Source organism: Cinclus cinclus, chromosome Z (assembly GCF_963662255.1).
Source record: "Cinclus cinclus chromosome Z, bCinCin1.1, whole genome shotgun sequence".
NCBI classification, from domain to species: domain Eukaryota; kingdom Metazoa; phylum Chordata; class Aves; order Passeriformes; family Cinclidae; genus Cinclus; species Cinclus cinclus.
Window position 1 is genome coordinate 3,424,994 of NC_085084.1, and position 72,089 is coordinate 3,497,082.

The window sequence follows — 72,089 nt, forward strand, 5'->3', positions numbered from 1 at the left end:
AGAACATTTCTAAAGGATAGCTCAGCCTGGACAGGACATATGTACCTCTGCCAGGGAAAAGTGAGAAGGAAAAAAATAATGGGGAGGTTAAAAATTAAGTTTAGAAATCTTGCTCAGAAATCTGGTTTACTTTGGAGGCTGTAGCTTCCCTTCTATCGTGTCGTAACATAAGTGACTATCTCACTTTTGCAGCCACTGCTGTAACTTTGCCTCAGCCTGTGCACAAAGCAGAGAGCCTGGAATCCTGGCTTGGCCAGAGAAAGAGATTTTGTTTTGCACTCAGTGTAAATATAATTCATAATCTGATGGTCAACGCTGACGTGTGTTTATACGATCCCAATCTAAGGGGACTCCTAAACTCTGGCTAAGAACAAGGTGGAAACTGCAAATTGGGGCAGAGAAGGCTGTTTTGTCTGTCTGCAGAAGGAAGGGAGAAAAAGAAATAAGGATAAGTTGTGGGGTGACAACATCTCTGGAGTGATCTAAACCATCAGTACGATACAGGCAGCTTTAAATCATCTTAACCCAGAGGTGGCATTGAGTGCAGAAGTAGAGTTTGCACTCATACTGATTTATTTTTACCTCATTTGTACTCTTTAGTGTGCACTGTGATGATACCAAAAACATCCTTAACATCATTTACGTAACTCACCATAAAAGCTAAGATTTCAATTTACTTTCTCCATATTTTTGTCTACTTCCCAATTTTGCCTCAATACAGCATAAATGTGAAACCTTGCATAACACAACAGCAATTCTGTTGCCAAAAATGTAAAGTTTTGTAAAAGGTTCTGTTTCTCTTCCTTCAGCTGGTTTATGCAGGTAGCTGGGCAAAATTTGGGTGGTGTGTGCAAGTAAGAGATTACTAGATATCTGGTGGCTGGCAGCTCCAGAAAAGCACTGATTTAAACTTACAGTTTGCATTGGCACAGCAGAATAAGACTGTGTAGATATATCTATTTTTAATCCATAGGTTTACTGGTAATTAAACAAGCAATGTGCAATTTTATTACTATAATTCTAAATATTGAAGGAGGATGCCTTCTAAAAGGCATTATACGAGATTTGTGATTTGGTGTGGTGCAGTTCAGTAACGTCAGTCAAGACACCTTTTATGTCCAATTCTCATTCAAATAACCCCAGAATAACATCACTGAACAGAAATTAAGAAGTAAGAAATTATAACCACAACCTAACTCACATTAGTTAGCTTGCCTTAAAGTCATCTTGAAATAAAGGCCTTTGGACTAATGAGGATGAAGAGATTTGAAAGCTTAATGAGCAGGCTGCTGGCTTTCCTGCAGTTTGGTTTTGCCCTGATTTTCAATAACTTTGCAGAGCTGAGAGCTGCTGCTGAGAAGTGAGACAGGATTGTCTCAGCAGAAAGGTTGGCTGTTGCAGTGACACAATTGCTGACCTTTGGAGCGATTTTGAATGATGAGCATGTTTTTCCCTTTCAAGAACCCTGCTTCCTTTACAAGAAACTGCCCCTTCTCACAATGATGTCATCCTTTGAGAGAGTGTCATGAAAGGAAGAGGTAGCTCCCTTAAATAAACCCATACAGCTATAATTTCTATACAACGTGCTGCAGCATCCCAGATGAGGAAGCTGATAATGCCCAAGTGATTCTTATCCAAAATTTTGGTTAAAATGAGGCCTTAAAGAAATAAAAGTCATCCTGCTGGCTAACCGAAGGATGCCAAAGGTGGCAATGTTTTCTCAGAGAAACCCATGGGAATTCCATGATTAATGTTTCACCCACCCAGCAATGCAACAACCCACACTGACACAGCCAGATTAGGACTTCCCCCCCACTTAGCTGTTGTCACTTGATCTAATGTCACACACTGCATTTGGAACAGGAAATAACTGAATATAATTCAGTTAATATATATATAAATTACAATAAGGTAATTTAGAAAATGGTCATAAAAGCAGTTATTCAGTGTAAAGAACACTAACTGAACAAAGACTGTGAACATTTCAACTGGGAGCATGAAGATTAATGTGACAGAAGATCAGTTATGCAATTCTCTTTTCCAAATAGAATAGTAACTACCATATCTTAGTGCTAATCACTTAACGTCCTGACTCATGGAATTTATAATTCTCCAAAACTAAAATTAGTGTCCTTAATTAAAGCTAAAAGCATGTGAGCCCACATAAGGAAACACACACAGACAGAGCTATTTACTACTGCAGTTAATTTACATTCAAGATAAGCTCACATTTTCCATGACTGGGGAAACTGATTTAATTCTGTTCTAAAAGGTAGTAACAAATGCAATGGCTTTTCTTTGAAAGGTCCACAACACATTAATTAAAATAAATCTGCAGGATTCTGCACTAAAGGAAGCATGCCCTTGAATTGTGACAAGGGAAAAGTATGTTACATTGAAAAAGATATTTCAAAAGCAGCAAAGCTTCACTGTATACTACTACATTTTCCCATGTTAAAAAAAAATTTATTTACTAATAGAAACACACTAAAATGTATAGCTATTAACTTGAATCACATTACAACTGCTAATAGGTCAATAAGGTCCATCTACATTCCTATTTTGAAAAGCAATCGGTTAACACAGCCCTCAATTTCTTTAGCCTGATATTTCAAAAATCAGCAATTATCTCAAATTACACTATTTTTTTCTGCCTTTTTCCTTTGCTTTGAAACATTAATGAAAAAACCCACAAAACCAATAAACAGAACCAAAGCTACTGTACAATACTTTTAGACAGGCAGCAGTGGGAAGTTCCACTGCCTTGCCACTCCCTACTCTGACCTCCTCCAGGTTGTCCATATCTTGGTACTTCCACCAAGAAACTGAGGACCTTTTCTGCTGGAAAAATCTGCAGCCAGCCATTAATCTCCCTGCTTCTTGCTCTCAGAGAGGCTTTTCACAGTCCAGCAAAGTCAGTGTGTGTGACAAAAATGGGTGAACTTTCCCACACCCCAGCTTGCAGCCCCAAAGACTGCCACCACTCCCTTTGCATCAGACACAGCTGTTGTGCAACTGCAGCATAAATCAGGTGTAGAAAATTCACTTGAGGAATTAAAAATGAAGCAAAACAAAGACACTACCATCAGACCAGTTAGCGTCTCGAGAGATGGGAACAGAGGAGGGAAACTGAACACAGGAGCTGGGCTGCCACTTCCAGCAGCAGCTGATTGTTAAATTGGCTTTAGCTGGCAGATTGAAAGTGCACCCTAAGCCTTGGTGCAGAGCTGGGGAGGAAAATTACTGTGCAGTCACCTCTTCTTAGAAAAGAAGAGTTTAGAACAGAGGGGAGGACCCATGGGTGTGACAGAACTGTGGGTACCACACCTGCAGCAGGACGGGAGCAGACCCGGGGTAAAAAAGAGCAGATGGACACTGATTTCAGCAGTCTGTGGGCGTGGAGAGAAGGGGAAAGCAGCTGTTGGTGGGGATAGGGAGAAGCTGTAGGGAAAAAGGCTGAAGGCAGAGAAGACTTGAGGGACTGAGAATTGCAAAACCATGGTTTCCTTTAAGTGCACATGAGAGCAAGAGAAAAGTGTAATGACTGGAAGGAAGGGGCAGAAGTTTGCTGCATATCAAAGCACCTGGGAAGAAACCACAAGAAAACACCAGCTCAGAGGATGTGTGCATACTTGGAGACATATTTTAAGGTTTTAAGATTGTAATCATGCCATAAGCCAAAGCCATATCTGGTAAAGGAGCGGATTACTAATGGCAAACTTCAAGAGTCTCAGCCATCCATACCCACACTTCTCTACATTCTTTGTACACCTCCTGACACCACCACAAGTCACCTTTTTTATGTTCTCACTGTGAGACCATGAGACAAAACAAGGGGAAAGCTTCAGGGCCAGAATTTTGGGGGGTTGTTTATCTATCACATACTTGCAGGCTGAAAAGTGTGATTGTAGTGTTTTTAAATTTAATGTGATAAAGCTAAAGCTTTAAATAGTTAACCATTTTGATGGTTTAAGCACTTAAAGAAAATAAAAAGAATACTTAAAGGTCTTCCTCATGTTCTCTATCCTTCTTAAATTATTTTAATAAGAAATGGCAACCATTTTATCCTGAGATAAGACCTCAATCAAACTCTTGAACAAACTCCCTGCATACATGGTGGGCCTCCACCTATCAAGGCTTTCAAGACGGGATTGGATTAATGTGCTGGATAATCTTGCTGCTGCTTTCCCACAAAACGGATCTTCCAACCCAGGCTATCCTGTGATTCCATGACTCATTTGATATATCTGATCTGTCAAAATTCAAAAAGAGAAAAAAAACAGAGGAACAATAAGCATTGTTCTGGGAGATCTTGTTAAACATAAAGATGAAAAAATGTTTTAATTTCTCTTAAATTGTTCTGATTAATCCAAACTACTAGTTTTCAAACCTCCTTCCGATATTTCAACATTCAGCCTTGTTGAAGGCAGATTCAGGAAAGGTACTGGGGTGATTTCTAAATAAAGGTTGCAGCAATGAACACTGAAAATGTTACCAAATTAGGGTGTCATTGCTTTCATGAGGACAATATCATTTATCAAGAAGTCTTTCTGATGGTGTTAGATCTTAGTAGCCCTGAAGATTTTCCACATTATGAAACCACATTTCACATGAAATGCATGTAAAACTAAGATATAAAATAATATTGAAACACCTGTGAATTTTAAGAGAGAAGATGACTTATCAGAACTGGACACCCCTCGTTTTTGTTTCTCAGGATTTTCAGTGATATGACAGATCTTTTTCCCTGTTGTCTGCCTAGGTAACTTCACTCTAGTTTGCTGGGAGCTAATATTGATTCATTAACTCTAATTCACTCCTTTACTGCCAGTCAAATGTAAGACAAAAGAGATTTTGTTCAAATCCTCATTTGACTTCAAATAGAGACCTCAGGCTTTTTAATTTAAAATAAAATATTCATTGGGGTATATACTACAGAGCAACACACAGCAAGCCAATACTGCTGTTAGTGCTGGTCAGTTTATTTAACAAATCCAGTTTTATCTTTTTTCTACTGACAGATATTATTAGAAATACTTCCTTTTGAAGGGGTGAGCAATAAAAACTCACAGCCTAGCAGTGCCCGGTGATGTGTCACAGCCTCTTCTCCTGTGCTCCTAGCACATGAAGGGACAGGGACAGGACTGTCATCTGCCCTCCAAGGATTTGGCAATTGCTCATTCAAAACAACACACATATTAACCTTGCTCTCTACTTTCTCTCCATGCCCAGCCATTCTGAAAATCTGGATGCACAGCCCTCCCTGTCTCACCCTGCTGCCCAACCTCTCCTGCCACCTTGGAAGCCCTGCCTGGCACAGGTCCTGTCAGAAGCTGACACCTCAGCATCCTCTTATCTGGGCATCTACCAAGGACCTGTGCCAAAGAGCTGCACTTGAGTCACCTTTTCAAGCCACCCTGGCTTAACAGAGAGCAGCCAAACCTATCTGCAAACAATTGATCACTCCCGTGCTCATCAGTGCTTCATCCACACCTGCAAGGCATTGAGGTTGCCTGGAATGCAAAGGTGCTGGATTTTCAGCGAGTCAATGTCACTGCTGCAATGCTATTAGGAGCAGCTGCAAAATCAGCTATTTCTCCTGTTCATCCTGCTATGCCTCTTGCCTAAGTGTGTTTCATCTCAGAGAATTCTAAATGTTCAAGTGAATATTTCAGCCTAAGTTTACTGTCTTCAACATTCACATGGTTTTTCATCACAATTAAGGGAGTACATTATCACACTCTCTTTGATTTTTTTCTAGTCCCAGTTCAGAAGAAACTGCTGTGCTGGTACACTTGAACAATTTTGTTTTTCTCTACATCTTACCAAAATATTAAGCATAGAGGGCTTCTTCACCAAGAAAGAAAATACACTGTCTTTTGATAGGTATTTATAATAAGCTCTTAATTGTGTAAGAAATTCTTTGAGTTTGCTTTCATTTCAGAAAAATGTGGTCTTCTGCAGAGGATTTTGATCCTGCAGATACTGCATTTTCCAATGGAAGGCATTTCTCTAAAAATTCTCAAAAAAGTTTCATATTAAATTACTAAAAATACCAAAGTGACGTCTTCTTTAAAACATAAAAATAAGGATGAAAATCTCATTGTCCCATTCACATCCTATTCTTGTCATTACAAACAAAACTTGAAATCGATGTTTTTTCAGTCCACTATTTGAAGCCAACATGAGTTTTTCCCAGGGCAAAACCAATTACAGCAGAATTACTCTGATGGACGTTTGTCTGACATCCAACAAAGAATGTTTCTCCTTCTTCTCCTCCTCCTCCTCCTTGTATTTCTTCATTTTGTGAGATGGTTGTGTGTGTTTAGGTCCTACTTGCTCTTAAATCCTGCCTTTTGATGGACAGAATCTTCATTTTTCTCCAAATGGAAGCTGAAGTTCTCATGTGGCCACAAGCCAGTAGGAGCTGGGTTTTAAGTAAAACATCAGACATAATTGAATTTCTGGAGCTGGCAGCACTGCCTGAACTTGCTGAGAGAGAAACACAGGCAAGTTTTTGAGGAGCTGGAGGCTCTCAAGTGGAGCTCTGACTCACACAGAGGGAAAACACACGACATTGTTTTGAGAGCTTCTCTGTGCACATTATTCTAATTTGGCAGTCCTGGGGCTCAACTAGTTTTCAGAACAGTGTCATAAATCACTGTCATTTCTGTCCTTAGCCACCAAGAAAAACAGGCACCATGTTGTGGGATTTTCTTACACCCTTTATTCTGACACAGGTTTGTTTGGTTATGCTTTGAATTTCACATCACATGCCCCTCATAGTGCTAATAAAAACTTCACAGAAATGTTTAAACAAGAACTGTGCACAACTGACCACAAATCACTAACTGACTGACTGACTTTAAGGTACAGTTGTAATGCTGTGATGAAAAAGGCTGTGTTTTACCTCCTAAAATATCTGCCAGACATTGTGGATAGGTTCTCTGTTCTCCCAGTGTCCTTATGAGCAAAAGTAACAATTATAAAAAGAAAATAACTACGATTTTGAAAACATATCGTCCTTAAAGAAAATGCCATAGGTTCTTGGGGAAAAAAAAACAACCAGTAAGGACTGGGCAGCACAAGACGAAGAGGTTAATTGGATGCAGATCCAGCAGGACATATGCTAACCTTCATCAGGTACCTGATAAAGCTGATTTTCCACATATGCATATTGAATAAGCTATAATATTATCAGAGGCTCATGTGTGATGACAAATAGAACTGGAGACAGCAGCAAATGAGATATGGGCTTGAAGGTGTGATGGAGAAAATTATGAAACTCAACTGCATCCTGGTTTGGATGCAGCAAGGAAGATGTGGATCTGCTGGAGTGGGTCCAGAGGAGGCTACAAAGATGCTCTGAGGGCTGGAACCAGGCTGGGAGATCTGGGAGTATTTACTTGGAGATGAGAAGTGAGAGCTCAAAGCCCCTTTCAGGGTCTAATGGGACTGCAGGAGAGCTGGAGAGGGACTTTTTTATAAGATGCAATAACAATACAAGGAGGAAGTGCTTCCCACTGCCAGAGGGCAGGGATGGATGGGATATTGGGAAAGAATTGTCCCCTGCGAGGGCGGTGAGTCCCTGGCACAGGGTGCCCAGAGCAGCTGTGGCTGCCCCTGGATCCCTGGAAGTGTTCAAGGCCAGGTTGGACACTGGGGCTTTGTCTTGGTTTGAAAACACAGTTGTCTGCTAAGAAAGGTAGGAGCCTCTCCTGAAATGGAAAATGTAAAACCCCTCCATCCAAATTATTATAATTTTGAAATTAAGGGGCTCTCAGGCAAAGATATGGGAATAGGAATAAAAGTTTTTTACAAGGAAAATTAGAATAAAAATACTGTCATAGTAAACAACAAAACACTAACACAGTCAGAATGCAACCTCACATCCCATCAGTGAGGGTGTTGGTAGCAGTCCCATTAAATGGTGGCTGTAATCCTGGAGTGACAGATATGATTCTGTTGAAGCAGTGATGATGTGGAAAGGTTTGGTTTTCCTCTGGAATCCAGTGGAAAAAGGCTGACTCTGATGTTCCAAATCTCAGTTTTTGTCTGGGTAGGAAATGCTTGGCTCCTCCCCCTGGGTAGAACATCTCCCACCGGGATGATGTAATTTTATCAGTCATGCAGTGGGACTCAATGACCCATTAACAGGAGATATCTCCTGGAGGGAGGATGGGTTGTGGAAAAGATAAAGAACACAGCCCCAGCTGGTTTTAACAGATGGTGATGGAATACAGACTTTTGGTTACATCCTGCTTTGGAAGCAAAGATAGGCTTGGAGCAGCCTGAGACAGCAGAAGGTGTCCCTGCCATGGCAGGAAGTGGAATGAGATGGGCTTTAAGGTCCCTCTCAAACCAAACCATTCCATGATCTTTCAACTCTATGATCCTATGATTTTGACAAAACAGAGATTAGGACTCAAGAAAAAGGAACCCATCAGGAAAAGGTTTAGGAGGGACCACAACACAAAATGGCCATTTTTTAACCAAGAAAGGGACTTTAAAGCCCTAGTGCTACAGAAGAGTGTGCCAAGTCTGAGTGTGCTGTGGAGGACTGACAAAGAAGATTATCTCCAAGGGAAGGAATTTTCTCTCTGGAGGAAAAAGAGCAGAAGTATATTGCTGGTGGTAAGCTTTACCTTCTCAATGGATGGACTACAAGAATCCTTAAATCTCTTAAACTTAGCTGAAAGATCTAGAAGAAGAGCCCAGGAAAAATCTAAACTGATTTTCTGTTTTCAACTTATGCCCTTAATAAAGGCAAGTGCAAGTACAGTGGCGTTTTGCTGTCACAGTCTTTGGTAAAGAATAAATCTGGACATTAGCTGCAGGAATAACTTGAGCATGCTGATACTTTTTTCTGCAGTCCCTATATAAAAGAGAAACAACAAAGACACAAAAGTCTGAATACACTTACAAAATAAAATAGGGGAGATAAAACACCAAGATATTTGTGAAGAGAGAACACCTTGTTATATAATAAGTGAGTAAACTTGAGGATACAAATAACTGAAACTTGATTTAATTTTAGAATAGAGATCCCTACTATACACATAGGGTCAAATGGAAAACTTCTGTTTCAAGCTGAGAATTGACGGAAAAGTGAAGGGAAAGACCTGAAAGTACGCATCTGACCATGAGATGAGTTAAATTATTCCAGATAATGACTTTGAACACTTATATTAGATTAATTAGATGTGCCTTCACATGGCTATCTACCTCTAGAGACCACAGAAGAAAACTCTGAGTCTCATAAGCCCATGGGTGGGCCCAGCATCAAAAGATAGTTCGGGTATTTATGTGAACAATAACATTCACCAATTAAATCCTTACTCATTTCTGTGGGGAAAAAGATGTTAAACAAACAACCAGAAAAAGCTGTGCACTACTAAGTCTTGTCAGATGCTACACTAATTTTTCATTATTTGCTGCTTCTGCAGAATGCCCATGCAGCTCTGGGGAAAAACAAGATGACTGAGTGTAAACATGGGTCTACATGGCTCTAATTTAATAAAGAACTGCAAGCACAACTCTAGCATTAGAAGAGAACCCTCCTCTCTAGCTTCCACAGTCTATCCTAGGTGCCTCTATGCTATGCTTAATAAACTATAGTCTGGTTTTCCCAGCTTTTACCTATGAAACTGGTTGAAATTCATATTGTTTCATAGTAACATGTAAAAATTAAAACAACATAAAATTTAGGATGCAGGATAGTGCATTATTCTAGTTTTTTAACTCCTTACAGCAGTCACTGGAGAAATGAAAATGTGGCACTGTAAACATGCTGGATTGGTGGGCATGGGTGCTCTCTCAGGGGAAATTTGTTCCCAAATGGGTGATCACTGACATTTTTCCCACAAGGATAGCGATAGGAATAGGGTTTCCTCACCCTGAGGTCAGGCAGCCTCTCAGCATTCACTGGAGTGGACATGAGGCAGTTTCCTTTCTGGCTATGCTGAGACCCAGGTGCTTCCTCTTGTTTCAGTGGCTGCAGTGTGGCTGTTTGTGAACCATAACTTACATTTCCACAGCAGTGACAGGATGGGAGTAAATGGCATAGAGAATGTCTGATTTTTTTTTTTTTTCCTGGTGTTGTTTTCCAGTAGTTCCTGCCCACTCTGGAGGAAGTGGAGGTTTTGTATCTAGACATGCACAGGGGGTTAAAAGGGACAGAAAGAAACCTGACATTTGTTTTTTCATTAGCAGAGAAATACTAGCCAAGGATGATGACTGAACTCTCAAACATCACCACCTACATCTAATCAAGTGAAACATTCAGGCCAAAGGCACACTATAATATAAATGTCTCTGCAAAGATCCACAACATTGAGATATTAAACAAGCTGGTCTTTTTACATGTGTATTTCTTATTTAAAAAAATGCTGAAAAATGTATTTTCCAACTAGCTGAAAATCCACGAAAAGGATGTCTCTGCTGCATAAGAAGAAGAGTTCTGCAAATTCTTTTACTTAACAGAAGAAGAAGCACTAGCAATGTAGCAAGGCTGACACTGACATAGTTTGTAGTCACAGGTGGAACACTGAGAGATGATAATGATAAATACTGCTAGTGGAAGTTATGGGCATGAATTTTATCTGCCACAGCTTCTACTTAAGGCCTTTTATTAAACAAGCATTATTTCCAGCATTTTCTCCAGAAGCCTGAAACAATTGGCTAAGTACTGCTGGAATTAATTATGCTTCCCCACTTTTAATACGCATTTAAACTATCTAAGGATCTCCAAGGAGTGGGTTAAATGTGAAACACAGAGGACTAGTAAAAATAGATGGTTTTAATTAATTTCAGTTTAAAAACACCTATCTACCGCTGCTGATCTAGTGAATTTTCCTTTCTTTGGAACTACATGCTCAAAAGTCCACCCAATAAGAAAAAAAAAAAATCCAAGAAGAAAAAACTTAAAAACCCAGAGCAAGATATTTCTGAGGCCTTGAAAAGAATATTCCAGAAACAGGAGGAAGGATAAGAGATTGAGAGATATCCTGCAGATGGGAAGGTGCATCATCTCAGGGTAATAATTATTTTGATTTTTTTATCAGAGTTTTTTTGGTTTGTTTAGTTATAAAGCAAAACTGACTAAGCAAATTTTACTTGCAATACCTCCACAGTCAGATTTTAATTATCTGTCCAAATACTTTAAGTATTTTCATGTCTCTTTTGTCCAAAACTTACTTTCTGAACATTTCCTATCAATTTAAGAGAAATGCTCAATAGGATTTTACTACAGTCCCATCAAACTGCAAGAATACTTTTTCCAAGAAGTTGACCAAAGTACAGGAAGCAAACACCTGACTTATCTCTGAGGTATTGTCTTAAGGGCAACACTTCCAGTGGAAAACAATTTCTGTACTTTTGTTACTACAATTACTGAGCTCTTCCATTCAGATTCATGACTGACCAGGAGAGCTCAGGTTTTCAAACCATGCCTAGCGTTTCTGTGTCACATGGCAGGCAGATTATCTCCCTGCTGCTTGCTAATTAAAGTCATTTTTTCCTCACAGGGCTGGACTCCGTAGTCCCCTGATATCCAGTGCCACCACGTGGAGACACAAATCGTTACTCTCTGGATGCCTGAGAGGAGCTTTTTCTAGGGACAAACAACTGCATTCACTTAAGATCTTGTATTTGCAGTAATGAAACCATTTTCTTGGGGAAAAAAACCTCATATTAATAAGATGCTTGGCAGTTAAAATTTTCTTGGCTATTGAGAACCTCCTTAATGTCTCAGATCTGTACTGCGAGCTGCCATGACTTCTCCCTCTATTAAAATAATTTTTTCCAAAAAAGAGACAGAATCTCTTTTGCTCTAATCTTCTAAAATGGTGTAAAAGCATCATCCACTGGAGTTTATTTGGTACTAAAATTTTCATTTTCTTTCCTCAAGGACAAAGCAGCACATTCCTTTCTTGAGAAGTAAAAAAGAAATCAGTTTTATCTTTCATTCACACACACACATATATATTCATATGCATACACTCAAAAAAACCCCAAAAATATTTAACCTTGAGGTGGAATATGGGGGAGATGTTGGATTTCTTGTGGTCGCCAGACATTTTGACTGCCCTGATACAGGAGCTCCACCCTGGTAGGTTTCAGACTGAATGGTGGCCTGAAGGCAAATCCATGTGAAGCAGAAATAAAAGAGTAAAACAGTTTGTGCTCACTTCCAAATTGTCAGTAGTTGTACATGTGGACAGAAAATACATGTAACTGTTGAATGTTCTATTAGCAAATGTCAGGTGCTGCAATGTACTGACTCATTTTACCTGCCAGAGAACAAACACATTTAGCTTGGCACAGCAATTTTTCTAGGAAGGTCAAAATGACCTTCAAACAAGCAGGGTATCAGTGTTTCTTTAAAGGAGGTCCACAATGCTTATCAGAATCCATTACTGAGGGTAGCAACAGCACATTACCTTTACTGAAAATGATACCCTGTGGACTGTCTTATTGCCACAGCCCAAACATCCAAGGTGCAGATATAAACCAAAGAAAACAAGTGGTCATGTTTCACCAAGCATTAAGAACCCAGGCAGTAACCACAATTTCTGTATTACTTTGGCAGATCTTTTAATTAAACAGGCAATTAACTAGGATCAGGTCTGTATGTTGGGAGAAATGAAATCTGAAATGAAATTCTGAAATGCTCCCCCAAATGCTTACAACCGCGATGCAAAGTGTCCACAGAAACAAGCAGAGAAGCAGGAATTCTACATTTGTCCTACTCTGCCTCAGACATGGAAGCATTTACAGCATCTCTCATGCCTGCAGCAAACAGGTTATCACCCCCTACAGCAAAGTCCTAATCAAACCACTGTGACACTTTTAATGATTTACTGTACCAAAAAAATATTTGCTAATCTGGATTAGCAAAAGAAAAGCACAGCAAAGCCAGCTTTCCTTCCCTTTTGCAGAAACTTTTCTTCTTGAAGCCAAAGGCACCATGAATGGTTGTGTGTTACAGTTTAGAACTGTTCATACAATACAGTCTCTTATATACAGCTCTGATAGTTTAGGAGGAAAAAAAGGCAAAAACATTTAAATGAGGAGGGTGATTTGCCTTCTTTATACATACACTTTTAATATGCTATAGAAAATACATTTAAAAATTTAATGATCATGTATACATAAGGTTATATATGTATATGTGCGAGACCAAAGAAACAGAAAACAGCCAGGCTTCTTGATGAGAGTACAATTTCTGCCTTGTTTTGCCTCAGCTTCTACGGGTAGGGAAACTGTAGCCACTCCATTTGGTGGGCCAGCTCAAACCAGGCCAGTAATTACCAGGTCCTCAAGATTGCATCCACGGTGAATAAACCAGGAGGATTCTTTGTCAAAAGTCTCTGGGCAGCACTTAAATCAGTAAACAAGCAGAACTGAGCAAGAGGCTCAAGCACAGCATACTCAGAGGTGTCAGTGGTTTATGCTGTCCTGTGCTCTGCCTCATGATTCAGAGTAGCTAAAGCCAAAACTAGAAATTAATCTGGCTACTGCTGTAACAGACAACAAAAATATTTTTACAAATACCTCAGCATCCAAAGGACAGCCAAGGAGAATCTCAATTAGATGCAGGGGGCAAAATGCAGTGACGCAGGAGTAAGAAAAGGCTGAGGTGGGGTACTCACCATCATGAAATGGAAAAAAGGGTGAACCCCCACAATCCAAGGAGAAGGGGTCAGTAATGTGCTATCATGTGACTTGTGTTCAACTTGTGACAAGCACAGATTTGTGGGGCAGGATACTGAAGGAGCTGGTGGAAGGCCTCACGGAGCCATTTTCATTCCTCTAGCAGAGGTTTTGGCAAGCCAGGAAGGCCCTGGGTGACTGAAGATGGCAAACGTGGCACAGGCCTGGAACAGGCCCAGAAGAAGGATCTGGGGAAGCGCGAGCCAGTGGGGTGAGGGACAACAGCATGAGGTGCTGGGTCCTGCCCTCGGCTCACAGCAACCCCTGCAGCTCCAGGCTGGGGGAAAAGTGTCTGGAAAGCTGGGACAGGCCCTGGGGTGCTGGGGACAGCAGCTGGACACGAGCCCAGGGGTGCCCAGGGGCCATCGGCCTTCTTGGCCACCTGGGCTGTCCCAGCCATGGGGTGACAGCAGAACCAGGGCAGTGCTGAGGCCGCACCTTGAATCCCAGGGTCAGTTTTTGGCCCCTCACAACAAGAAACTGAGGGGCTGGAGTGTCCAGGGAAGGGAACGGGGCTGGGGAAGGGGCTGGAGCCCCAGGAGGGGCTGAGGGAGCTGGGAAAGGGGCTCAGCCTGGAGAAAAGGGGGAGCAGGGGGGATCCTGTGGCTCTGCACAACTCCCTGACAGGAGGGGACAGCCGGGGGGATTTGGGATCTGCTCCAGGGAACAGGGACAGGAGCAGAGGGAACGGCCTCGGGCTGGGCCAGGGGAGGTTTATATTGGATATTAGGGAAAACTTCTTCACCCAAAGGGTTGTCAGGCATTGGAACAGGCTGCCCAGAGAAGTCTTGGATCCACCACACCCAGTGCAAGGAAGTTTTAAGTCACCAAGACTATGTTCACCTAGTATCTACACGCATCACATGCCTTGTGCATTTTCATTTTTAAGTTTCCTACAGTTCTGCTCATGCGATGGCGAAAGAACTGCCCTTGGCTTCATCTGAAGCAGGACACAGCAGATTTGTGCAGGTGTTTGCAGAGGGACATACCAGACACACCCAGCTGTTCTACCTGCAACCCCTCACACCTGAGTCTGCCACCTCCTGTGATCTCCCTTTCTTGTTTTTTTTGGCCACTCAAGTGGGAAATTACAGGACGGTTTTCAGGGTAGCTCATCTCCCTTTCAGAGAAGTACACAGATGAAAATGCACGCTCAAGCATTACACATCCAGAACGTAAAATGCCAAAATGGTTTCGGCCCAGTACATGGCATATGCAACCCATAAAATTAATACATAATTACAACAGTAAAGCTGATTATGAATAGGGCCAAGTGCAAGCACAGAAGGAAGATGTGTAAAGACACAGTTAAATCCTTTACCAAGAAACATTTCCCTCCTATGTACAAACTTCAGAAAAAGATACGCACTGAAAAATTATTCTTTTATACACAACAGATCATTAATATTTGTTTTAATTTCCCCATACAAGAAGGAATTTTTTTAAGTAGGTACTTGAAATGGTTTCAAAATACTCTCAGTAACAACATGCCTTTCACTAAAAAATTAAATTTAAAGGTTATTAGCCAACTCCAGAGTTGGAAGGATGTGGCAGAGGCAGGACATTCTGCTCAAGTCTATCCTGAAAACATGTGTCAACACTGACTGGAAGGATCTGCTTTCACAAAATCGTATTTATTCAGCTCTTCTGTCACTTCCAGATGAGCTGACCCAGCACCAAGAAGAAGGGGGGGTTTGATCACAGCCAATGACCAGACAGATTAATTTCTGGGGAAATTCTGGGCAGCATCTGAACTCTCAGTTCTCAAAACTGAAAAAAATATCTGCAATCTTAAGTTTCTGCAGAAATTATTAAACATTTTTAGATGTGTATTCAAACCCAGTTTGTTTGCTTTGCCATCACTCAAAAGTCAAAACAAACTGAAGAAAACATTCTTCTTTTCTTTTTTCCTATTCAATTAAGTGTGTGAGAACAATACTTTGGTGTTAGTTCTGCAGATCTTGTAAAAAAATCTCTCATGACCTGCTGTCTTTAAATGAAATAAAATCATGAAAACATGGAGCTAACTTATTTTCCCACATTATTTTCTGTTTCCACTTATGTTAATAAAACAATATTAATTTAAACTACCAAAGGACCGAGACTTTGAATAAAACCAGTCATGTTTCATTCCACAAAAAAATGAGAGGTGGGCTTCCTTATGAAGAAAACAGAGAGCAAATTGTGCACAGGAAATATACACAGCCTGCAGTATAGAGGGAAACTAAGGTTGGCAGAAAAAATTAAACAGGTAATTAAAAAATGCAGCAGAGGTCTTTTGTGGGTAAAATGATAAAACTTTCTCTTTCATAGCAGGAGAAACTTCACTACTAGAAGTGGATCTAAGAAAAAGCAGCACTCCTTCTGCTCCCTTTGGCTAAAAGTGTGCATTCAAACCCATGATGTTATGCAATTATTATGTGGACTTTGCCCATACTGCTTCATGTGCCTCTGATAAATGCAACAAATCTTACAATGCTTATTTTATCACAGTTACAACCTTCTAAATATTGGGATGTTCAGTTTTGCAAATATTCTGAGAATCACAGACAAAAATAACCAGGAAACAGTGCAACAAGTATTGATTACAGCAACTCCTTTATGTTAAAAATATTCTCCTGCCCTTTCATTTTTCAGACACAGGTCTGTTGATTTTTAGTTTCAATGCATTTTATCAAAATAACTAATTTCAGTATCTGCCTCTCATGTGTGTAACTGTTAACCAAGAGCAACATCTCAATCCACCACTATTCATATGCTAATTGATAATATTAATATTAGTAACAATTCTGTATTATATTATTATGTTATAACTGGTCTGCATGGGAATTCTTTCTAAGCCTGCTGCTGTGCCAGATACTGTTTGTCACCTCTTGCTGGATGGCACAGCTATTCAGAATCCCACGACTGGTCAAAACACTTACACAAAACTGCACTTTTTCCAAGAACCTGCAGAACATTCAGCACTTACTTTGCAAGGATTGCTCCTGCAAATATAACGGTTACATAACAAAAATGACCCCTGGGTATTGAGCATTCAATGTCTTCAATTGTAAAAGCAGAGAAAACAGATGATACTTGAGGGAAAAAAAAATAGGGTCCTTCTCACAGCAGTGAATTCAAGTGCAAGGCATGAATACACAAATATTCAAGCTAAGGCAAGTGAAAACTACCCTAACTCAGAGACCTCTTGATGGAATACAGAACTAGGCTGAGAGAGGTACTGAGTAGTTCAACACATTACTCACAACAAAACTACAGCAGTAGCTAATTTTTAGTTTGATCTTTATCAAATACAGTCTGTTTGCACTCACCTGACAAAGATTAAAACATGTTTGAAAGTTCTGATGTGTAATTTCCAACACCAGATTTTTTATTAAAAAAAAAAAAGGAAAAAAAAAGAAAAAATCAAATTCACTCATGTCATGGAGCATCCTGTAATAGGAAGCATGTTTTTGTTAGCACCAAAAAACCCCAGGCATACCACAGAATTCCATGTAACTTTCTATTAAGACAGCCAGCACAATCTTGGAAAACCAACTTACCTGCTTTATCCTTTACTTCTATGAGGTACTTCCCTGTTTTACAGAAGAGGCCACAGCTACATTTGCTCACACATGTAGAATGTAAAGACAGCTGGAAATCACTTCCTCAACATGAAATATTTTTTCCTGTAACCTTAAAGCTACTTCTTTAATTCCAATACATGAAAAATCCCTGTGTTAGCTCAGAAGCAGCTGTTGAGTGGTTTTGGACCCATTATTCCTCTGCAGCACTGTGTATTCCCAATTTAACTGACAGGCCACAGTCTGGCCACTTTGCAGAATCAGCTGGCTATAGAGTATCAAAAGCTTTGACAAAATTCTGCACAATGAAATGATAAACCAAACCAATTGGCCCCTTTTTCTTTTAGAAACTCTATATCCATTCACCATTAGTTTTATAGTAGTAGTTTTTCCTGAATTATGTAACTGTGGAACAAAGACACAAAGTGAAAGCCAAATGGGTACAAGATTCAGGATGTCAAAATATGAGTTCTTGATAGGTAGAAGTCTTCATAGACAAAAGTGTTGAAGTTAAAATCCACATCAGAAAATGAATCAAGTTTGAAGCTTTTACTCTTGCTTTGAAGTCTGATAACAACTTTTCACAGGATACAGAATGTTCTACTTTACTACTTGTTCCTGTGTCTGTGAACAGTAGGAAGTAAAAAAAAAACTTTTTTTTTTTAATTTGCTCCATTGAAATTATTACATGTAATTGCAGACTAAACACATAGCATTCTATGTTGCACAGTGAACACTATTCAGTGCTAATGACTTACTTTAATCTGCAAAGTTTACTATTGTGAAAAAAAGGGGATGCTTTTGCAAATATCCCCAAGAATTGTTCCAAAAATTCTGATTTTCACGGGTTTATACTTATACAAGTGCTTCAGAAATCTCCCACTTGAAAATCACCCCTTGAAAAACCTCCCTTAGGCTGCATGGAGGGGTAAACATCAAAAGCAACTTGTAAACTTCATTAGACAGAGTTACAGAATCACACCTTGCTAAATGTCTCTGCTGTAAGATTTCCATGTTTGTGTTTGTGCCCTCCTAAAGCTGGCCAAAATTGACACAAGTTATTCAATATTCCTGCTTTTCCACCTACCCTCTACCACCTCCTGCATTCAGGACTCACCAGACATTCCTATTTTTCTGGCCTTCTCCTGATTGCTTTCCCATCCTTCAACACTCTTCTCCTTCCTTTGCCCTCTTCTGACACTCCTCAGTGTCTTGCCCAAATTGAGCAGGGGGGTCTAAAAAAGGGGACTGGTATTATTTCTAAAAGCCTTTCGTTACAGGAGAACACTCTGGGAAGTGTATGAGCAGCTAGTGAGGCTGTTTTGTTCCTGATTTTGGACCATGACATTCCACCAAGCTGTAATTGCTGTTCCATCAGACCCCACAAGCCCCATCCCTTCACAGACATTTAAGACCAATCTTGAGAGGGGCAGCTGAGTGAAAGCTATCAAACTGATTTCAACAGAAATGTGTGGGGAATGTTACCTTCATAGTTCTTCTAACAGAGCCATCCTGTGCTGAGCAGTGCTGTGATCAAAAGCTGAGGCCAGGAACAGAGTAGTATCTCCTCAACAAAATCAGCAACAAGGGCAGAGCTTTTTCCAGTATTTTAAAGACTATGAGTTTAAGGACCTCACAGACCTTCTTAATATAATGCAAACTCAAAGAGCTTGGCTGTTTTTTATGTGAGACAGTTTAAAAAATGGTAGTATAGTAGTAATACACACAGTGACTTCTTTGACTTCTGACACTGAAATTGGAGCAAACTTAGCAGAAATGGCTCCTGCAGCTGCACCTACAAGTCAACCCCTGCCCTGATTCAGCCCTTGAGAATTGTAACAAAAGTTACATGTCCAAAGTGTCTCTGCTTTTCTAAATTGATCTGCACATAAATTTAACACCCCTGCTGAGCTTTCTTTCTTATTATTGCCCACAACATAACCCTGGCGGTGGTAGGTTCAGAATCCATGCATGTAACTCAGATCTTAAGCAAGGCCTCCGTTCAGGAAGCAGTTTTGGAGAAGACGCTGAGCTCGTGGTGTTCATGTGAAGATGTTATTTTTCAGTACAAACAAATAATGCTCCCCCCGGAGGGAAAGAACTAATTGGTAGTTGCAAAACTACCCCATTTTAATTCTTCTGGGAGCTGTCAAAAATAAATCATAAGACCTTCACTGAGCCAGAGAAAAACCTTTCCACTTGACCACATAGTCTTCCTCTACTCCTCTCACCTCTTAAAAAGTGAAGGCCAGGGCCAGGAAAGGGAGAAACAAAAGAGTCCTTCCTCTTCAGTTTTAATTTTAAGTCATGCCAGGGCACCTAAACCTACTGATGATTCAATGTACTCCTCCTCTGCATCAAAGATGCTGCAAGCAGGGGAAAAAAAAGCATTCAACTTATTATACACTGCAGACTGAAATTACAGCAAATGCAGATATAACTTTAGTGCATAATGAAAAAGAGAACTCTCTATCACCCTCTTGGTTTAACATAGAGAGAAGTACTTTCAATGAGGGACCTCAAGACTGGGAGCTGGATTCTGTTTGCTTGTTTAGGATGTGACAAATCTCTAAACTAACCATGCAAATACAACTTCAGTAAAGATGGTCACCATCTGTAATAAAAACCAAGCCTTTAAAATAGAAGCAGTTCTCTACAGAAAACATTTATTCAGCTGCTTTACAGAATAAGCCAATTAAGGCCAAATATATTACTTGGAAATAGACAGGCTTTCACTGGGTACAAATATGAGCTGGCTTAACAATATATTGTATACAAAATGTTCTTTGAAAGCATCCAAGAAAGGTAAAAGCTGAGCAATATAAGCTGAAAAAAGGCTTCTTTAAGGCAAACAAAAGGTATTGATCTATTCTTTGTTTCTTAAAAAAGTATTATTACCAAAATACTTCTTCACAATTACTCCCATATTTCCAATTAAAGATTTAAGATTGTGTGAGCACGGATGGAGGACAAAAAAAAAAAATCAGACACCACTGAAAACTTGTATGAGATACAGTAAGCTCATGACATCATGGAATCTTTTAGACTTCTAAGTGTTTAGAAAACCCAGAATAGCAAAGCAAATGATACACACATCACCATTTTCCATAATCAAATTACTGACAATTGTAACTACATAGAAAAAAATTACATCATTACATATAATAGATGAAGTCTGGAAGCACTGGAGTAAATCATGTTATTGAAACTGCTGAGATGATTTCATGTGGGGAGTGCAGTACCTGATCAAAACCCACTGAAGCAACTTGAAATCTTTTTCTGTGGTTCTTCAGCTGGCCACGAATTCAATTACTGTTCCATAAAAAGCAGAAAAATGCAGCATAGAAAATGAGAATTCAGAATTATTTAGCAACAACTTCAACTAACAGGGCATGAATTTGTGCTCTTCTTCAGCAGCTCACTGTTATGTGCTGTAGAGACTAATTGGCATTGCTCCTGAGAACTCATACAGACACCAACCCAAGGAGGTGTTAAGTATCCCCTAAACACATGCCCCAAAAAAACATATGTAATACCGAAGGTAGTCTCTCTGGATTGAAATGCATATAGAATATACATGTTATGCTGTCGATATGTTTATATTACTAATATAATAGAAATAGCTACACAAATATCCCCTTTAGAAAGAATACTATCTCAGCAAATGCCTGGTAAGGTGTCGCACCACAGCACATTCCAGTTAAAAAACTGCAGTGCTGCCTGTACCAGTCATAAACACGTTTGTTTTATGAATCCTACTGGAAATCACACATTAACTAAAAACTGTGATTGCTCACTTCCACTGCTGGAAATCACCTCCACCTCTCAAGAAGTAGAAGCGGTTTAGAGTTAGAATTAAAAATCTGTGTTGCCGAGAATGGGAACACACGGCTTTCACTTCGATCCTAGAATCAAAGCCAGCATTCCTGGAGTGAAGGTGTCAGGGCTGTCACACGGTCCTGGGTGGCAGCTGCTGTTTGTACATCCCTGCCAGGGCCTTGGCTGCGCTGTAGATCATCTGCCGGCGGGACATGCCCGTGAACACCGCGTGCCAGTCCGTCCTGCTCACGTTCAGCATGCTCTTCTCCAGCACCTCGCCCACCGTCACCAGCAGGCCTGACCACCTCAGGCTGTAGTCCTGAGGGGTGAGACTCTTAGCCTGCATGCAAAAGTGTGAGAGGTGATTACTGAAATGGTTTGCAATTAGTAGATTTGCTTCTGTCTTCAGCTTTAACCAACTTTTGCAAGGAATTGTTCTTGTATATACAGACTTATGTGACAAACTAAAGGGGGTGAGAATCAAATTTCAGCCTGCCCTCTAATTTGCCTAGCCATTTTTTTTGGATTTCTATATCAGGATCCAAGCAACATCTGAAGGGAATAAATTAAAACAGGATACTTAATAGAGTGAAGACACACTGCCATTACCAGGAAGTACTTTTGTTTTCTTAAACAGCCAACGGGTGGAATCAATAAAAATACATATTTATACAACATCCGTTCATCCCCAGCCTGGATTGATCCTGCAGCTGCTCTGATCCAGGGGCAGCACCAGCACCTGGGCTTGTTAAACCTCATGAGATTCCCATGGGTTCATTCCTCAATCTTGTCTATGTCCCTCTGGATGGGACACCCTCAGGGGTGTCACTGCACCCTCAGCTCAGCATCAGCTGCAAACCTGCTGTGTCTCGATCCCTCATTAATAATTTGTGTCATTAATGAAGATATTAAATCCCACCGGTCCAAATATGGTCCCCCTGAGGGACACCATTGCTCACTGATGTCCATTGAGGACATTGAGCTGTTGACGACGATCATCCCACCAATTCCTTATCCACTGAACAGTCCATCCATTGAATCCATCTCCCACTCAGACTGGGGGACCATGTCCAAGACTTTACAGAAGTCCAGATAAATGACATCTGCAGCCCTTCCCCCGGTCTGCGACTGAAACCAGATGGGGAACACTGGGGGAAGTATCATGGCATTTCTCTGGCCACCCTTCTTCATACAGATTTTAATTTGGGTTAGTCTATGTCCAGTGCATGTACAGGAGATCAAGTTCATCAGTGTGTTCCAGCCTTCCTAAAACTAGTGTCTTGCAACAATAGCAGCATACATAAGTTTTTTAGAATATGCAGAATAGTTTAGGTTGGTGAGAGGCCTTTAAGCTTTTTTCCCTGTCGTTCCTGGTATTTTGGAATGAATTTTGTAACACTAGAGAGACAGAGCCATATTTCTCCTTTTGCCACTCATCAACTTTTCAAAGCTGTAAGAACTCAGGAAAATAAGAACTAAAACCAATCCCACAAATGTTCACTTTACTGAAATTGGTGCTACTGAAAAAAGCCCCAAAGTTACAATTTGCTCCCCCAAAACAACATCTGAGGATCAAACCCCAAAATGTTTTGGTTATAAATTCTTCAGGGAAACATTTATTTTGAAACAATTTTCAGGCCAGCGTTAACTAAAGCATGACTCATATTGGCTGTCAGGCAACATGCAGTGGCTGGAGTAATTCCCAGTCTGTGCCCAAACAAAAATAAACCACCTCATGAAAAACTTATTTTGGTGATATTTCAGAACTGCATACTAGTGCAGTTCATCCCATTATATCCAATCAAATGAACCACAGTATTTCTAAGATTTAAATCCTTGATTTCAGAATTTTACATCCTTGTCAGAATAGCACACTTGAAATCAGCATTGTCTTTTAGGTGGGCTTCTGTGTATTCATCGGGGACTTAAGTCCAAGCATTAATCTGGGAAATGGGAATATTTCATTTTTAGGAACAAGTTTTCAGAGAGTACAGCATGCTGCCTGCTTGGTTAGTATTTCTTCCTCTTAAATAGGAGAGAAAAACTTGTGCTCCAAAGTAACAGATATTGCAGAATGAGACTCTTGACTAAGAAAAGCTTTACTATAAATGTCTAAAGATTAATTCACAAACATGATGCAAAAACATTCAAGAGTAATAACTTCCAGTAACAAGGGACACCATAACTAAAATGAAAACTTCAGTCTTATGTCTCAGCTCTTAATTGGTAAGAAAACTGAAAACTCACCTGCTGAACATATTGTAAAGGCACTGGTGTTGCTTGGGTGAATGCTTCCAGGTGAATTCCATGAACTGGATCCTCAATAATCAGACATCCAATGTCAAACCACCTGCAGTGATGTGCAAATTGTTTTATTTCTGAATACTGAGTAGATTAGTGCGGGCCAGTACTGAGTACTGGTCTTCTGTTGAAGATGACCATACTAGAAGTTGAATTATGAACATTTTACAAGTTCTATTACAGCTGTAGTAATATTATAATATTGAAACTCATCAAAACATTGTGGTATTTTGCAAGTGAAATCTGCATGTGTCACTTTCCATCTATCTATCTATCTATCTATCTAAAAACAGTGCATGTGTATGCATGTAAAATACATAAAATACATGGAAATACAAATTACATGAAGCTTGCAAGTCAAAGAAAAAAAGAAGACTGGAGGGGTGGGTGTGTCGGCAGACAATCCCTTGGCCACAGTTACTCTGCTACTTTACATTCAATCTTTCAAAGAACATTTCTCATTAAAATAACCCTCCCTAACAATTTTTAAGAGAATTGACAATTTATCATCCATGTTCTACATTTAGAAGATTTTTTTGTGAAGTCTAATGCTGTAGCAATCATTTAAATGATTTATTCAGAGAAACAATTTCTGCCTGTCTGGGCCACATAAACCTCATGGTAAGAGTTTAGTGGAGCCAGACAGGAAGAAGCACTTCCATTATCTTTGTAGCAGGGAATAGAGCACTGGAATGCTTTGATTGACAACTACTAAAGACTGCTGAGAAAGCCTCATGGCTAAATATAACTTGCTTCTAATTAATAATGAAGCTACTGGCATTTTCTTGTCTTCTGTTTGCATTTTTATGCATGTGATGGGCTTTTATTTACTCTCCTTTTTACTTACTCTCTTTTTGCTCTGTTTTTACATTTGGAATTTTTAGTGAAAAATGAATGAGGAATTTTCTAAAGTAAATAGAAATAGGGAGAGTTTTAATTTTTGTTTAGCATTTATTTCCATCTAGTCTGATTTAGAGGTTTTACTGTCCTTTCACAGAGGAGTAACATTACTGGTAGTGGTGGATGATTACTTGAAACTCCTCCCCTTTGGACAGGCACAAGCATGGTAAACAGCAGAAGAAAATTATTTAAGTTTGCACTAAGAAAAATGCAGCATTGCCCCCAATGCCTTGGAATTTAATTATAAAGCTGCTTCAAGAACTGCCTGTCAAACAATACATCACAAAATCAAGCTGCAATGTATTCTGAAACACCATTTTTATGTCTGTGCAGTGCAAATTGGATGCAGTAAGATACATTCTCAGATACATTCTCAGTGAAAGGAAAAAAAAAGAAAATACATTATTTGGTAAAAGCATGTTATTCTAACTGTCAGAATATCTCCCCTCTTCTGATATAATTTCAGGGAGAGAAGGGAAGATGCACACAACAGCATACAAACTATTAGCCAAATTACAAATTTTACACCTCCTTAATTTGTTCACTTTACGTCACTTCACTCTGTTTTTACATAGTGAATCTATGAAAACCTGACAAGGATGTTTTGATATTAAGGTCTCAAGATGCCTGGACAAAAAGCTGAACACCATCACCAAAACCAAGCCTGCCAAAATACTTAAGACAAATCCTCTCCTCTGCTTAATCCTCTCCTCTCCAGCTCCTTACAGGCTCTGTGTCAACAAGGAATATTCCCAACGTGTCCCCAGTCCCCTGGAATAAATTCAAGGTTCTCACTTGTCAGGAAGCAGCTCCTCAATGAAGTTTTCCACGGACACAGCAGGCTGCTTCTCATGGATGACTCCTGTCCGGCGCAGGCTGTCTATCCTCTCCTGGGCTCCCTGAGTGGCAACACAAGCTGTCAGACAAAACTCTGAACCACAGGTAAGTGCAATGCTTGCACACCAGTCCCAAAACAACCCTAGAACACACTTTTTAAAATTACTCAATAGGAAAAATCCCAACAACCCAAACTAGTGAATGGCCAGGAATCCCAAACAGTAACAACACCTATGATAAAGCTAATTAAATATTTTTAGGGCTTTTTACATTCCAAGAAAAAAAACCCAGGGTAGCATGCAAAGAATTCCTAACCTGTGACAAGAATTCCCAACCTGAGCATCAGTATATATTTGTGTTACTTTGACATTTTTACAACTTGAGACTTTTTGTGTTTCGAGTCTTTAAAAGCTTTGGACCAACTTTGCAAGAGCAAGGGAAAGAATCCATTTGTTGAGGTCCATATTCAACAAACACACAGGAATTATTCCCCTGAAAACTGCTATCACTCTGAAGTTGTAACAAAAATACACAATACACTGCAAGAGTTAAACAACTAAAGGAACATGGATATTATTCTGCTTTATCTCAATATAAAATTGCATCAGATAATACAGTGCAGTGAGGACAGGCTTTGCTCCTTTGCAAACACTGCCACAACAGTTAGGGTGAAAGGCTTCCTTTTTCATGAATTTTGCTTACATGTAGTAAACAGAATATGAAACAGCCGTTTTCAGGATTTTCAGTCATTGGCCAGAACTGGTGAAACAAACTTTGCTAACCCTTCCTCTGGGAGGGCACAGCAGTTTGCAAGGCTGCACAGTGAATTCTTATTTTTCAAAAAGAACACAGATCTGTTCAGGAAGTGTTGATCCAACTGTCTTTGATCTACAGAACCAACGGGGAGAAAAATCAGTCTTGGAGGATCTCTTCTAATTTCTAACATTTCCAACATGATGTGCTGGTAACAGACTATTCAAAAAAATGCCCAATATACTTTGAAACCACAGCAAGAGCACAATGTATGCAAGATGTTATGGCAATCAATAACAGCATAAGGAAATTGACATAAATGGTATCATACAGTATCATAAATATTCTTCACTCGCTGTGAATGTGTTTGCAGAAAGCCTCAAAAATATTTCAAAATATTTCAGAGAGCTTTAAACTGATCTAAGGATCCAAACTGAGGAAAAAAAGACAAAAATCCCCAAACCCCTTAACCCCCAAAGTAACAAAACAAACCAACCAACAACAACAAAAAAAAGCAACCAAAAACCAAACCAAAATGAAAAAAAAAAAAAGAAGAAAGAAAACGTTTATCTACCCAGAAACTTCACAGAAAACAAGATCCTTCTGGGTGAACTTCTCTTTACTACTACTGTGCATCAACTTACTTTTAAGCCTGCAGCATAGCCCACAGGCTGTGGTGCAATGTTGGATTGTGCAGCCTCTCCGGTCACAACAGCCATCCCAAACACTTCTTGAAAGGCATCCCGAATTGCTGCAACTTTCACCTCTTTATTAGAAGTAACTACTATGTCCAGCTCTCCTCCAGTTCCTGCAAAATAATTTTGTACAGTGATCTGTAAAAAAATACATCCATGCATGGAATACTCTTCCTTCCCATTGCTGGATAGCTCAAACACAGTTTCCACAATTTCTCCAGCTGCTTTTTTCTTATGAACTGGGCAATAATTCTTCCATGAAGCAGAAGTCATTTCAGTTAGGAATTGAAATTCAGATGAGTAACTAAGGGATAGAAGGCTAAAAGCACAAAAGCAGGAACCTATTTTCAGGTTCACCACCAAAAAAAAAAAAAAAAAATAAAAAAAAAATCACACCACTCATTCCACATGACAGTTCACAGAGATTTAGGAAAATAACTCAAGACATCTATTTCCAAGGATGTTTTGGTGCTCTGTGAAGCAGCAAGGAATATTGCAAACTCTTATGAACGTGATCAAGAACACTGAAGCAGGTCTTAAAATCCAGTGAACAGCTGCCAAATTACACAAGATTTAAAAGAAAGGCTCTCATAACTTTTTAGCTGTCCTTGGAATGTGAACTTCAGTCTAATTTTACTGCTCTTTTTAAACATTAAATATCTATGGAACCAAAAAGCTTGTACACAGTTCTAAACATTTTCCATAGGGTTGTATCTCCATGAAGAAGCAGATGCTTTCACTAAACTTTTTCAGAGTGAAACTAAACAATTAATGAATTAAAAGAAATCTAAAACTACTAAAGAAGGCTCAATCCTACCTCACATCTGTCTGTCACAGCTGGATCACTTTTATTGTGCAGAAACACGTTATAAAATCCATCCCTGGTCTGAGAAGCTTTCTAAAGAGCTGCTGAATCTTTTTTCAGAAGTGGAATATGACATCAGAGAAAGCTGCCTAAGTAAACTGCATCAACCACACCAGCTTACAGAGTCTGTAATATTTACCCTGATTCAAGAAAAGTTCCCCCACTAGTAAGGGAAAACTCAAAGCTTAAATTTTAATGAAAAGACCAGATAGTTTTTTGGCTTATATTACTCAGCAGACCTCAGTCACAGGAATCATCTTATTTTGATGAGTAATCACCCGATAGACTAAAACAGTAGTAAAACCTACTATTCTCAAGGTTTAGGGTAATTTTTTAGTGTTTATTTATAAATTGCTTTGCTGAATGGAATTACGTGTACAGATCATTGGACTTGGAGCAATTGTTTCAGACATGTGCAACTACTGGACTAAAAATAATTGAGAGCATCTTTTTTCATTGATTCCTTCTTGATAGAAATCAATTTAACAGATTTAAGGAAGTGCTTAAAATTGACTGCCAGCTTTTACTGAGGTTAGCCTTGCCTTGTGCAGGAACAGAAATTCTGTTAAAGAGCTTTGAATGAAGCTAAAAACTAATGCATAACAAATCTAGTAAATTACTGCCTAACAATTTTTAGAATTGCAACTGTGCCTCATGTTTGGTTGCAGAATACAGAATATATTCTTTTGTATTACAGATCATCAAATATCAATATCATATCTTTTCTCATCAGAGATACTACAGAACTGAAACCAAGATATTACACAGGTTAAAAGAAATGATTTGTGACAAAATCTTGTCAAACAGGAACCTAAAATTTAAGAGCTAGATGCATCCTTGTAAATTCAGGGGCAGAACTCTTGTATCAAGTTAATCTCTGACACCTGAATGTGAAATTTCTTTGTACCTGTACATTATAAACTGAAATGACAGTTCCATATTTAATTTAAGATTCCCTGTTGTCTTTTGTTGTAAAAGCACTGTTGTTTATGCTTATGAGGCGACTGTTTCCTGTCTACATAGAAACTGTCTGTTCTAGGAATGCAGCTCAGATGACATTTTCACAATGTGACAATGGAAACAGTTCAGCTCTTTTCAAGAAAGAGATTACAGAAACACTATTTGCTCAGATGAAGAAAAAAAAAAGTATTTCAACCACCTCATCCAGAAGCTTTGGTAATTTCAGATATTGGCACAAGGAACATGAAATTCCTTTGGCATTGCAGTAGTGGAGGGAGAGCAGAGAGAAGTGGGGCTATTGTTGAGGACATGGTTTTTGTAGAATACATTTCTACAAGGAAGTACAGGCTAAGTTTACAAACCTCTGTCCCATTTTCACAACCTGCAACTACAAAACCAGTGCAGTACATAAATGGCCAAGATGTACACAGATGCTTCCCCTTCCAACAGGACTTTAGAGAGCTTTGAGGTAACCATTGACTTAGTTTACTTAACCTAAATCCTGCAAACAAAGCATTTTATTAGAATTACTTCCTCTTCCAGATAAAGTTGTTCTGTCAATAAACACTGGGTCAAACTATCCAGGATACAACAGATCCTGTTTCTAAAAAGGGACAGTCATAACTGCAATAGAAACTTTTAATACACTTTGCCAAATTGTGCATAAATCAACATTTGCTGTAACTTTGCATTGCATCCTGTTACTCTCTCAAATACCTTTAGAATGCATCGCTGGCTGGTCTCACTGGTTTTATTCCCAGTATCTCTTCACTAGACAGTTGCTGGGAAATGTTCCCTTAAATGTAAGGCAATTAGCTACTACTCAATAATTAGGTCATCTTTCCCTTCCTCTGCACTAGCACAAAAGTGCAGCAGGAGTTATCTATTAGGTTCAGCTTTTAAAAAAAAAAAAAATCTCAGGAAAACAAAATAATAAAAAAATAATTTTAATGGGTTCTTCTCAGTCTTAGGTGTTTCCTGACCAGCTTTTTTCACAGGCAGAACAAAGTCAGTACTGGCATACCTATGAGGGAGAGCTGCCTGCCAGACTGCTAAGAAAAAAAAATACATGCAAAAAAAACCAAAACCAAACCATAACCCTGGACAAATGGTGCCTCTGGCTTCCTTACTTTACTCTCAGGTCAGCTGTGAGTAACATATAAAATGTGACATGCAGTGTCTTCCAGTAAAATAAAAATGGTAACACAAAAATTTTCTTTTCTATTAACTTCCAAGCTGTAACTGAAATGCTTTCACACTTCAAGTGTAGATGTAGTGTGCTATTGCAATAGCTTCATTAGCATTTTCAAGCAATACCTGGTGGTTTATCATAAATACTTACTGATATATGGAACCATGCCAGGATCCAGTGTCGTGATCATGGTCTCCACTGAATGCCTGGTTTTATCAAGAACGGACTTCACCGTGGGATTCTCAGCTACACCCTAAATTTAAGCAAATACATTTCCATATTATCTTCTGGGTTTTTCTTTTTCCTCCTCAAGAAATTAAAAATGTTACAGTTAAAAAAAAAAAAATTAAGCTGCTCTGCAAAATCTGCTGTGTATTACTCAGCACAAACACTGCAAGATATGACTATAAGGCATGGCTTTTCTGTTGCAACCTCAAGTTTAAATACTGCTGCCCTCCTTGTTAATGCAGAAACAGCCCCATCACCTTGCAAAGCCAGGCTGTGCTTCTCCATTTAGCATCCTGGCTAACTACCATAAAGTCCTTATTCAGATGGTTCCAGAACACTGAGATTGCTTCTACCTGTGGCAGATGCCTTTATATCTGCCTAGCACAAAGAGGGTGAAATAATCCATACTTTTATACCAATACAAAACACGAAGTGATTGCAACAATTATGTGGAAATCAATCTTGGAACTACAAAGGGACTGCTCAGACATCTCTGAATGACTGAGAAAACAGAAACAGTCCCATTCGGTTCCAGACCACTAATTTTTCAGTTTTGGATTGTTATAGTTTCCAGTCTTACTGAGCCTGAAGGAAATCTGAAAGGAAGGTGTATGATTTCCTAACACCACAACAGGTAAAAGGGTTTATCAAATTACTTCAACAAGATAAAGATAACTGTGGCAACTACTGCATGAGATCTTCAAGAGGAAATTCAGTATGCATTTCTGTAAAAATTACCACCCCATGTCCCACATACTGGCTCATCTTTAAAAAGCACAGACTCGGATGTGGGCTTACATACATCACAAACTTGATGGTTCTGGTATAATTAATTATTCCTCATTCTTTCACTTAAGAAATTCTCAAGAAGTGGTTACTGATTACACAGAGCACATGGAATACTTGATACTTCATCCAAAATCTTTATTCCTGGAGTCAGCAATACAGAGCTACTCCATAAAAAGAAACAGGACACCTTCTGGATCTTAGTGGCAGCATTAAAATTTGGATGAGATTGACTTTTCAATTAATTTGCAATTGAAAGCTCTGGTACTCTTAAGAAAGGCTACGGAATCAAGTTACAAGTAAAATCTTCTCTTCTAGAACACTGCCACCTACTGCAAACATTAGGAGGAACAGAAGGACTGAAAGGAAAACGTTACTTAAAAGAAGGAAATGTGTTTTTATGATCATGAGAAGACATTTCTCCCTGAAAATGGCAGCATAACTGCTCTCCTCTCACTGTACTAATGGAGAATAAATCTCCCTCTTTAAGACTGTTTGATTGCAGTAATGGAGTGTTCAGTCTGCCACGCCACACATAACTTTTTCTGCCAGGTTTTCATGCTTAAAATGGATTGAATACCAAAATTCTTCAAGTGCACTGGCACAATAATCTTCTTAATTCTTCCTTCACATTCAGTGTAAGATGGGACAGAATGTGTTGCTGCTCTTGGAAGACAGCACAGTACTGATGTACAGCCCTTACATCTTTTTGCCACAATCTTCATGATGCTACTTAAATACAGCATTTATTACAGGGAGGTTGCAGACCAATGAAATTCTACTCCATGATGTTGCTGCTTATTTCCTCTGTCTGATGAGATGGCATCACAAGGAGGAGGATCTATTCTGCACTATAGTCTACATTCCATGCCTTCCAGCAGACTAATCTTAACAAAACAAATACCCTAGGCACTTCTCCGTGATTGAAAAAACATGTCTGTCCTTGAAAAAAGACAAAATATAACTTGATTGTTATAGAACAAGCATGACTTGCATAACACAGGAATCAAACTCAGTTATTTAGGAAGTTATAAATGGGATAGACAAAGCATTCAGGTAAGGAAAAACAGACTTTATCTTTTTCTGCATACAGTCTTTGTGAAGTAAAAAATTCCTTTTAGGTCTTAAGCGGTTCTAGAATTTAATCTGGTTTAAGAATATACCCATATGTAACAGGTTCTACTACAGGTTCCTATCACAGGAATAAAAATTAACCTAGAACTTCTACATTTGTACAGTCCATTCTCTTCTATGCTGAGAAAAAGCAGAAGCACAGTTTAAGGAAACACCACTATTAAAAACAGCCAATTTGCACACGAGACTGTAAAAAATAAATTATTTATAGCAGCATGCACTTAAAGTGTGCAACATGTCTTCCTACAGTCACTACCCATTAGTAATTCCTCATGAAGGTAACACACAAACCCCACACCTTTATAAACCCCCAGAGTCCTCCAGCAGGTGCTCCACTCTGGGATGTAGATACTCTGGGATCTTCATGCTCCTCAGGAAAAGTGATTGCAGAACCAGTCCCAGGGGACAAAGATGATGAGAAAGTTGCCTGTTGAGTGATGGGATCAGCCAAAACACCTGTAAGAGTGAAAAATAAAACACAAGTGCTTAATTTTTCACATTAAAACAACATGCAATTGTTTTACAAGAAAATGGCAGGAAGAATAGAACAATTCCAGGCTAATTCACCTCACTTAGTGAAGGCTCAAGAACAATTTTGTTTGTTAAAGGCTAGCAGGTCTAATGAATGCAACCATATCTGCTGACAGAATTGAGACTACCTGCATACTACGTACAAAGTTAAACAATTACTCTTTTTCTTATCACGCTAATTTAAAAGCTGCTCTTTTTATTGTACTCAAACTTTCATAGTAAAAAAAGCGAGTAATAAAATGGAATGTATAGGAAAAGTAAATTTTCTAGCACCAAGTGCTGGAAATCAGTATTTTACATATTTTAAAGGAAAACAAAAGAAACTAAAACAGCAGAAAAATAAAGTCAGACCCTTTGCCCCATTACTCAAGCTTATTTTAACAGATTTTCCAACACTAGCCTTAATTGAGGGTTGTTTTTATTTCACGGTCCACAATTGATTACTCTTTTTAGACATTTTCTTTATACAGACTACTTAAAAGAACTATCACCAGTAATAATAAAAGATTGGCCTAACTGCAGCTGAAAAGCCAAGTTTCCAATCCACAAGCTGAAAATTACATCAGTTCAGCAACCACAGCTACTGCCTGCATGGAATGTATGTATTTTTAGCAATCCCAATGCAATTTTGTGGCTGGAAACAAGACAATAGAAGCTGGTGTTATGTGACAGACAGCTTGTTAAGAGAGAGATTTTTCAGAACAAAACCCTGAAAATCATGAGTTTACTGTCTTTGATTGTCATTCTGGGGAACTATAATGGTTGAAGGTGGCTCTCTGAGCTAAAGGAAAGTTGTTCAGCTGGGCTTTGGTGTGTAAGGTAACAAAAACAAAAATTCTGAAACAAAGATTTTCCTGTGAACCTGAATGCCACCAGAACTGAAAGTGGACTCTGTCCTGGACCATGAGTGTATTTTAAAGGCTATTATCCCTTCTTCTGAGTACAACTAATTAATTAAGTACACCCAGAAGAATAGTAAGTCACCCAGGAAAGCCCCCATCCTGTCACATGAACAGGAAAGCAAATAAACAGTTACCTGTGACTGGAGGTGCAGAAAATGAAGGCATCAGTGGGCTCTGAGGTGCTCGGCCAGCGTGACCTCTGGTGATATCATAGGTGGAAGACATGGAAAACCCTGAAATGGGGGGACCGGTGGGAGGTGCAGGAAGACCAGGGCCAGCAGCAGAGCTCAGGGGAGGAGGAAGAGTGGAGAACTGGGACACGGGGGTGGTGAAAGCTGCAGGGGCAGCAGGAGGTGGGACAGGGCTTTGGGTTGGTGCAACTGTAGAAACGGGTGCAGAAGGCACAAATGGAAGAGAGGCCGAGGTCATCATGGGAGGAGGAACTGGGGACACTCCAGCTGGCAAGGGAGGTGAGTAGACAGGAGAAGATGGCATGCTTGGTGTGGCAAGGGGGCTGGACAAAGCTACAGAAATAAAGGGCGGGGGGGGGGGGGGGGGGGTGAACAGAGAAAAAACAATTTTAGAAGCCTTAATCTCAAGAGATTCAGTTATATAATCGTTCAGACATTTCACAAATAATTTTTGAACCAGTCAGGGTTTTTTTTTCATTCAAAGTGAATTGGAAATTTCTGCTCGAGTTTTCATACAGCACCAATGGTACTTACTTAGTCCTTGGTGACAGTATCTCACATACATAAGACACACACACACAAGACACTTCTCTTCCTGCACAATCGTACTTGTCATTAGCTTAAAAAGACAAGTCAACATTTGACTCCTGAGTTTACAGCAGCTGAAACCTCCCTCAGAAATTTCTACCTAGCTCTGAGTGACTGCTGCATCAGCTGATGTTACAGCAAGTGTTTGTCTTCAGGAACAAAACACCCTTCAGGAATAAAACACACACTCCCAGTACCTGGGAGGGTGGGAGTTGTTTCAGAGGTGTGGCACTGTAAAATGGACTGAACCTAAGACAGCCCTCGCCTCTCTGGCACTCATCTCCCTGATCCCTCTGCCTTCCCTGTTTCAGCTGATCCTTGGATAAGACAATTTTCATGTCTATAACCAAATTGAGCCAGAAAATTAGGTCAGAAAAACAGAAATTGCCATTTCTGATGGCAGTAACATGCTAAACCATCTTAAGCATCTCACTGGCCTCAGCCTAATCCCCACAGTCAATTTATATGCAAATTATACTAATGCCATGGTCTCCAAACTTGGTCACACACACCCATCATAAAAAAAATTAAGCATCCCCTCCCCCATGTCAAATTTATTTATATTTTATTTACATGCACCACTGTACCAGTACGTTATCTATATTACAAAATATAAACAACAAAAATGTAAAAATTATGAGATTCAGACAAATGAAAAAAATTTCTTAAGGATATAAAAAAATTTCTGTTTCCACTGGAAATTCCTATGATAATACACAATGAACATAATAATATATTTCATTAAGAATGGTTAACATACTATATAACACAATCATTGATAATAACTTTTAAAGGTCAGCTGTGCAACTGAAGAAACCTCAGTAATTTTTACATCTTGGTTTAACACCTCATGATACAAGAATTTAAAAGTCTGGTTCTACGTTCAGACTATTCTGACGCTTGGGTTTAAGGGATGAAAAAAAAGACCTCAGAGAGATCCACATGGAGGAATTGCTTCCTTGGCCATGCTTGCTGTACCATCCTATACATTTTCTACTCGCACCCAAAAAACATGCAAAAGTTTTCCTTTAAATTTAACTGGCAAATTTTCGTTTTCCCTGATGTCTATCAATTGCCCTTGTAAGAGGAACGTGCTGCATTTTTGTATTTTTAGTGAGTGTGCTCAAATCCCATGGAAATTGTTTGGAAGATGTTTACACAGGCCAGGAAATTCTCTTCGCAAGTTGATGTCTACAGATCTGACAGTTTTTACGCAACACTTGCATTGTTTTGGCTGCAGGAATGAATAATGATGGATGTTATTTCCAAATACCAGTTTTGGAAAATGGTTTCTCAAAAACATGACTTTCTTGTACTACCATACTACTGTATCACTCCTTATTGAAATGTCACCTTTACCTGGATGGAACAAATTATGAGTGCATATTTCTTTAAACATATCAGCTAGGTAGTGCACTGCTGACAACCTCTTGTCACCAGAGAAAACACCAGCAAATCTGAGACTTGTTCATGTCCATGTTAATTTCAACAACTCTTTTAACAGACCTTGCCACTGGTGGCCAGCAAACCTCTGTGCCACATGAAAAAAAAATCTTTCATGGTCACTTCCTATTTAAGTAGAAAATACTGCCAGAAAATGCACTTTTTAAAGACCATTCTTATAAAATTAAATTTATTGAAGACATCCTGTAGCACTTCACACACTTGTGGCTCTGCTTTCTTTGCTTGTGTATGAATGAGGCAGTGAGTACATTTAATGTGTGGCAACATTGCTGCAAGCCTACTCCAGATGAAAGCAATTGCTCCATCACAGAGCTTACACTTCCAATAATATAGTATAATAATAATGTAATAATGATAGAATTCTGGGATTCTATCAGTATTAAAACCACAAATTACTATTCAGGTTTACCACCGTCCCCTAGAGGACTGTAAATCTGTTTTAACTCCCTTCTATGCTGCTCATCTAACTTGGACTGTAGTGGAAGGTATTATTTCCCTGGCCCTGCATCCTTAAAAAATACAAGTGCATCCACATCACTTCCTAAACAGTTTCAAGAATAAAGGAAGTGTTAAAAGTATGCTGTGTGATATCATATGTATCACAGATAAGGAGCCCACTTCCATGATTATAAACAATTTAAATCCTTCCAATTAGCCTGGAGAAGAGAACTGCAATTATGCTGATTGCAACTGGTTTTGTAGTGCTTCAAAAGACATGAATAAAGGTTTTCTGTACCCAATGTGACAGGTGGAGCAGTGGCAGCAGCCTCCCCTGCTGTGCTTGGAGGGGGTGTGCCAGGTGGAGTCGTCTCTATGCCACTCTCTTCCATCATCTTCCTTCAGCTACAAAAAACTGAGAAAAAGAAAAAATTATATATATATATAAAGTGCATCTTGAGAAACAAGGGGAAAAAATTTTAAATTAGAAAAAAAAAAAAAGGCGGCAACACAGTTATTTACATTCCTGAACAGAGCAGGTAATTCAAATGCCAACTCTAGGAAAAAAAAATAAAGAAAACCACCGACTTATCTCAAGTACCAAATTATCCAGTGTGTCTCCCTTCTTCTGTACCTTCCCTTTATTTTTAGGACTGTGATAACACCTTAAGCTACAAGACTCTTTCTAAAAACCTTACTGTGCCTGCCCAGCTACTGCTTCCAAAATATACTGATGGTACTTAGAAGGGTAATAATAGAGGAGTTACACATCACAAAGCCCATACCCCACTGCAAGAAAAACTTAACTACAGGGTACAGTTCTGCTGCATTGTTGAGCTGTGGTAACGCAAACCAGAACCTGTTAGTTCTAGCATGATCAAAATTATACTGAAATTAATTTACACCAAGTTTTCCAGTATAGACAATTCCTGTAAAATCCATACACCACACACTTCTCTGGTGATGCTAACAGAAGTAATTGAAGGCTTTGGTTTTTATTTTGAAGGCCAGAATACTCTTGACATATTTGAATAACCCCTTAAAATTTACTACTTCTAAAAAATTAACTTATATACTTATATTAAAGTGGAAAAATTAAGATTTTATTGAACACCAGGAGATTTTCATGAACATCAGGAGATTTTCAGTGCAGCAGCAGCTTATTAAGTCCTGCTTCCTCACAAATCTGGTAAAATACCTGTACCACTCCCTGAGGTAGCACTCCTCAAGGAACTTTTACTGAAATAAAATTCTTGTAGATGAAAATTATATATATATATATATATATATATATATATATATATATATATATATATATATATTATAGATAGGGTCAAAACAGTTTCCACCAAATCCATGGGTATGGAGGACTGCCAAAACTGCCTTCAGACTCAAAGAGGAACACGCTTAGTCAATATGCTGAATAAAAATACTCACATGTATACAAAAAGGAACTCCACTTACAAAAACACAGGGGCTTTTCTCTGCTTAAGAAACAAAAGTAAAAATTCCTCATTCTCTCATTGTTGTTTCAAAGGTATATACATATATATTAAACTCTTAGTTTAATGTGAAAGAAAAATTACTATTAGTACCAAACTGAAAAATCCAGACAGCAGGACATGAATGTCAGTCTTTACGAGTGCACTAAGAGTTTCAAAAACAAATGAAAGCATCAAAATCACACAAGAAAAGGCACAGACCCTCTCAAAAATTAGTATGATTTGCATTAAATGATTCAGGATTAAATGCTTCAGCCTAGCCATGGAAAGCAAGTAATCGTGGCTTACATTTAGGACTCCTCAAAAAATTCTTATGACACATGGATTTTGGGTTCTGAGCATCTCTAATTCACTTAAAAGCTTCTCTTCAGATGGGACGAAAGGGTCACTAACTGCCTGGTGGATAACAAATTGTCCTTGCAAAGTACAACTCATCATCCCATGAAAAAGCAATGCAGACACTTCTATTAAACTTCACTAAGGGCAGGAATTTGGAATTTAGGACTTGGTCTTTTAATCAGTCTACAGGAGTTTACATTCCTCTGCACAGAGATATTTCTCAAGTTATTCTTCTTCCACTTATACACTGCAAAGGATGAAAGAATTTTCCATTGTGCAATTAGAGTGATCACTGACCAAAACACAGAAACATTTTTTTCAAGGCTCTTCCAATCTGCTGCTTGATTTCACCTAATGCCATGATTAAAAGCTGCTGAGAGGTGCTTACTACTTAAAATAAATTCTGTGTCCATGCAGAACGGCTGGTAAAGTTCCACAGAGGAGCTTTCCAAAAGGTCTATGCAGGGATTTTCCAAAATTTCAGAAACATGGTTCAGTGGTGATGCTGGGGGGGGGGGGGGGGGGGAGGGGGGAGAAGGGGTAACCCCCCCCCAAAAGCCACCTGACAGGTGGAAAGTCAGGAATTAGAAGAAATAACTCTGTAGCTGTTTTTCACTATTAACTTGGCAATAAAAAAGATTGAGAACGGAAACAGTAATCCCAAATGTACAAAAAATCATGTCAGTTGCTGAAATATGATAAAAATCCCAAGCAGAACTGACTTAAAGGATATCTTGACTAATAAGGAGCCTGCACAAACAACAGGTTTCTGTACACTGATTTTTCAACGTGACTCAGTTGTGCTTTGCAGGTACTGCATTATGAAAAAAAGTAAATAATTTAAAAGAAAAACATTAAAGGTAAAGACCAGGTATGGGAAGAGCACACGGGAAAGCACAAAGTACAATAGGTAATTTGAAGCTAATAGCTCACAGTGTCAAAATAATCCAGCACCACAGATGATTCAAATGATCCTATAGGATATTTATGAACATAACTGGCCTACCCAAAACCAGCTGTGTGTGAGGAAAGGGTGGAAGGAGAAAACCATGGAAAAAACCCAAGATACCCATTAGCAGGGTTCAGTCCCTAACAGAGATTCCAGTGGAGGTTCCCAGCTTCCCTCAGGGGAGATGCAGGGAAAAAGTCTCCCAACAGGATCAGCCTACAATTCCTTATTGATTGCTGGGTACAGAAGTGGGCAGTCTTTTCAGTGGCTTGAGAAAAAACCCGAAAGTTATAGTAAAGAGTCCTCATAACCCAAGCCACAAAATCATAACTTGCAAAAGGAAGCACCTAGAAGCTCAGCCTAACTTCTTAAGGAAGTGACTTCTGTGCCTTCTTGCAACCTGAAACATTTTGGTTTACTAAACTGACAAGGGAAAAGTGAAGCACGTGGAATTAGGAGAAAACAGTACCAGTACTGCCATCTAGTGATTTGTGACCAGAAAAGGATAAATTTGATAGTGCCACGTCTTGCTAGAAGAAAATCCTCGTTTGTTTTTATATGGAAATAAAAAAAAAGGGAAAAAAAAGGGGGATATGGAGAAGAAAAATACAGAACAAACGTAGCTCCAGTGATCAATCATCCTTAAAACAAACACTTTAGGAATAAGAAGCATGATTTTTCTTTGATCAATTATTTGGTTAACAAAAACCCTTTTTCAGTACAATGAAGACACTAAAGGGATGATGCTAAAACCCTCATATTACACAAAGAAAACACAGTGCACCCACAAAGTCTGTCCCTAGAACTATTTCTACTGATTTTCATCAGCTGAACCTCATCCACTAACCTAACACCAAATTTCAGCCATTAACTTAATTCCAAAACTAAGGAATTAGGCTGCGTACACTGAATGGAAAACCAGGCTAAAGCTCGACTGAAATTTTTAACAAGGCTTGTGCTAAAAGCATAAGCTAAAAGCAGGAAGTAAATAATTTAATTTAGAGACTGGAAGCCTTACCTGGTAAATCATTCATCTTTTCACTTCAGTTTAATGGAAAGTAATTACATTTGTGCTAATTTTTGCAATACTCTTAATGACTTAACCACACTTCAAAAACATTATTCAGGTTATTACTCCAAAATACAGAAATTCACAGCTAATGATAAGATTACCTACAAATGGAGATTAGTGAATGGCATGTGGATAAAAAAGCATTATCTACAATCAGCTATACTTCAGAGTTTATAATGAGGTATATTTTCAGTCATGTTTAATTCATCCCTCCTTCTATTTCAGTAGGTGCTCCTGCTAACAACAACAACAAAAAAAGCAAAAACCCCAAACAAGCGAAGAAGAAAAACAAACCCAGAAACCCACAAGAAGAAACCACAATATATTTAAGCACACTAAGCAGGGAAACTCATCTCTAAATAGAGCCTAAAATGAAACATAACCATTAAGCTGGAACACTACATTGAAATGCCACTAAAATTTTTTACTTTAATCACAGCAGGCGTAACTTTTAATTAAGTTTTGACATGCTGCAGACAGTGCTCGTGGCACATGCTGACAACAGTCCTGAGTAAGATGCAGCCAACATCAAACGTCAACACAGTCTTCAAAAAATGAAACCAAACCAGAACTGGACTCTTATTTGATTTAAAACTTTCATCTGAAAAGCCCCTCATGGTTTTGGGCTTTTTCCACTTTAGAAAGGGAGCGCACTAAGGGATAAAACTTCCGTCAGCCTCTGGTTTGGAAAACACAGGCAGGTCCCAAAGGACACATGAAGTCTCAGTGAAGCCAAAGAAAGAGCAGAGAGAGATCATCAGTTTAATCACCTGGCATTGAATGACTTGCTCCAAAGTCCAAAGTCGTAAAGAGAGGTAAAAAACAACAGGAAAAAAAACAACACAAAAAACCCCAACAAACCAACCCCCCCCCCGAACTCTCCTATATCTGTTATCTGAGACTTTGGGCTCTTTACTGATGTAGTACCTCCACCAATACAACCCTGTGTCAGTTCATCCCTTGACTTGAAGCTGAGCTGGCAGGTAACTTCTCATGATTAAAGCTTTAGAGTAGGAAACTGAAGCTACGTCAACTTTCCTCCCATTCATAATGAAGCTGATTGCACTGTAAATAGTACTGTGTACTTCTTATTTTGGGGCTCTGTTTAAGTTGTGCTTCCTCCAAGGCAACATGGGCACTTCAAAGGTGTGACATGCGCTAGAAATACCACAGATTAAATTAAATAACTAGCAATGTGCTAGTTCACATGTTTTATGTTTAGCTTAATGCAGAATCTTATGTACTGAATTATCAGTAGATAGTGAAAAATACTCAAATTAAAGAAAGTAGGTTCAGGGCAGATATTATGAAGAAATCCTTGACTATGAAGGTGGGCAGGGTGCCCAGAGCAGCTGTGGCTGCCCCTGGATAACCGGAAGTGTCCCAGGCCAGGCTGGACATTGGAGCATGGAGCAACCTGGGATAGTGGAAGGTGTTCCTGCCATGGCACAGGGGGGCACAAAATGATCTTTAAGGCCCCTTCCAACCCAAACCATTCTTTGATGCATTGCATGAATTATGTTGGCCACATGCAGAACCTTTTCACCTTAAAATAAAACCAAAATCCAGAAGCAACAGCAAATAAGCCTTTTCACCACTGTGCTTAAGAACTAACACAGACCAGGACAGCTGAAACACCAGGCAAGGGCTGGTGGCCTTCCCTTGTCACTAGTGCAGACAAGAGTCCATGGACACCATAAAACCACCAAGCTTCAGTTTTTAAAGGCTCCCTGACCTTAACAGAACCATTAGAATTCCAATTATTTCATTCCACACGTTTCCGTGCCATTGCCAAAGCTGAGGATCTGCAGCAGGCCACAACACCCCCCCCCCCACCTCCATCTCCACCTTCGCTATCAAATATTTCAGTGTCACAAAACCCTCACGAAACCGGTGATGGACGCAGGGGGAGAACTGCTGATTCACACAAGGAGCAAATTACGCCGAGACACTACAATAAAGCAATAAAACTCCTGAAGCACCATTTCCATCCGGCATTAACAGATTCCCGAGGGTGAGGATGAAACCTCAGGCATTTTACCAGGGCCAGCTCTCGAATTCGTTGCGGCAGGGCTGGAATTCGGTGCTCGGAGGCTCCGAACAACCCGGACTTTTCCCGCAGGAGAAAACCCGGAGGCCGGCGCAGGACAGCACCAAGCGAAGCACCGGGATAAATCGCACCGGGAATTCTGCGCAGTGCTGCTCCCTGACCCTCACCTCACAACGAGTCTCGGAGCCCGGCGCTGGCAGCACTCGGAGCGCAGGAGCCGCTGCAGCCCCGCAAAGACGCGCCGGGTCAGAACACGAAGAATGAGCCGCGCACCTCCCGCAGCCGCCCGGGCCCCGGCACCGCCCGGCCCAGCCCTCCGGCCGCTCCTCCCCACCGCCGGGCACGACGGGTCACAACGCGGCGCCTCCTTCGGACGCCAAAAGCGCCCTCACCGAGCCTGATCCCCCCGTCCCTTGCTGTCTTTTTCCGGCCTTTCCCGTCCCAGGGATACACGAAAAGAAGCCGCGGCGGGCGCCACCTCGGACTACAACTCCCAGCATCCTCCGCGGAGCCGCCGCCGCGCCATGCCACGTCTCTCCCAGCCGGGTCCAACGGTCTCGCGGGGGGTGTCTCACCCCGTGCCCTCAGCTTGGTTCGCCCCACGTGCAGATAAAGGCGGCGGCGCGGGCGGGATTGCGGCAGTGCCACGTTGGCGGCTTGAGGGCTGGGTGTTTGCTTGTGTTGCTGCATTACGTCTTGCCTTTAAACCCAAGCCTTTAGACGACAGCCTTAAGAAGCTGTCGGGCACGCTGTGTAGATATCTATCTGTAGAAATTTGAAGTATGTTTCGGTTTAAGTGATTTCACAGAGTGAGTTAGGTTGGGAAAGGCTTCTCATCTTACGGAGTCAAGCCTGTGACCAACTCCCTCCGCTAACCCGGTGCTTGAGAACCTTGCCAGACTCCTTTCCCTTTTTTAGGCACACTGCAGGCCCTCGTTTCTCTGTCCTAAGGGGCCCAAAAGGGGGCACAACATTCGAGGTGTGGCCTCAAGCAATGCTGGGTAGCTCTCTGCCAGCAATGTGTCACCATTTTAGTAAAAGGCTGCACCAGGTTATGGCTGATTTCAGAGTAGTGACTATATACTTTAGGCTTGAAATACTGTAGGTGTTACTAATTCATAGAAGTATAACAAACCTCATGGCTTTCTAGCATAGCCAAGATTTTCATCACAACACACTGTTTCACATCCAATCTGTCCTTATCTTGATCTACCCAGAGAACTTCCATTCACTTGAATTGGAGATGCACATGTAGATTCCAGGAAGGAAAGTATCATTGTACTCGCACTTTGTGCTCAGACAATCTGCCAGTCCATACTGAAGTGAGGTTACGATAAAAGTGAGGAATGTGTTCCTCTGAGTAGAATGGGTTTTCAAATACACTAACGACAACTTTTATTCAGTATGTTCCATATAGTCATTCTTCCACCAAAGCTTTAAAGCCCAGACTAAAGAATACAGAGCTAGTTTTGACCAAAAAATGCTTGATATTAAAGATTGTATATACAGTATTTGAAATAACTGAAAACAAATGAGTGTATGTTTATCAATTACTACAGAGAAAACCTTGTCCTTTGATATAGGAGTGCTAGAGCTCTGAATGTAACTTTTCAGTTTCTTGGCCCACAAGGCTTCCCTGTGATATGATTGAACTGTATTATGTTTTTAAAGAAACCTATCAAGTATGCCTGGCTTTTTTTTTTTTCTAACGAAAAAGTGTTTTGTTGTGAGAACATATTTTCCAAAGATGACTGATGTTCATCATTCTCCCTCTCACTACCATATCTTTCACTTCAGGTACCTGTAGGTTAATACAATAAAAGTTTCTAATGAAAGATGGGGAGTATGTTGATTTTTTTTTTATACTTTATTTTTCATTTGCCAATGGATATCTTGAAATAGCATGGGAAATCCATGAAATGTCATTTTTGCTCTCACAGTTTAACCCCAGCTGGCAACTGAGTACTGTGGTAGTTATTCGTCCAGGGAGAAGAGGAAGGGAAATTCATGGGTTGAAGCAAGAACAGTTAAATTAACTGTAAAAAAAAAATCACTACTAGTAGTTACTAGTATTATGGAATGGGTCTGGTCAACACCCAGGGCCCTCTGTTCCTATCAGAAGGCAGTCAGCAACTACCACTCCCTTTCTTTTCTCTTCAATGCTGCAGGTGGTGATACATCAGACAAACAAAGTGTTGACTGGGAAACTCTCCAGGCAGATTATTTCCCTTGGTGTCATCTGCCTGATGCCCTTGATCCAGCGCCTCCTCCCCATCCTGAAGTGACACTTCTTGGGGAGGTGATGAAGCTCGGGAGGGGGTCCATATTTTATTTTTGTATTTCTACACACCACCCCCCCATACACCCTGCCCATTCAATAGGTCATTTTCTGCATGGTGAGAACAGGCATGAGGCTCCTCTGACTCCTGGTGGGCTTCTCTCAGAAATTAAAGGATGAAGCTCCACCAGTCTGGTTCCCCCTCACTTTCTCTAATACTCCTTTGTCTTTTCACTTCTTCCTTAAGCTCTGCTACCAGACAGGACATACTGTTCACTTACTCCCACTGTTCCTTGGTACTTTCACCAGGCTCAGATATTCCCTGCAGTGAGGTGGTTGTATAATTGTGCCCTTCATGGACGTTTCTGTTTGCAAAAATAAAAAAAGAAAAACAAGAATGGCAATGAGAAAAGAATAGCAAGGCAAGGAAAGGTAGATACATCCCACCACGAGGAGTGTGGCAGCAGCCCTGCCTGCTGTCATTGCCTGTGCAAACAGCAAACAGCATGGCTCCAAGAGCTGGGGGAAGAGAGGCTTGAGGCTCTCAGTGCCGCAGGTGCCCAAAGAGGCTCTGGGGACATGACAGGTGCTCCCAGCCCCTTCCCAGTAGACATGCTGAGTCCCCTTTCCCCCACCAGGTCATGTTTCCAACACTGCAACAGCAGTGGCTGCTTTGGGCCAGTGCAGCAGCCCTGCTCCTGGCTCTGCTCGGGATGGGCTGCTGGCTGGTCAGCAGAAGGAAGCACGGCTGTGCCAGCTGCAGGGAGCTGCAGGACGGAGCCAAGAGAAGGAAGGCTGTCAGCAGGGAGGAGAAGGTGAGCAGTGAGAAGTTTGGCTCTGATAAAGTCAGCAGGAAGGCAAAGAAGAAAGTTAGTAGCTCAGTAAAGGGTGGGGAGCAAGGAGAATGATCCCGGTGCCCAAGCAGGACTCTGAGGAATACCAAGCTGGAACATAAGGAATGAGGAGAAATCCCAGGGCGGTGGACCAGATGTGTCAGGAGCTGCGTGGCTGTAGCTGGAATTGCAGGACATCCCAGCAAGGCAGGGGCTGCAGGGCCCAGCAGCAGCAGAAGAAAGGCAGCTCCCACCTTGGTTCCGGCCATGGTAGCAAAATTCCTTTTGCAGAGCACTGTTGAGCTCGACCATCTTCCTCCAAAGCCCTGAGAGAATGAGAGAGCCAGCAGCTGCCCCCAGTCCTGTCCTTCCCCTGCACCCCAAGGATGCCCCAAAAATCTCACAGTATCTCCTGCCTCAGAGAGAAGCTGCCAGAAAAAAAAGAAGTGTAGTCAGATGCTACACACCTGTCCCCCACCTCAGCCACTCTTCTGTTTTCTTAAGTACCAGTAGTTAGTTGGGTACTAACTTATGGGAAAAACTTCTGTAAGTAAAGGGAAAGAAAGCAACCTCACAAACCATGTTCCAGGATGGTCAGGAAGGGAAAATGTGCTCCAGTTGCTGCAGGTGTGGTTTAGGTTCGCCTAGAGGGCAGTCAGGGTTGGTCAGCACTGGAAGATCCAGCTGCAGTCCCTGAGATCCTTTCAGTGATGCTCTACGGGTGTCAGCAGCCTGGATCCCGAGATCCTTGGCCAGGGAGTGCTCCTGTGGCTGGCTTTGCACTCAGGGTGAGGATGCCCAGGAGCTGCTGAGGCCAGCAGTGGGGACACAGGCTGCGCCTTGGGAGCTGGGAGGTGACTCTGGGGATTGTGGCATGCCAGGACATGGGTCACAGTGGGAGCTGTGAGCAGAGGCACGACCAGCTCATCAGCTGAGTGACACGGTCCTGCTGGCTGTGACATCACAGAGAAGAACTCACGCTGGCACCTGGCTGCAGGGGCAGCAGCGGGCAGTTCCATTCTGGCAGCCAGTGAGTGCAGACGTGTGCCTGGGGAATGCTGGGCTGGATGGGGGCTGGGCAAGATACCTTGGGGGATGAAAGGCAGAGTGAGAGCTGGGAACCTCAGGGCAGGGCACTGTCCCCAGGGCTGGCGCAAGAGGTCCTTCGGGCTCTCGGTGTGGCAGGTGCCCAAAGAGGCTCTGGGGACATTGCAGCTGATCCCAGCCCCTTCCCAGCCAGCAAGACATGCTGAGTCCCCTTCCTCCCACCAGGCCATGTTTCCAATACTGGCGTTCATCCTGACCCTGTTAGCCACCCAGGCTGGGCTGGAGGTGAATCTAAATATCAAGCAGGATCATGTGCAATGGATGCTGGAGCACGAGGAATATGTCCATCAGGAGATGACTCGGCTCCTGAAGGAGATGGAGGGGAGCAGTAGTACCATGCAAACCCTGCTCTCTTTGGCACTGCAACAGCAGTGGCTGCTTTGGGCCAGTGCAGCAGCCCTGCTCCTGGCTCTGCTCGGGATGGGCTGCTGGCTGGTCAGCAGAAGGAAGCACAGCTGTGCCAGCTGCAGGGAGCTGCAGGACGGAGCCAAGAGAAGGAAGGCTGTCAGCAGGGAGGAGAAGGCGAGCAGTGAGAAGTTTGGCTCTGAGAAGGTCAACAGCAAGGAGAAGGGGAAGGTTAGTAGCTGGGTGAACGGTGGGCAGCAAGGAGAATGTGGTAGCAGTGAGAACAGTGGCAGTGAGGAGAAGGTCGGGAGCAGGGAGAAGGTCGGTGAGCTCAAGGAGAAGCTCAAGGGTGCAGACAGGGGTTACAGCACTTTGGCTTTGCCCACCCCATCAGCGATAGGCACATGCAGGATAAGGCTGGAGCGGGCTGACAGCAACCTGGTCTAGGTGAGAATGTCCCTGCTCATCGCTGCGGGCTCAGCAGGGACGGACTTTCAAGGTCACTGCCAAGCGCGAGTGTTGTGTGCTTCTCCACCAGGACCTGCCCAGCACGAAGGTGCTCACGGAGCTGGTGGACGAGCTCCTGGGTGTCTGCCGAGTACTTTCCCGCAGGAGCTTCATGCCGGAGTTGCACCCAGCCCCTGGGTGCTGCTGTGACACCTGCTCTGAAGGCTGCAGCATCCAGGAGAACAGCAGCACCTACCACCTGCTGGTCATCCTGCGGCCACCCCCTGGCCACTCCTTCCACCTGGACAGCACACAGCAGCCACCAGCCAGGCGCATCCGTGTGGCACTGGAGTGCCTGTGCTCTGGGGAGCAGCTGCTGGGGCAGATGTGCTTCCTCCACACCTCTGATGGCCAGCTGCCCCGGGATCAGGACTAGTACCTGCTGGGCACCCTCTGCACAGGCTCATGCCTGGATCCAAAGAAAGTCACCCACTGGGTCCAAACGTTGGTGGCATCAGCCTGGCTGCTTTTGCCACAGTCGCGGCACTTGCAACTCACAGCGCTGCCTTGCAGCAAGTGCTGCAGCTGGCAGCTGAGCGGCACCTCTGGGCTGCACCACACCATTGAGATGGCTTTGGCCGTGCAGCAAGGCACCTCAGGTGCTTACCTGAGCCCTGAGTAGGCAGCAACTAGCTCTGCCAGCAGCACCGTGTGGGCCAGAGAGCTGCCACCTCTCAGACTCACGGCCATGATGCCGCTGCTGTTGAGAGGACAGCATTGTTAGGAAAAGCAGATGAGGAAGGTGAAGTCAACCATTCCTCATGGATCATTTTTTTTTGGTGTTCTCTTAGGATGCTTGAGTCACTTTTCTGATGAACTCTTAGAAATGTAGCTAGGTCGTGATAATTCTAAAACCTCCCAAGGCAGAGCTGGAAAGGTGGACATGACTTCAAATTTGTCTAAGTTTCTGTTCAGAACAATCCAACATCCATAGCAGGTTTTCCTGCACAGATTTTTTTTTTCTTTAAAATAAATAAAATGGCACTCTATGACTAACACTGGGTGTTCAGTCAAGTCACTTTTGATGAGAATAGGGACGCCGACATTAGCATCCTAAGTCCCAAACTTCAGCAAACTCTAAACACAAGACAAGTCTACGGCTGTAGTGGCATGCAGTGGTAGTGAGTTGCTGCTCCCTTCCTGAAAGTGTCTCCGGGCAGAGGCAATGCAGCAGGCAAACACAGGGACACAAGCACACAGACAGAAGCTCGCTACGATGGCAAGAGGGGACGAAGGAAAGGACTCAAGGGACTTGTGTGTGCAGTTCCCATGGGGTTTATTAGCAGCTGCATATCGGTGTGGTCCAGGGACAAAAAACCAGGAGGGCAAGGATGGGTTTGGGTTTGAGTATGGGGGAAACGCAGTAGAGCATGAGGTAAGGGACTACTGGGAACAGGGGAAAGTAGTGCATAGGTGGGGCAAGGGATTGGGCAAACCATTAGGGCAACAGGGACGGAACACTACAGCAAACTGGGGACTGTGGGGATGGGGGAAAGGGAGAACATTCTAGGGAAAGGCCATATAGGGGTAACAGGGGTGGTCTGGGCCAGTGGGTCCATGGGGAAAAGAGAACTGGGGTACACGAAGGTAAAGGATCAAAGGACTGTGGGGAGAAGCCTTTTGACTCCATGCTATTAATGCCTCTTCACCAACTCATTCAGGCTCTCTCCTTCCAGGACATGGAGATTGTTGTTTGCCTGGACCCCAGAGGCTCCACAGGCTGGGGTAGCAGATGAGCTGGGAGCTGGTCACTATCTGCAAAGGGCTTGTGTATAATGTAGGAGCACCATTGTCTTGGTTTGAAGGACGGGTGTCTGTTAGGGAAGGCAGGAGCTCTCTTGAAATGGAGAATGTAAACCCACTCTTGATGGCAAAACCAGCTCCCAGCAGAATTTGGATCATCTTCTCTCCTTTCTCAAATACTTCCATTGCCATGTTCCCCCACACAATGATGTCATCAATGTATTGCAGATGTTCTGGAGCTTCACCCTTTTCCAGTGCAGCCTGGATCAGTCCATGGCAGATGGTGGGGCTGTGTTTCCACCCCTGGGGCAGTCGGTTCCAGGTGTACTGCACGCCCCTCCAGGTGAAAGCAAACTGAGGCCTGCACTCTGCTGCCAGAGGAATGGAGAAAAATGCATTGGCAATGTCAATGGTGGCGTACCACTTTGCTGCCTTGGACTCCAGCTCGTACTGGAGTTCCAGCATGTCCGGCACGGCAGCGCTCAGCGGTGGAGTCACTTCATTCAATGCACGGTAGTCCACAGTCAATCTCCATTCTCCGTCAGACTTGTGCACAGGCCAGATGGGGCTGTTGAAGGGTGAGTGTCACAGATAGACTTAGACTGGCAACACAAGGGAGAGTTGTTCCTGGCTCGATGGGCCCACGATGCCTCAGGTCACCAAGGCAGAGATGCTACCTATAAGTGGGCACGAGACCGAGGGGTGGATCTCACCATGGACAGTATTTCCCAGGTTATCCATGACTGTGAGACGTGTGCTGCCATCAAGCAAGCCAAGCGAGTGAAGCCCCTCTGGTATGGGGGGCGGTGGTCTAAATATAAGTATGGGGAGGCCTGGCAGATTGACTACATCACACTGCCTCAGACACGCCAAGGCAAGCGCTACGTGCTGACCATGGTAGAAGCCACCACTGGATGGTTGGAGACCTACCCTGTGCCTCATGCCACTGCCCGCAACGCCATCCTGGGCCTGGAAAAACAAGTCCTTTGGAGACATGGTACCCCTGAGAGAATTGAGTCAGACAATGGGACTCATTTCAAGAACAGCCTCATAAGCACCTGGGCCAGAGAACACGGCATCGAGTGGGTGTACCACATTCCTTATCACGCACCAGCGGCTGGGAAAGTGGAACGGTGCAATGGGCTGCTTAAAACCATCTTGAAGGCACTGGGTGGGGGGACTTTCAAAAACTGGGAGATTAATCTACCAAAGGCCACATGGTTAGTGAACACCCAAGGTTCCACTAATCGAGCAGGCCCTGCCCAGTCTGAGCCCTTGAGAACACCAGATGGGGACAAGGTTCCAGTGGTGCATATGAGAGGTATGCTAGGAAAAACTGTTTGGGTGAACCCTGCCTCCAGCAAAGACAATCCAATTCGGGGGTGGTTTTTGCTCAAGGGCCAGGGTGTACCTGGTGGATCATGCAAAGGGATGGAAAGACCAGATGCATCCCCCAAGGAGACCTTGTTTTAGGGTGAACTACCTACAATACTGTGCCTGTATCTGTAACTGTATGGATGTCTATAATTTGAAGATTTTAATTTGATGTAGCATGATGGTAGGGGAAAATTCGGGGTAGATAATGTTGGGGGTTGGTTCTTTCCCTTTTCTCTCTGTGGAATTTTCCCCATTGTCATGCTAAGATACCTGTTGACTGGGCCCTGGTGACAAGGGGGAGGGGACCGGAGGGAAGAGTGAAACCCCGCGAGATTCAAACAGCCAGAAGAGGAAGCGGAAGGCTGGGTCTCGGCCCATTTCCCCCGCGGAGTTCGGATGAGAAGGACGATCGCCGCCGGTGTCCCATCCCAGCGTCGGGAAACCACCATCGGACCCTGCCCGGCTGTCTTCTCGCTGTGAACTACCACCATCCAGCACTCTACTGAGCACCGGGACCGACACCGTGAGCGGAGAGCTCTCTCTCTCCATCTCTCTCTCCCCCTGGGACAGCTCTGCCATCACCCCCAGCCCTCCTGCGGCTCTGCGGGACCTGCCCGCCCCCAGCACCGGGAACTGCAGCTCAGGGAAAAGGTGCCTGCAGCCAAAAAACACTGGGACTGAGTTACTGTTCTGTTTGTGGGTAATTTCATAGCTCTTGTTGTTCTTGTTTGTCTTGTTAAATATACTAGTAAAGAACTGTTATTCCTACCCCCATATCTTTGCCTGAGAGCTCCCTTAATTTCAACATCATCATAATCTGTAGGAAGGAAGGATCACATTTTTCAGTTCAAAGGCAGGCTTCTGCTTTCCTTAGCAAACACCTGTCTTTCAAACCAGGACACCACTACTTCCTTTTTACCATCCTCATCTTTCAACACTGAAAAACCTCTCACCACAATCATTCCCAATCATTGCTCTTGCAGTTTTTTCTTTTTCTTTTATTTTTTTCACTTTTATTTCCCTCCGTGATAAATAAACCTACACAAATAGCTGGGACAGGGCATAACAACACACAGAGCATACTCCACAAGCCATACAAACCACTCCATCTTTTCAAATGACAAAGTCATCGTCTGTCCACAACTAACTGCTCTTCTTTTTGTTCCACCAAATAATTCCATGTGCCTTTCACACTGCATGATTTTTGCTCAGTTTGACTCTTTAGGAAAGATTTACCCTAACATATTTTCCACTAAACTGCTTAAACTCTCCCCACAATAGCTTACATTAACAGCAAGTTGCAAATTGCTGAAGCTGAGCTGCAGTATGATTGAAAATTCCGTCTAAAATATTTTGCCTCTTACAGTTCTAACTGTTTTCTCCCCATCTGCCTCCTCCACACTTCTCGCTGGACATTTCCCACCTCTTGTATCCCAGCAATGAAGTCCACAGTGGCCTTTGCATTTCCTGAGGCTGCAGCAGTTCTGTACATGAAGGGATTCTTGCACAGACACCAGAGCTATCAGTGCTGATCTAAAACACCTCCCGTGGCTCTGCTGAGTATCTGCCCTCTCTTGCCATCACTGCATTTCCCCTTTTTCCTGCTCTTCCAGGACATTTCTGCTTGCAAGGTTCTTTTCCTTTCGTGTGGAATGCGCCACACTAGGGTTGATAATGCTTACACTGCTGTAAAACTTGGAAGCTACTTCTATTTCCTCATCTCTTTTAGGAGGCAGGCTTTTGTCCCTGCCTGCCTGTCCTGACCTTCATTTGTAACTCCCCTTTTATTTTTTTCTTTCAGCTGCTGGCTCTCTCACTCTCTCAGGGCTTTGGAGGAAGATGGTCGAGCTTGACCCTGCTCGGCAAAAGGAATTTTGCTACCATGGCAGGAACCCAGGTGGGAGCTGCCTTTCTTCTGCTGCTGCTGGGCCCTGCAGCCCCTGCCCTGCTGGGATGTCCTGCAATTCCAGCTACAGCCACGGAGCTCCTGACACATCTCATGCACCGCCCTGGGATTTCTCCTCATTCCTTATGTTCCAGCTTGGTGCTCCTCAGAGTCCTGCTTGGGCACCAGGATCGACTGCCCCAGGGGGGATTGTGGAGTTCAAAGCCTCTCCTCCACCCTTTCCCATCTCAGCACAGAAGGCTTTCACAGGCTCCGTGCTTCTATTTCTTAGGATTTCCATACTTGCTGTTGATTGTTTGCCTTGTCCTTCTTAAGAGCAAAAAACTGTTATTCCTATCCTTCTGTCTTAGTCCCAGAGCCCCTTAGTTCTAAACTAGTAATAATTTGGAGGGAGGCAGTGGGTTTACATTCTCCATTTCAAGAGAGCTCCTGCCTTCCCTAACAGACACCCGTCCTTCAAACCAAGACAATGGTGCTCCTACATTATACACAAGCCCTTTGCAGATAGTGACCAGCTCCCAGCTCATCTGCTACCCCAGCCTGTGGAGCCTCTGGGGTCCAGGCAAACAACAATCTCCATGTCCTGGAAGGAGAGAGCCTGAATGAGTTGGTGAAGAGGCATTAATAGCATGGAGTCAAAAGGCTTCTCCCCACAGTCCTTTGATCCTTTACCTTCGTGTACCCCAGTTCTCTTTTCCCCATGGACCCACTGGCCCAGACCACCCCTGTTACCCCTATATGGCCTTTCCCTAGAATGTTCTCCCTTTCCCCCATCCCCACAGTCCCCAGTTTGCTGTAGTGTTCCGTCCCTGTTGCCCTAATGGTTTGCCCAATCCCTTGCCCCACCTATGCACTACTTTCCCCTGTTCCCAGTAGTCCCTTACCTCATGCTCTACTGCGTTTCCCCCATACTCAAACCCAAACCCATCCTTGCCCTCCTGGTTTTTTGTCCCTGGACCACACCGATATGCAGCTGCTAATAAACCCCATGGGAACTGCACACACAAGTCCCTTGAGTCCTTTCCTTCGTCCCCTCTTGCCATCGTAGCGAGCTTCTGTCTGTGTGCTTGTGTCCCTGTGTTTGCCTGCTGCATTGCCTCTGCCCGGAGACACTTTCAGGAAGGGAGCAGCAACTCACTACCACTGCATGCCACTACAGCCGTAGACTTGTCTTGTGTTTAGAGTTTGCTGAAGTTTGGGACTTAGGATGCTAATGTCGGCGTCCCTATTCTCATCAAAAGTGACTTGACTGAACACCCAGTGTTAGTCATAGAGTGCCATTTTATTTATTTTAAAGAAAAAAAAAATCTGTGCAGGAAAACCTGCTATGGATGTTGGATTGTTCTGAACAGAAACTTAGACAAATTTGAAGTCATGTCCACCTTTCCAGCTCTGCCTTGGGAGGTTTTAGAATTATCACGACCTAGCTACATTTCTAAGAGTTCATCAGAAAAGTGACTCAAGCATCCTAAGAGAACACCAAAAAAAAATGATCCATGAGGAATGGTTGACTTCACCTTCCTCATCTGCTTTTCCTAACAATGCTGTCCTCTCAACAGCAGCGGCATCATGGCCGTGAGTCTGAGAGGTGGCAGCTCTCTGGCCCACACGGTGCTGCTGGCAGAGCTAGTTGCTGCCTACTCAGGGCTCAGGTAAGCACCTGAGGTGCCTTGCTGCACGGCCAAAGCCATCTCAATGGTGTGGTGCAGCCCAGAGGTGCCGCTCAGCTGCCAGCTGCAGCACTTGCTGCAAGGCAGCGCTGTGAGTTGCAAGTGCCGCGACTGTGGCAAAAGCAGCCAGGCTGATGCCACCAACGTTTGGACCCAGTGGGTGACTTTCTTTGGATCCAGGCATGAGCCTGTGCAGAGGGTGCCCAGCAGGTACTAGTCCTGATCCCGGGGCAGCTGGCCATCAGAGGTGTGGAGGAAGCACATCTGCCCCAGCAGCTGCTCCCCAGAGCACAGGCACTCCAGTGCCACACGGATGCGCCTGGCTGGTGGCTGCTGTGTGCTGTCCAGGTGGAAGGAGTGGCCAGGGGGTGGCCGCAGGATGACCAGCAGGTGGTAGGTGCTGCTGTTCTCCTGGATGCTGCAGCCTTCAGAGCAGGTGTCACAGCAGCACCCAGGGGCTGGGTGCAACTCCGGCATGAAGCTCCTGCGGGAAAGTACTCGGCAGACACCCAGGAGCTCGTCCACCAGCTCCGTGAGCACCTTCGTGCTGGGCAGGTCCTGGTGGAGAAGCACACAACACTCGCGCTTGGCAGTGACCTTGAAAGTCCGTCCCTGCTGAGCCCGCAGCGATGAGCAGGGACATTCTCACCTAGACCAGGTTGCTGTCAGCCCGCTCCAGCCTTATCCTGCATGTGCCTATCGCTGATGGGGTGGGCAAAGCCAAAGTGCTGTAACCCCTGTCTGCACCCTTGAGCTTCTCCTTGAGCTCACCGACCTTCTCCCTGCTCCCGACCTTCTCCTCACTGCCACTGTTCTCACTGCTACCACATTCTCCTTGCTGCCCACCGTTCACCCAGCTACTAACCTTCCCCTTCTCCTTGCTGTTGACCTTCTCAGAGCCAAACTTCTCACTGCTCGCCTTCTCCTCCCTGCTGACAGCCTTCCTTCTCTTGGCTCCGTCCTGCAGCTCCCTGCAGCTGGCACAGCTGTGCTTCCTTCTGCTGACCAGCCAGCAGCCCATCCCGAGCAGAGCCAGGAGCAGGGCTGCTGCACTGGCCCAAAGCAGCCACTGCTGTTGCAGTGCCAAAGAGAGCAGGGTTTGCATGGTACTACTGCTCCCCTCCATCTCCTTCAGGAGCCGAGTCATCTCCTGATGGACATATTCCTCGTGCTCCAGCATCCATTGCACATGATCCTGCTTGATATTTAGATTCACCTCCAGCCCAGCCTGGGTGGCTAACAGGGTCAGGATGAACGCCAGTATTGGAAACATGGCCTGGTGGGAGGAAGGGGACTCAGCATGTCTTGCTGGCTGGGAAGGGGCTGGGATCAGCTGCAATGTCCCCAGAGCCTCTTTGGGCACCTGCCACACCGAGAGCCCGAAGGACCTCTTGCGCCAGCCCTGGGGACAGTGCCCTGCCCTGAGGTTCCCAGCTCTCACTCTGCCTTTCATCCCCCAAGGTATCTTGCCCAGCCCCCATCCAGCCCAGCATTCCCCAGGCACACGTCTGCACTCACTGGCTGCCAGAATGGAACTGCCCGCTGCTGCCCCTGCAGCCAGGTGCCAGCGTGAGTTCTTCTCTGTGATGTCACAGCCAGCAGGACCGTGTCACTCAGCTGATGAGCTGGTCGTGCCTCTGCTCACAGCTCCCACTGTGACCCATGTCCTGGCATGCCACAATCCCCAGAGTCACCTCCCAGCTCCCAAGGCGCAGCCTGTGTCCCCACTGCTGGCCTCAGCAGCTCCTGGGCATCCTCACCCTGAGTGCAAAGCCAGCCACAGGAGCACTCCCTGGCCAAGGATCTCTGCAGGTGCACAGCTCCTGAGCAGCACTTGCCAACCTACTGCCCATCAGGTAGGGAAAGAGTTTCTACCCTTGCTTTCCAGAACAATTATGAAAATTGACTTGTTTGAAATATTTTGCTGCACTGCTGTGTCATTGGTAGATCTCAAGAGAGAATGAGGTAGAAAGTGTCAAGTGTTCTAGGAAGTGGAACCATGAAAACAGAACCAATCTCTGTCTGCTTTTCCTGTCCTTGCTGCAGATTTGGAGGGGGTTCTGGGCATTTTCCAGACAGCCTCTCTTTGGGGGTGCACGGATGAGGCAAAAAGCCTTTGTCCGCAACTGGTTAGTGCAAGGTAAACTCCCATCTTTCTTGGAATGAAGGCAAATGTGGAGCCTGATAGGATATTGCAGTGTTTGCAGGATTTTTCTCCTTCAAATAATGCTATTAAAATTCAGTGAGCTCTGTGTGTCCCCAAAGCAGCTGCAGCTGCAGAATATGGCTTCACCCACATGGTTGCTTTTTAGAACAAACTCACAGTTGAATTTCAGCATGTGTGTCTGTAGATCTGGGCTCTTCCTGGGTGAATTCGCATTCTGTGGTTTGTTGTGATAAGAAACTGCGAAGCCACCAAATCCAAAAGCTGATGGAGAGATTGAAAAGACAGTGATTATCAAGTGTTTTTTTGTATGTGTAGATCAATTCTAGAATCTGTCCTTTAATATATATGCACATCATTTAGAAGAAAGACTTTTTAAGAGGAAGAACTCACTCTTCCAACTCCCTGGGAAGTTTGGATACGTTTCTGGAATTGAGGTTGCTGTGTGCTTCTTGTGATGTTTCATCCAAGGCAGCATAGAGCTCAGTGTCCCAAAGCCGCATTCTGGAGCCTGACCCATGCATTTGAATTGTTGCAGCCAATCCAGGCACTTCAGCCCCCAGTGCTCCAGCTGGCTGTGCTGCTTATGCACCATGGAGAGCCCCCAGCTGGCTCTGGAATACTCCTGGGGAAGAAGAGTTGCCACCCCCGGATCTGGACATGGTGCTTGAGACACTGGAGGAGATGCTTTCATCCTCCCCACGTGAAAGGTCTCGCTGTGCTCAGGTAAGTGCACTGAAGAGGGATGAAAGGGACTGGACGGAGAGCTTTGGAAAGTTGTTACATGGCTGAGAAGCAAAGGCTTCTTGAATTCAGTTGTGAATGGACAGGGAAGGATTTGCTTGCTGAAGGAAGGTTTCCAAGGGAAGGGGAATGAAAAAGTGTGTGCCCTTGGTGAGGATGAGAGGTGTCAGCCTGTGTTGGCCAAGTTTGGGTGCTCCTTTTCCCTGGCAGAATGCCTTCTGCAGGGGCGTTAGCGGTGAGGAAGTGGAAGCTTTGTGCATTCAACCAGGCTTTGTTTGATGGGAAAGAAGAGAGGAGTGTTTGGAGAATGCTGCTGAAGGCCAAGTGTCCCTTGCAGGGAGGGTCATGTGAGAGGTGCCTCTGCTGCAGCAGCAGATGTGGGCTCTGCCTCTTTGGTGTTGGAAGGCCAAGGGAGAGCAAGGGCTGGGCTGGAGCTGCTGCAGCTGCTGTGTGAGCCCTGCTGTGCGTGTAGGTGCTCCCAGAGCTGCATTTGGGGATGGGCTGGAGCTGCAGCTCTCTTGCCCTCTCAGCAACCTGGTGCCTGCAGTCCAGTTTCTGTCTGGGAAATCCTCTGCTGGGCAAACTGGCCCAGCATGTTCATGCTCTCCATGTCCCAGAGCTCAGTCACCTTGCTGTTGGGCATCTCTGTGGGAACAGGTGTTGTTCCCATGCAGTCCCTGCAAAGCTACAGCCTGGGTGAGACTGTTCTGCAGAGGGCTGTGGAGGGAGGAGCACATCCCTGTGCCAGGAGCTGGCAGGACCTTCCTTAGTAGCTGTTCCCTGTGTTCAATGTCACCCCCACCTTCAACATTGTCAGCTTTGACAGCATTTGGACCATGTCAGAGAAGTCAAATCTTCTCCATTGCTGGAAGCCTCTAGGGTCCAGAGGATGTTGTTAAGAATGAGGAATTGAGGGATTAAGTGTGTGAGACACAGAGCTGTTGGTGTACATTGCAGGTGCTTAACTTTGGGATTTTACTTTCTTAGTGGAATAGAAACACTACTTGGTTGGCTGACTTTTTTGGGATTTTTTTTTTTTACACTACAGATTTTTGCCACATAATCCTGGAAATATCCTAGGCCCCTATACATTTGCCTGGATCATACATACGGGGCAGCAGCAGAGGGCTCCAAAAAGGCACCAGCTGGTGATGGATTGTCTGAGCGTTTGGGTCGGGGGTGATGAGAGTCCCTGGCAGAAATGTGTGCTTTTTGTGTGGGGTTGCAGCACAGAGCCCTGGGCAGTGCTGGGAGCGAGCTCTGCCCTTGCCTGTGGTGTCAACAAGGAGGGTCCCTGGCTCTCTGCTGGCTGATTTCTTACAGCTCATGGGATAAGGCAGGGTCAGAACCTGAGGGCACGTCCCCTCACTTGGTGTCTTGTGTTTTTCTGTGTTCATGTTTTGTCTCAGAGGTCATAACAGGTTGAATTTCACTTCGGCCACTTTTAACTTCTGAGATTAAAACCTGCTAGCCTGGCACTTTGTCAGAGACAGCTGTGCTTTTCACTGTCTGCTCTTTATTTCACCTTCCTTTTCAAGAATGCTGAGTCCTTGAGCCTCAAGTATTTCCTCCTCTTTATACAGGGATGTTTAAATAGAGATAAAATCAATTTCAATTACTTTTTTTTTCTGAAATAGTCTTTTTGAGGTTCTTAGGATATTTTTCTTCCCATATGTCATACAAGGAAAAAAATCTTCTCCCTCTTCCCCCAAAGCCTCTTGCACAGTTCCTTTGTGCCGTTTCTGGTTCTTTATCATTGTTGAATATATGTTTAAATCTTATTGTGATAATGAAAACAACTGTGGAAATGGATAAATGTATATTTCAACATGAAGCTCATTTTAATATTTGCTGCAGTGATAGGGCAGACAAGGCATGTTTTAGCTGTATAAAATGTTTTTAGTTTATTGGTGTTTTGTTTCAAAACTGGGATTTTTTTTCCCCTGCTCTTTACTTTTCTCAATAGAAAACTGAGGCATATATAGGTCTCTGATATATATAGATCCTCTATATAAGAACTAATGTCTTGTTACATGTGCATGAAGGCAAACTGTTCATTTGAAACCAATCATTTACTCTCCTAGATCTGCTCAGGCAAAAAAAGAGACAATTAATTCCAGTCTAGTTGGAATTGATGGTGTGCTTTCCAGTGCAAGCATAAAAGAGCTAAGGTAAGACAACACATATGTCCTTAACTGTGAAACATCACTGATACACCATTCTTTGGATGGTCAGTTATGACTTGGGGGTCACTGACCACCAGAGACCAACAAAGAGACCACTGGGACAGAAGATCATGTGCGCAGTGGAGGAGTCACTTTCATGATTTGGGGGAAATGATTATGAGATGTATGTTTATTCCAGGAAAAACAATGGATATGTATGTAAAGTATATAAACAGAAGTTCTTCAATAATTAGCATGCATGATATTTCAGAGGGGAAATCCTCTTGTGCATCTGGCTAAATAAAGAATGCCTGCTTTTTAATGCTACACTGGTGTTAAGCACTTTTATTTTACCAGTGTGGTGATAACTTGATTCAGAGCAGATGAACTAAACCACCTAATCATGTGGCAATTTTGTCAGTACTGTGTTTGTGTAAGCTTGTGCCTTTATAAAAATCTATTTGTGTGGAAAATGTACAGAAGTTTTCCCTGTACAGCTCCCAGCCCTGCCCCAGCACATACCTGTGCACAGACACACACACATAACTCACACTCTTTAAGACATTTTTATAAGCATTTGTTCATGATAAACCTCTTGTTGGAAGCCCTAGTTGTTTCTCACTACCTGAAGAATGACAGCAGAAGAAATTTCCTCACATACTCAGCACATAATTGTCTTGTTGGGATCAGACTTTGCAGAAATTATTCTGTTCCCCACATTCAGCCTTAGGGACGTCTGAGCTTTGTTCACTGAGAACAGGGAAGATGAGGGCAGTGCAAGGAGTCAAAAAGAACATTTAAAGAGTTGCATTTTGCTCATAACTTTGTTACATCTTCAGCTCCAAGGAAGCTGTGAAGGTCAGGCACATTTGTTAAAATAACACAGCTCAGGGAGAGGGATACAGGAGTGCCCTGCCTAGGTGTTAGAGATGTAGAATCTGAGTGCAGCATGTCAAGGCGATGGCTGGAGATTAAAATGCAGAGCAGCACTGCCAGCACTCACTGCTCTCATCATGATAAGGTGACTGACAGGTACTGACAGTTTTACTTTTCTTTTTTTCTGCAAACCAAGGCTGTCAGTGTTTCTGTATTTTCATTAATGAGAAGGGTAGAGCTTAGGTTTGTGGTTTAATGGACAGCAAAGTGATATGCAAATTCAACTGATTTCATTGTTGTTTTCAGGACATTTTTTTCCGTGATAAGTCTGAAAATCAAGCTCAACTTTTTGGAATTACTCAGAATCCAAGATCGCTGACTTTACTTTGGTAGTAGGCAAGTGACCCCTCAGAGCCTGTTTACTTGAACTGACTAAGCAAAGATGTGACCTCTTTCAGCTTTTTTGTTTTCAGAGAGAAAAAAATCCCCAGACTCAAACCTAATTCAACCTGTGTTGAATTATCTGAAAAATCTAACTTATTGAAGGAAGTAACATGTTGTGATGCTTGTGGTATCAGAATATGCAAATTTTACAATTCATTCAGACACTTGTTAATCCAGACAAATAATGCTATTATTAATGTTTTAACACCACTGATAGAAATAAAACTACTTGAAATTTGGCTTCAATATTCAATGACACTTTGACTAGAAGAATATTAATTTGGGGGAGGAACAGAATGCATTTACACCATTCTATTGTGGGCTTCTTTTCCAACACAGATATCCTCTCATTTCTTTTCTCCAGCTGAAGCATTAAAGCAAATCACCTGCTTTTAATATACAGCTCAAATTCAACTGTTTCTGCTGTTTTGTTTAATTTTTTTTTTACGTGATCTGAAAACATTCAGTTGTAATTTGCTTTACAGCATTCTTTGAAATTGCAGGACTGACAAAAAGACCAGAGGAATTTTTCCCAACCATATATAGAACAGTATAAGACTCTTTGTCAATATTCATAGTTTGCTTTATATATAACTTTATTAAATCTATGTTTTGCAATAAATTTTAGAAAGCAGGCTTTCAGTTCAAATACAGCAATTTCTTTTCAGCAAGCTAGATGAAGAAAGCATTCACTTAGGAAAGCAAGTTTTCCACATACTCTTTTGTTTAGGAGCTCCTGAGAGAGCTCCTTGCAGTTCAACAATTACAGTGTAATATAACAAAACTATCTGCTACTGTATAAGAGTATAAAAGATTAATTTATTAAGGTTATCTCCTTCATTCCAGCATCACTCCTGTATCTGGGACTACATTTTCAAATGTGCTCACATTTCAGTGTGTCAGGTTCTCTCAGTTGCTGAGGGTCTGCAGACTCTTGGAATGGGGACAAACAGGAACTTCACCACCACTATATGGAAGCAAGACCTGGGAGGATGCAGTTGTTTCCCAAAGTTGCCGTGGGCTTGCTTGGTCCAGGTTTCATCTCTTCCTCTGATGAGAGCTCCTCAGGGCTGCAGGGTTACACAGGTGCCTGCCTTGGCCTCTTGCTGGGTGGGGGAGAATCATGAGGGCTGGAGGCTCTCCTCTTTTGGGCATGCCGAAGCTCCCTGTGAGACTGGTCCCAGCCCTGTACCTGGCTGCAGATGGTGCCCTGGGCAGGTGGACCTGCCCCCACTGCCTGCTCTGGCTCCTCCTGGGGCTGGTCCCACTCTGCAGGAATGGGCACAGGTGGGCAGTGCCTGGGACCCCCTTGGAGGGCAGCCTCTGATGCTCCTGCTACCTGCTCCACATTTAATCCTGCTGGGACACTAGCAGAAATGTTCTCCTGCGAGCTGCTGGACCTGGAGCTGGCGCTGGCCACAAGGCTGTCGGTGTCCTCCCTGCCAGTGTGGAAAAGCAGCAGCCTTTGAGCCTTCTCATTGCCCTGGGCCACAATGACAGGGATGAGGCCATGGACCAGCGGTGCTGTGTGTTCTCCAAGGCAGTTCTGCAGTGTCTGGACCAAGTTCTCCACATTCAGACCATGGAGGCAGAGATCATGCAAGATGCTGCTCTGTGCAACTTGTACCAGCCACCACTGGTCCTGGAATATTGCTTCCAGCCTCTGGCACAGCCAAGGCCGCACAGGATCCAGGAGGTGCTGTTGTTGACGGAACAGTCTTGCCCACACCTCGGGCAGGAGGCCACCCACTGGCTCTGGCCCTGCAGCCCCCTGCTCGGCTGGGGACAGTGTTCCCTGTGGAGAAGGTGCAGGGTCCACCAGAGAGCCATGGGGGCTGTTTTCATCCAGGAGGATGGGAGCTGCCCCTGTGTGGCTGATGGTCTCTAGTGACTCTTCAGGGGAGATGACAGCAAACAGCAGATAGTCCTGTTCACCCCGCTCAGAAAACTTGACAGTCTCCACTGGTGTCCTGCAGAGTGGGCATGATGGATTTGCATGTGTCCACCGTAGGATGCAGCCCAGGCAGAACTGGTGGTGACAGGGCAGAGCAGAAGCCACGTCCTTTGGAGTGTTCTGGCAGATGAGGCAGTTGCTGTCATTTTCTCTGGCCATTTTTGTGCTTGGCAGCATTCTGGGGAGACCTGAGGATCAGGGGTTGCTCCCCTTCATTGGCATCACACTCTGTAGGAGAAGCTGTAGTCACTGACTGTCCCAGAGAATGGCCAGGCCCCAGAAGAAGAACACTCTCCCACCTCCTTAAGTCGCATCACTCACCCCATGGCCACGCTGCAGGGACATTTTCCTGCACAGCTCACCCTCAGTGCTGTACCCGCAGTGCCTGGCTGCACCAACCAGGCAGGGCAGGGCAACAGGAATGATGGCTCTAGGATGGGCACTGAGAGCTGTTGATCGCAGCCCCCAACACACCACCAGTGCTGAGAAAAGCCTGGTTTGACTCTGCAGGCCCTAGAGTCTTCCTCAGCAGGAGTCAAGGCTTGGGCCAGATTGGCCCAGTTACTGCTGGTGCCCAAATAAAATCAGCAATGGATGTGTTGTCACAATCTGCCACTTGGGATGTCACCCTCCAGAGCCTGGTGATGTCACAATGGGATGTTCCCCACTAGTCAGGAAAGAAAACAGATTCTTGTTTTGGATTTCTACATTTTTGTGTTGCTCTCCCTTGGTCACCTGTGTCATGCATCCATGGCTGCATGTCTTGTCCCTGCTCATGACACACTACTGAGGTGTCCCATGAGCAGGAATGTGGTGGGAGCAGTCAGCACGGACTTCCCTGGGGCCAGATGATGCCTCCTTCCATCCCTGCCTTTCCCTTGTGTAATGCCAGGATTTGGATTATTTGGGTGGGGGTGACCCCCCTAGGTGAGAGGAAGGATCCCTTCCAGATGTAGACATGTAGGCCACTGTCCCAGCTGTGACAGAAAGCCCTCGCCAGGCCTCTCAGGCATACCTGGTATGGGGGGACACCTCCTCGTGATCCCCATGCTGACACCCTGCAGTGGTGCCCAGGGTTGCAGGGATACTCCTTTTGGGTGGGCAGAGCTCAGGATCACCCTTGGGCACTAGGACCAAGAGGGGCAAGAGGGAGCTGCCAGCAGAGACCAGGGGTGATTCCCAGTTGGATCCTCAATGTACCTGTGACAAGATAATTTGCCCCTCCTGCCCACTCCAGTTTTGTCATCTGCTGCACTGTGGCTGTGTGGCTGCAGCAGGGTTTTCTGTGGGGGGAGGCGCCGCTGAGATGACCCTGAGGCTCCAGAGCCCATGGCTGTACCCCTCAACATGCAGGTGCCACCAACAGTGGGGCACGAGGTGAAGGGGAAAGGCATTAGTAGGAAGAGAATCTCAGAAACTGTGTGAGTGACACAACAGTTTGTTTCTTTTTATTATTTCCTGACTACAGGGTTGCAGGAATCCTGCTAGTGCTGCTGTCAGGGTGGCCACCTGCTGGGAGGAGGACAATCCTGGGAGCTGGGGACCCTCTTCTTTGGTAGGTGCTGGGACTCTTTGGGCAAGAGGTTCCTGCCCAGGCTGGGAGCAGAGAGGCTGTGGCTGCAGCCCTGGGCAGAGGGACCTGCCGCCACTCACTGCTGCAGCTTCTCTGGGCTCTGGTCCCACTCTGAGGGGGTGAGGGAGGTGGATGGTGATGTAGCTGCTTTTTTCTCCACCTTGGAGGCTGCAGAGCTGCTGGTGGGGGTTCCCCCCCAGGAGCTACTGGGCCAAGAGCTCTTATGCCTGGATCTGGATCTTCTGGATTTTCTACAGCTGTTGCAGCTCCTGGAACTGGAGCTGGAAGTGGAACTGGAGCTGGCCACCGGGCCACTGTTCTCATCCCTGACAGGGCTAGAACACAGCAGCCTCTGGGCCTCCTTGCTGCACTGATGCACGATGACACTGCTGATGCTGTGGATCAGTGGCACTGTGTGCTCATTGAGAAAAGGCCGCAGCACCTGGAGCAGCATCTCCACATCTGGACTGCAGATGCAAAGGCTGTACAGGATGCAGCTCTCAACGTCCTCAGCTGGCCACCAATGGTCCCAGTATATTCCCTTCAGCCTCTGTTGCAGGCATGGCAGCACGGGGTCCAGGAGATGCTGCTGTTGTTGGAACAGTCTTGCCCACACCTCCGGCAGGAGGCCACCCACAGGCTCTGGCCCTGGAGCCCCCTGCTCAGCTGGGGACAGTGTTCCCTGTAGAGAAGACAGAGGTGTCAATGCTGCACAACTGGGGCTGTTATCATCCAGGAGGAAGGGAGCTCTCCCTGCCTGGCTGCTAGTCTCTGGAGGCTCTTCAGGGCTTCTGATGGCTATATCTATATAGTCATTTTCTTCATGGCCAGCAAACCTGACAGTCTCTACCAGTCTGCTGCAGAGTGGGCATGCTTGATTTCTCCTTGTCCACTGCAGGATACAGCTCAGGCAGAACTGGTGGTGACAGGGCAGAGCAGAAACCATGTCATTCAAAGCATCTTGGCAGATGGGGCAGCTCCACTCTGTCCCCATGGCCATGTGTCTGCTCTGCAGAGGGCTGGCAAGAGGTGAGGACCATGAACTGCTCACACTTCCATAAATGCTTGGCAGGAGTCAAGGTTTGAACCAGACTGGACCAGGCTCTCCTGGTGCGCAAATATGAGCAGTGAGGTCCATGATGTCAGAATCCATCCTCTGGTGAGGTGTTGGGGGTTGGTTCTCTCCCTTTTCTCTCTGTGGAATTTTCCCCATTGTCATGCTAAGATACCTGTTGACTGGGCCCTGGTGACAAGGGGTGAGGGAGAGAGAGAGAAGAGGGAAACCCCCCGAGATTCAAACAGCCAGAAGAGGAAGCAGAAGGCTGGGCCTCGGCCCATTTCACCCGCGGAGTTTGGACAAGAAGGACGATCGCTGCCTCAGCCCCAGCTCTGCCATCCCATCGTCGGGAGCCATCCTCACTGCTGTCAGACCCTGCCCTGCTGCCTTCTCACTGTAACCTGCCACCATCCAGCACTCTACTGAGCACCGGGACCGACACCGTGAGCGGAGAGCTCTCTCTCCATCTCTCTCTCCCCCTGGGACAGCGCTGCCATCACCCCCAGCCCTCCTGCGGCTCTGCGGGACCTGCCCGCCCCCAGCACCGGGAACTGCAGCTCAGGGAAAAGGTGCCTGCAGCCAAAAAACACTGGGACTGAGTTACTGTTCTGTTTGTGGGTAATTTCATAGCTCTTGTTGTTCTTGTTAGTCTTGTTAAATATACTAGTAAAGAACTGTTATTCCTACCCCCATATCTTTGCCTGAGAGCTCCCTTAATTTCAACATCATCATAATCTGTAGGAAGGAAGGATCACATTTTTCAGTTCAAAGGCAGGCTTCTGCTTTCCTTAGCAAACACCTGTCTTTCAAACCAGGACATGAGGTCACAGTCTGCCACTTGTGATGTCATCAGGATGTGAGACTGGATGTTCTTGCTTGCAGGTGCACAGTACCAGGAGGAAAAAAGAGTTTCGAGTTTCTTGTTTTGAATTTCTGCATTTCTGTGTTGCCCTCCCTTGATCACCTGTGTCACACATCCATGGCTATGTGTCTTGTCCCTGCTTCTGACACATTTCCAAGGTCTTCTGTGAGCAGGAGTGTGGTGTGAGCAGCCAGCATGGACTGTCTGCAGCTGCCCCTCCCTGCCTTCCAGTGTTCAATGACGGAATTAGGAGGATTTGGGTGATCAATGGCCAGGTCTGAGTGAGAGTCTCCCACCTCTGAGGCTTGTGTTCCTACTTCAGGGAGAAGCAGAAAGGAATGTTTTGCTGCAGCCCCATCCACTCCCACTGACATTTGCCCACAGTGCCAGGTCCCTCTCCACTTTCCAAGTCTCTATGTATCTTGAAGCCAATGTGTTGGTGCTCCTCAAACCCAGCAGCAATGGAGCCTGGTCCCACAGCTGCAAGAAGGTGCTGGAGTTGTTGCCTTCCTGAATAGGGTAGAAGGGCCCTTTGCCCATGACTCTAGAGAGCCCAGGATCCATCGCCCTTGTTGGCCCTACTGTCCCATCATCTCTTCTTGCCTCGGGCTATTGTCACCATTTGAGTCATTAGCACTTCAACCTCTTCTTTTTTCATTTAGAAGGGAATACTTTGTTCTCTTGAGCACTGGATGGAGCAAGTTGTGACTGCTGTGGAGGGTCTGGCTCTGTCCATTGACATCTGCTCAAGTGACAGCCTGTCCTCCCTGGGACAGGTCATCACATCCAGGAATTTCATTAATGCCTATACCAGATTTTCCCATTTGGTTTCAAAGTCAGAGTTTGTCATCTCTACAGCCTAGCTGGATCGATGGTGATGGCACAAGGACACTTTTTGCCTGTTTCTGGGACTGTGTGACTGTTCTGCTTTGCTTGCTTAGTAAAAAGGTTTGGGAGTTGAGTTTGGGAAAATCGCCAGATGCTCAAACATAATTTCCTCTCTTTTCTCTTTAAGTAACTGTAAACTTCTTCTCAGTTTTTTCCCAGACACCTAAAAGCTACAATCAGCCCAAGTTTTTAAAAAAGGTAATGAGAATCAATCAGTTTTATTAGACAAGTTTGGGGATTCTTTCTTGACTTGAGGCAATTCAGAAAAGGTGTCCAATAGCAATTATCAAAATTACTTCTTAAATGTAACAAAGAAAATTCTCATGACAGGTTTTGTAAGTATTGCCAGTGGCTCCATCTCAGGAACCCTTGCTTCTGTGCTTCACTATTTTGCAGTGGTTTTTCTTGTGCTTTTTAGCATGATTTCTTTATACATAATTTCCACTGTTCATCCAGGGGAAAAAAATATTAAACCATCCACTAATCCTACCAAAAAACCCAAACAAACAATAAACAAACAAAAACCAAACCAAACTAACCAACCAACCAAAAAAAAAAAAAAAAAGAAGAAAATCAAACATGCACAAAGTTTTCTTTTTCATAATTTCTTATAGAGCACCCAATCAGTCAATACTGGGGTCAAAACATCATTTAATGTCCTTGTGAATGCCCTGGATGCTGAGACAGACAGTGCCCTCTATCTAGTTGTTTCTTTATTTTAAATTATGTTTTGGTAATTCTTAATAATAGAATCTGTCTTCTGAAACAGGAGGGAAAATGTTGAAATAGCAACACTATAAAAGCACAACAATATTGAGCACTAAATAATGAGCATTGAATATTCAGCTCTGAACATGTAGATAATCATACACAGCCTGTTATATTAAATGAAGGACCTGGAAACTTGACCATTATTATTTTTCTTTAGCTCTAAAACATCAAACTTCTTAGGAAATATAGAATACTATAGCAGATTTGAGACCATGTTTCACTCATTCCTGGACTGTTACATGCTACAATAACAAAACCCTTATGGGCTTTGAGACTTTGAGTCATTCAGATTATGCATGAATTTGTATGCTGGAGGATAGGATCAGCACTACAAATAGTTTCAGGAAATATCCATTTTTCCATGTGACTTACGATTTCTCTCCACAATCTAAACAGTGTCTGGCACTGACAGACATTTGTTTCCCATCCATCCAAAACTCCTTTTTTTAACCCAGCAGAGGCACAATTGTTTCACTGGAACTCCAGACATGGATTTATTTAGTACTTCCCTGAAACAGGACCCTGTGCCACGTGGAATAACTTTGAAGCTGGATCTAACTTTAAAGTCAGCCCTGCTTGACTCCTGTTTATGCCAAAATGCAGGGATGGCATTTGGTCACTTCGTAAAAGATGACAAACAAGTATCAAAGTGTGAGTGTTGGTGTCCTAAACACAAGTTTAGATACAGTGCAGACTGTGAAAAAAAAAAGAATAAAAATGTTTCTGGATATTAATAATTCTCAAAAAGAGATTTTCTAAAAAAGTTTAAACAGAATATTTTTCCTTCTTTTAGACTAGCCTGTAAAGAAAAAATATGATTAGCTATATCTTTTGGTACACAATAAGGACATAACTAACAATTGGCACATAGCAATGTCAGCTCCGTGGTGAACACCATGTGGGTAAATGTGCCACACATGTAACACAAGCAGCAGGCAAGAGAAGAGAGGCAGAGGCCTGGAGCCTTTGATCACCTGAGGATCCACGGAATTCTAGGGCCTCTATTTTTAGCATAAACATTGATTTTAAGACCAGTTACTTCAAGCCAGAAGAGAGAAAATTCTGCAAAGAACTCTGCCATTGTCAGTCTCTGAGCACCCTGAAGTGGTGGGTGCTCCTGAGTACTAGTTCCATTTGGAATATGCCATCCCACCATTATTCCCAACTTTAGAACAGGATGCCCATACAATACTCTTTTTTTGCTCTGTTTGCATCACCAGCCCTGTGCCACAGCCACACTCTCAGGTCTGCAGCTGTGCAAGGCAGAGTCCCAGGCTTGGTTCCAGAAGACAAAGGGAAACCTTGTGGAATTGGCATATACCCTCAAAATGCAATCTTTGCAAAACTGAGCCAAAAAAAATTGTTCAGCCCTCAGATTTCACCTGATTGTCTGTGAATGCACAGCAGCAGGAGATACATCCCAAAGGGAGTAATCAATAATGAGATGTTTTTATTGCCTATTGACAGGTTTAACTACAGATCTTTGGTGACACAGGGGTTTGAAATTTGTTTTTGCAAAGCAGGAGAGTTGTGTCTCACAGAGAAGAAAATACCTTGTATCAAATTAAGTGTATTTTTAGTGTTTTGCATAAGTTTACATTTTCTGGTAGAGTGAAAATGTTCTTCATACTGACTTGATAGGAGTTTTTTGTCCTGAAGATGCTTCTTAGAAAAGTCTTAAAGTATCAGAAACAGTCTCTGGGAAAGGGTAAACAGAGTCTTGCTCAAGGCAACTTTAAAGCAAAAACATGAAATTCTAAACTCTGCAGAAATGTTTACATACCTAAGTTTTATCTCTCCTTCATAGTTTAGCCACAGCTGCTCTGAGGTGAAGAATAGATGCCAGTATTTGCACAACAAGATATCCACATTAAGAGATTAATTCAGGAACTGGGCAATCAGCCAGCCATTCTATCGAGTGTAGTTTGTAAATTTAAAATTCAGGATTAATACCTGTAAAATTATGTATGTAATAAGACTATGTATTATTGAATTGTAATTTAATTGAGATTATGTAAATTAGTGTCAAATTTTGGTATTAAAGAATCATCATTGTAACTACTTTTATTGTTAATGCATATATAATATTTGAAGCTGCATTTTTCTGGTCTTCTCCTTTTTCAAGGCTTAGGTTTTGTGCACTGAAATAAATTTATCTGTAGACACTGGAGACCCAGTACTTCTCCTGTGAAGTTGTGCACATTAAGAAAAATATTGTAGGAAATCTAAATACTTCAGGATAAGTCTAAGGCTGTTTTCTTCCTTTCTATCACTTTGCCTTAAGTGATAGCAGGACTAGAAATTTGCACAAAAGAACAAGAAACCTCCTTGTTTTGGAGAGTTAAAGAGACAGAAACTCACCCCTGCAACTTCAGCCCCCACTGCAGAGATGGCTAAAAGTATTTGCTTGTGGCTGTAGGTTTTTCCTATAAAATTGCTACTCCCATTGTGGAAGATAAAAGCATTTACCAATCTAGTAGTTCCTCAGTATTAATAATACTGGGGAAATTAATGTTTTACAAAAACAAAACATATCTAGTTTTTGGGCAAGATTGTAACTTAAACATGTTAGTATTTATTTATATGCTATTATCAAGTATTTTTGAAAAGAGAGAGGAAAAGAAGGTATTGCTTGCATGAAATATGTATTGAAAAATTTTTTTCCTGTATGCCAGAAATACAACGAAGATGACATGTCTATAACAATAAACTACTGTGATTACCAAATAGCAAAAACTTTCAATTCATGCAGCTTTTTGGTTTATTTTAATGTAAATAGTTGCTTACTTTTTCCTGTGAAAGCACTGATTATTTGGTTAAAATTGAGCCAAATCTTTGAGTGTCTCGTGGTATTTATCATTTCAAAATGCTGTCAAGTGAAAAGGGAAGCATTTTTTATGTTTTCAAATCTGATCTTGGGGCTTTTGACAAGATGTTTGTAGTAGGCCTAGCAGATTTCATCTCCAGCATCAAATCACCCTGTTGTGTCACTGTGAACCAGAAAATGTTTCTCTTCCAGAAAACAGGCATTCAGGTAACTGGGATCAGTATGATTTTTTTTTTTTCCCCTTAATCTGTGGGTTCAAAGGCACTGCATTCCTGGAAGGGTAGAGGCAGGCAAGGTGCATCCCATTCTGTTGCATGGGTGGAACATTTGTGTTTCCTATTTGAGACCATGCTGGCCCTTGAGTTACTGAAGTTGTTTTCAGCTCTACACTTCAGTGGCAAAGGAAGAGAAGCCCTCCCATGCACAGCTGCATTCCTCAGGGTGTGTCTGCCCTGTGATCTGAGCACACCCACGCCCAAGTACCCAGGGCTTATGCAGTGGCTGTTGAACTCACTGGGGTCCTGCTGCAGCACCAGGGACCAGGGAGCTTCCATCTGATAAACAATGTGGCTGCTCAGCTTAAAATGCTGTGTAATTCTCCATACTGGGACCCATTCTGGCAGTTCTGTGCCCTATATCTAAGCCACATACCTGGGTCTGACATGAGCTGCCACTTGGGACACTGCATGCTGCCCCAGCTGCCTTAATGTGTGTGACCATTCAAAGCCTTGTCCCGGTGTCACCCAGATCCAGCACAGCTGATGGATTATTTTCTTCACCCCCCTTCTACAGCACTGACCTGAACTCACCTGCACGCTCTGGGTTATGGGCTGGTCAGTGCTGCTGCAGAGGTCCAGCACTGCAGTTCATTGTCAGACCTGACAAGGCTTTAATGGAAGGTTTTACTCCACTTGCACTGAGCATTTCTGTAGCCCTGTGTGTGTTCACGACAGCCTGTGTGCTGCAAAACAGCACTGTGAATCTGCATGTCTCTTGTGTACCTGGAGTGGACATTGCTGTTCAGCAAATGCTGGGAGACCACTGAAGCAGGGCTTGTGATGGTGCTACTGCCTGTCCTGTAGACCTGACCTGCTCACACAGACACACAAAAATTGCCTGTGGTGACACATGCTGGCTGGGGTGGTTGACAAAGTGGGCAAAAATGCTGTGCTGTCCTGTGCAGGCAGAGAAATGGGAAAGATGTGCTGGTGAACAGAAGGGGATTTGTTCTGGCCCATTTGAGTAGGTGTGCTGCTTCAGAAGGTGCTGGAAATCCAGTGCCATTCCTGGAGGATTCCACTCCATCACCACTTCGATGCTGCAGGTGCTGTAGACAAGTGAGCTCCACATGGGATCTCACTAATCCTTGATCCTGGCTGCTGTAAATCCTCAGGCTGGTATTTAGCAGTGATCAAACAGCTCTTTCTCTCTCCACTGTCAAGCCAGTGCAGAGAACTGACCCCTGCTCAAGACATTCCACATGATCAGCAGGAAATCTGGCTTTGGTCTTTCTGGCATGCAGTCTGCTCGATGATGGGATACAGCTTAACTACATCACTTGTCTGAAAGACCAAAACAGGCTTTGAATAGCTTATGTTGTATTTTGAAAGCACAAACTTTGAAAATATAAAACTTCTGCCAGTTTCAGCAATACTGTGAAAAATAAAATAGTAGGTAAATGAGTAAACAGAAGGCTAGTTCATTGGCATAAAGCATGAATCATAGCACTTTAAAAAAAGAAAACCCAAACTGTTATTGATGGCTTCTTTCTTTTCCAGGTACAGATTATTATTGCCAGCTACTGCTCCCATCACTTTTTCCCACTCTTGCTCCTCCATCCTCACCAATACCACCACACACAGATGGAGTGGGGCTTGTTCTTCAAAACACAAAATGAAAAGACTTGCAACTCCTGAAAGCTTTTGGAGGAGACACAAGAAATGGCAGGCAGAGCTCTCTGTGGAACTTTGCTTTCATTGAATCTGTGAAGAGGTTGGGTTGAAAGAGGATTAAATACCACCTCATTTCATCCCCTTGCTGTGGGCAGGGACAGCTTCCACTTCCCAGATTGCTTCAAGCCCTGTCCAACCTGTCCTTGGACACTCCCAGGGATGAGGCAGCTGCAGCTTCTCTGGGTATCCTATGCCAGGGCCTCACCACCCTCACAGAGGAGAATTTCTTCCCAATATCCAATTTAACCCTGCCATCTTCCAGCCTGAAGAC

General features: G+C 43.3%; 1 protein-coding gene across 1 annotated transcript; it reads right to left on the reverse strand.

Annotated features, from left to right (window-relative positions):
- Window positions 1-19,819: 19,819 nt before the first annotated feature.
- On the reverse strand, window positions 19,820-42,039 carry PRRC1 (proline rich coiled-coil 1). Its single transcript, XM_062512877.1, has 9 exons — window positions 41,943-42,039; window positions 36,162-36,278; window positions 33,317-33,706; window positions 32,048-32,205; window positions 29,752-29,854; window positions 26,534-26,697; window positions 25,095-25,198; window positions 23,346-23,448; window positions 19,820-21,438 (listed from the first exon to the last, which is right to left on the reverse strand). The coding sequence occupies exons 2-9, from the start codon at window positions 36,256-36,258 to the stop codon at window positions 21,229-21,231; spliced, it is 1,329 nt and encodes a 442-aa protein (XP_062368861.1). The 5' UTR covers window positions 36,259-36,278; window positions 41,943-42,039; the 3' UTR covers window positions 19,820-21,228.
- Between the last annotated feature and the right edge of the window lie 30,050 nt (window positions 42,040-72,089).

Bases quoted from the DNA above. Each gene is read 5' to 3' on its own strand.
- PRRC1 (XM_062512877.1), bottom strand. From the start codon at position 36,258: ATGATGGAAGAGAGTGGCATAGAGACGACTCCACCTGGCACACCCCCT. The intron at 33,707-36,161 runs GTACAGAAAACC...TTATTTCTGTAG, and splicing joins TGCTCCACCTGTCACATTGG to CTTTGTCCAGCCCCCTTGCC. The intron at 25,199-26,533 runs GTAAGTTGATGC...GTTGCCACTCAG, and splicing joins GCTATGCTGCAGGCTTAAAA to GGAGCCCAGGAGAGGATAGA.